Here is a 72089-nt window from a genome sequence, read left to right as displayed (position 1 = left end):
ACAATTTTGAGAGCATAAGATCTACTTTTTAAAGTGCAATAGACAGGATTCCCTAGTTTGAAACTATAAATGCACTTTCTGAACGAAATGTATTATTAAAAGTACCCTGCCGACTTTGTCTCAAATTCACACAAATATGTTACAAAAAGAGTAAGAAGAAAATAAGTAGTGTGTCAATACACACATATATATGTAAAGTGCTCCATTTTTAAGAACTACAAAATAACTAATAAATGGACAAAAGGCAAAATTATAATTCACACAGTGAGAATATAAATTCCAGACAAACGAGAGAAAGTGTTCTCATTTATTAGTAATAAATATGCTAACTGAAACAAGGTATCACTTTAAAGTTATGAGATTATCAGTTAAATTATTCATGTTAAAAGGATACTACCTCAGTTTGGTTGGGTTATAGGAAAACTTCTTTGCCTATATTTTGGGAGAGGCATATAAACATGTGTGTTTGGAAAGAAATTTGACAGAAAAGGTGACGTAGAAATGGTCATAATCTTTGCCCTAATCATTCCACTCTAAAGAACAATTGAAAAGTGGAAGAAAGCCCCATATATATGAACAATTTTGTTGCCAACATTGTATGTAATGTAAAAAATGGAATGTAATGTCAAAATGTAATGTAAAAAACATACATATTTAGGTAACTATGATTTTAACTATGATTAAAAACGTACATATTTAGATAACTTTTGCAATGTTACATAGTTATTAAAAAGTTATTATAAAGCAGGTTCTCAACTTGAGTGTGCATCAGAATCACCCGGAGAGCTTATAAAAACACAGCTTACTCAGCCCAAGTCCAAGTTTTTGATTCAGTAGGTCTGGAATAGGAACCTAGAATTTGCATTTCTGACAATTTCCAGGTGATGCTGGTCCAAGGACCACACTCTGAGAACTCCTGGCATTAAGGATCGCAAAATATTAGTTAACATATATAATGTAACATTAAGTAAGAAAAAGAAACATTGAAATCATAAGCTAAGATACACCTACTCAATAGTGCAAAGAGATATTTTAGTGAAACCATGGTTAAGAGCATGGGGTAAGGAAGACAGACTCATTGCAACTCCAGCTTTAAGGCTATCATGGGCCCAATGCTCTAGAGTTTCTACAAACTCTTCAGGAATCTCTGAAAAGGCTTGAGATCTGAAAGAGAAAGAAAAGGACTAGCAAAATATACAGAGAAAACTGCAACATAGGAATTAGTATTTAATTAAGCATTCCAAAAACATAACACTGGGCATATTAGACAATTGGAAGACAGCTCTTAATTATACGTACACGTATATAGAGATGTTTGTGCAACTAAATATATTTGCTATGATGTAGCATGGGGCCTCCAAAAGTAAGAAAATTGGGGGGTGTGTGTGTGTGTGTGTGGTGAAGGGTCAATAGTATTTATACACCAATCTCAGCCAGGTCTAACACTAATCAACAACAAAGGAAGAATCCTGTGTTACCTTCATCTTACCGCTGTCCATCAATAGGCTTCACTCACCCCATCTCCAACTAACTGATGTTGGTTACTCTATATTCTATGTAGGGTCTAGTCTCCACACAACAGTCACAGTAGATTAAATATGATATATCACCAATTAAAATTATCCAGTAACCTCCTACAGAAATTCAAACTCCATAAGTACAATGATCACACAGCCTGGTTTGCCAGAATCAAATCCAGGCAAAGCCACTGTCCTAGATTAGCTGTCAACAACACACCCTTCACTGAGAAGTGTTCCAATTTGGATGATAAGAATAAGAATAGAAGGGAAACCGTCATTCTCAGCAAACTGACACACGAACAGAAAACCAAACACCGCATGTTCTCATTCATAAGTGGGAGTTGAACAATGAGAACACACGGACACAGGGAGGGGAACATCACACACCGGGGCCTGTCAGGCGGTGGGAGGCTAGGGGAGGAATAGCATTAGGAGAAACACCTAATGTAGATGATGGGTTGATGGGTGCAGCAAACCACCACGGCACATGTATACCTACGTAACAAACCTGCATGTTCTGCACATGTATCCCAGAACTTAAAGTATAATAATTTTAAAAGAAGAATAGAATTGCCAGATCCAATACCAAATACCAAGTATTGCTGTAGAAATACTTACACTAAATTTTTTTCATTGTTGATCTGAAATTCAATTTTTACAAGGTATCCCATATCGTTATTTGCTAAATCTGGCAACCCTACTGCCCCTACACAAAGAGCCCTAAACGTTACGCCCCTGCGTACCACCTTGCTGCGGTCACTGCTCCTGCTCCCTCCTGCTCCAGCCCCACTGTAATTCACATGCCTTGAACATGCATGCTCATTCCCTCCTCTGGACCGTGGCACTGCTCTTTGATCTCCCTGGATTGCTCATTGTAGCTTCACTCAGCTGACTCCTTCTGATCAACTAGGTCTCAGCAGATGTCAGCACAGAAAGACATGATTACCCAGCAAAAAAAGCCTCGTACCCTTCCCTCTTTTGTCACTATCTAAAACAGGGGTGTCCAATCTTTTGGCTTTCTTGGGCCACATTAGAAAAGGAAGAATCGTCTTGGGCTATATATAAAAAACACTAATGATAGCTGGCGAGCTAAAAAAAATTGCAAATAAAAATTTCATAATGTTTTAAGAAACTTTATGAATTTGTGTTGGGATGCATTCAAAGCTGTTCTGGGCTGCATGTGGGCCGTGAGTTGGACAAGCTTGATCTAAAATAATAGCCTTTAATCTCATGGCTGTCTTTCTCATGGCATTCAGATAGAGATGCTGACTGCTGGGGTGGTATATACATGCTTAGAGCAGGCTTGAAACATAGTTAATACTCAACACTTAATTGTTGAATGTTAGATGGAAGAATACAAGTATATCAAAATACAGCATCTTGAGTTCCTTGTCACAGGAGTACACACACACGTACTTTTTCCTTCTAAAAGGGTTCACATTTCGTTAGAAAGACCTTAGACTTGAAGCTGAGCTATTTCCAAATGTGCAGCGGTAGTGCATATGGTAATGGTTTCATAAAGTATGTTAATCAAGGAACCACAAAAATCATTTAATCTAGGAGGTTTCCTCACCACCATCAAATACTGATTATATTTACATAGAAATTGACTCATTATCATGCAGCTGATAAACATTGCTGAAGGGAGAGCCTGCAGAAGCCTATTTGCCAGACACAATCTCCAATCCCAACTGCTGACCGGAAATAATCATTTTAAAGATTGCCACACAAAAAGGTGACATTCCTGTGTCATCATATTTCCTTTCCCTATAGCAGAAGCCAGGATTAATAAAGTTAATAAAAATATTAAGTCACCATATGTTTTTAAAAATGTTTAGAAATGTACGATGATCAACGTTACAATAGTAAGATAGGGACTTAAAATGACTATTTGAGGTTCTAAAAATCCATTTAGGGTGTTAAGCTGTTAAAAATGGCTTAAACTTAAGAATCATGACTGGATTCCAGTTTGATTTGTTCAAGAATAACCCTTTAGATGTTATTGTGTATCACATACCGTTCTCTAATTGCATATGTAAATAAACACAAAGGTGCACACACTTAAAGTAAAATCTTGCTTTTCACCCTATGAATTTAAACAAAAGGTATAAAATGTATATTTAAACATTCAAGCACCATCTTTTGCAAGTCTGATTTGCATTCTTCCATGTATTTAAAATAAGCCTCCTCTTCATTGATGTTGCAGATATTTCTATGGGTTACAAACAGCTCCCCATCCGAGCTCTTGTATCGACTTACTGTTGAAACTGCCACATACCAGTGCCTGGACTTGGAAAGAGTTTCCCTGGTCTGTTCCACTTTCAGGGTTCAGGCCCTCTGGTTCAAGAGGTGCCATGTATCATAGTGGGTCAGGCTTGCTCTGTACCAATCTCAGGGTAGAACTAATTCTACAACCCTCTATTGTTCTAGAGAGCATTTTGTGTTGAGGAGCCAACCTAATTCATATGATGCAAAATTTAAATGTTATCTGATAAGATTTTAAGACTTAGGCAAAATGAATATAGTGATTAATTTTTCTTCCTTCCGGTTTACCTCAATTTCACTCAGATACATATAAAATTAACAACAGAAGTGATAAATTTAACAAATCATTTACTCATTATAAATATTTAGTTTATGATTATATAGAGAGGGTTTCTATGAGCTCTGACTTCAGTTATGTTAAAAACTGCAGTGATAAAAGGCCCAAAATAATGTACTGAAGATGAATTCAAAATCATTCAGTGGCAAGCATGGAAGAACATTCTACAATTTAATGCATTGCTCTTCTATTTCAATGTCCACTCTGGGATAATCACTGGTTACTTCAAAAAGACCTTTAGATTAAATATAGGGTGTAGCAGCTGAGGATTTGGGGTATTGAAAACAGGATACAGCATACAGCACCTGAAGATTTGCGGTGATCTTCATTTGACTCTGGAAAATGAAATATATTTTTATTTACTTCATTCTTTCATCAAGGCAAACCACCAGCTGACGTTGTTGACAATGACTACATACACCTTTAGGACAGAGACTGTGTCATATACATTTTTATTCTCAAGCTGCTCAATAATGTAGTTATATTCAATTCAAGGAAAATATCCTTCATGTTCTCACACTTAGCAGAAACAACCTTGTCTTCATTCATCTGGGTTCTATTTAATTTGGCCAAGGATTGGGGCACAAGGTAGAGAGTATTAGGTGGAGATGGGGAAAGAGTAGGTAGGATCCTTGGCAGATTCAGCTGGGAAAGCAGCTATTTTAGAATTGTATAAACATACAAATCTCATATGTGTATATGAATTTGATATTAAGATATTATGTTAGAATTTGCTCTATAAAAATGTAATATTGTATATAAAGGTAAGCTATATAAGGGGAACATTTTTCCAAAATGACTAAGTATATTATAGTCTTGTTTTAAAGCCAAATAATGAGAGCCTTTAGTAATTTTTATATATGAAGTCACAATTTAGCATTTATTTTTCTAGACTTTAATCATTAATATCATTAAAATAACAAAAGATAGTCAGTAGAAATGTTTTTCTTTTTTTAAAACTTCTCTAGACTTACACAAAGTCCTATTTAATGAAAATTTCCAAAGCTTACAGAAATAAAAATCGTCTTTTGATGCAATATTACACATTATAAATTTTAGTTTTTGTTATGAAACTATCTCAAACTTTTCTTAAACCATTTGAGAATAAATCGCCAACCCGAGAGCCATGAACCCAGATTGTATTTCCCATAAACAAGGACTTTCTTCTACATAATTATAATACATACACTAGAACTGGCAAATGAATATTGATATATTACTATGTAATATCTAATTATCAGGCGACACTACTCAAGTTTCCCTAGTTGCTTCAGTAATGTCCTTTACAGTGAAAAGATCCAGTTACGAACCAAACTTACATCTAGTTGTAATGTCTCTTCAGTTTCTTTCAGTCTGGGACAGTTCTCTGCAGTTTTAAAACTTTCATGACCTTGATACTTTTAAGATAACAAAACAGTTATTTTGTTAACTCTTCCTTAGTGTGTTTGTCTGATTCAGGTGTTGAATCTTTAGCAAGAAAATCACAGAAGGGATGCTGTGTTCCCATTGCATCCAATCAGGTGGCACATGATTTCTCTGTGTCCCATTACCCATGACATTCACTTTGATTACTAGGATGAGGTGCCATCTACCAGATTTCTCTACTATAATTTTGCTTTTTTTCTCTTTTGAAATTTATAAGTATGTGAGAGAGATACTTTGAAACCATGTAACTGTCCAACTCCTCATCAAACCAACAACTTATTCATTAATTTACTTATATCATCATGGTCTTGCATTTCTTGTTTTATTCAGTGAGTTAAAATCTGTCACTAACATGATTGATTTTGATGTTTAACTTGTCCCAGATGTGGGCAGAAGTGCCTTTGTGCTGCCATGTGCCAATCATTCTCTGAGCACTTCCTTGTTTTCTGGCACAAGATGTTCCAGGCTCACCTTCTTCTTTCACTGCCCTAGCCCAGGAATCAGTCTATCTTCCAAGAAACCCTGAACCTTCTAGTGGAGACTATATATAGAAGCCAAGATTTGGGTGCTAGATGTGCTCATTTATATTGGGGTGTTGTTGCTCACAAGCCTTCTCAGTGGATACTGTGTGTTCTAGGGAACACATACACACAACTACACATATATACACACACACATATATCTATATGTGTACCAGTTTAAGTCTGTGTATACATATAATATATAACCACATAATTATACCTATCTATATATATCTAGACAACTATAATTATCTCTACATATATTGATTTCTATATCTATCTATAGAAATAGATATTGATTTCTATCTATATATTGAAATTCATGAATTCATACCAATATATCTGATTTTTAATCCAGCATCACAGAATCCATCCTAGTCCTTTCCCTTTCTGTATTTGTATTGTCTTTCTAAGACTAAGGAACCAGGCCCCCATGATAATTATATTTACTTATCAGTGTAACCAATTTCCCAAACCATCTCTCCCATGTTGATGTCTTCTCAGCCCTCTTGGGCTCTGATTCCCCTTGTTGAGCAACCCTCTTGTGTGAAAATCCTTTTCACCCAGCTTGGGCTCTTACACCCCATGCCTGACCACTCCCTTTTATGGACATCTTCCTTACCCCACCTAGGCTCTTGCTTCCCGTAGAGCCATCTCCTCTTTTGTATGGGCTCTGACACCAAGCTGACTCTCTGTAAGTATGTCCTCCCCAACCCGCTTGGGCTGTGAGTCCCCATGCCTTCCCACATTCACTCGGATGCCCTCTTTGCCCTGCTTGGTCTTCAACACCCCACATCAGGCTACTCCTTCATGCAAAGCCTACCTTGCTGTGCCCTACCTAACTGCTTGTTCGAGATTGTTCAGGAAGGAAAGTAAAGGGGAACAAAGATAAAAATTTCAATTGTAATCAAGGAAATATTAAGGAAGTCTTCATTACACTTTTGTAAAAAACAAAGTAATGCATGCAACTAATGAAAATTCAGGCAGTTCCAAAGAGCTTACTTTCCCCAGCCCACCCCTAGTTTGATTTGTCTGCATATTCAAGTGTATGTAAGCATAGCCCTTTTTTCCCCTTTGAACACAGATGGGTTTATGTTAACTGTCCTGCCACTTTTTTCTTTTCCAATTTAATGTATTTTGGAGGTCTTCATATGGCAGCACAATGCATCTACTTTAATATTTGCATAGCTTTGTTGTTTGAATTATGAATGGATATCTGTCTTCCACTGATGGTCATTTAGGCTTCTGTTTCTGATATTTTCTTTTTATAAGCAATGCTGTAATGTATGCCCCTGAAGAAATATCTTTGGGTATGTTTCTCATCACATTTTCAACTTTTAGAAACTTATTTAATCTCAAAATCAAGTAGTTCAAATAAATAAGGATATAAAAGGCAGACTACTTAAAAGGCATTGTATTTTATCTCAACTGTGAATTTGTTTTCTGTCATAAAATGTAGGGTTCAAAGAGCAAAATCAGATGATTCTGTCCATACACTAGAGTCTATCTAAAATCCTTTTTATAGCAGATGAGGTAACTTAAAGAACAAAGTCCAAGCAATTTAATAACAAAACCAGAGCTAGCACCCATGAGTTGAGCGAGGGCCCACACAGAAGTGAATGCCACAGGAGCAAACTTCCAACCTCCAGGAGGCAATCCTCTTCCTAATATCATTTGCAGTTCTACCTGGGACTGCATCACTTATGTGTCCAGAAGCATTTGAATTCCACCATATGTCTTTTACTCATTAATACAAGTAGGGCCCTGGAGGTGGAGTCAAGTTAAACATTTTGCCCCTGTTCTATTTGTCTTCCCATGCTAAATTAATCACTCTGTTTTCAACCCTTAATTATCTTCATCATCCTCATATACATCACACTTAATGAAAGACAAGATCAATAAGGAAGAGGAAGATCGATAAAGATAAAACTGAAAATGAGACCTTAAAGATGAAGCCACCCAGAGAAGAGGATAATAAAATAAAAGCAAACAAGGCAAAAGTGGTTCAAAGGAGAAAATTACCTTCTAAGAACTGAGAAAAGGCTACCAGGGTACAGAAGACATAATAGATAAATTGGGGGCTTAAAGAGGTATATAATTTTCCCAAATAAAATATGGAATAAGAAAAACTAAGGCATATCAGGGGAAAAAGAAAAAGCAAAATCACTGGCTTGTTCTCCTCCTCTAACTTAAATATTTCTTTGAGGTGTTATGTTATTTCCCAGTAAATCTCTTAAATCATAGACTGAGTAGTCATATTCAGATTACAGTAATCATTAAGTGGTTATTCATCATATGATTGTCTCAACTAAATATACAAGGAAAAATAACATAGGAATATAATATAAGGCACATCCTCACAAGAAAAAAATCCTTATCACAACAAAACTATTTAACAAATTAAAATAAATTAAAATGGTCCTCATCTTATGAAAAAAGATACATGACAATTTTTAAAAAGTATTTAATACACATCTGAAGTGGATCCTTCCTATATCACATCATAGAAATAGCAACCTGGAGACATTTTTTATTTTTATTTTTATTTTTTATTATACTTTAAGTTCTAGGGTACACGTGCAGGTTTGTTACATATGTATACATGTGCCATGCAACCTGGAGACATTTTAAAGTTAATTTTTTTACAATCCTAAAATATACCAACTTAAGTTTCTGATGATTTTTAAGGTGATAGCAGCCCTAGGGGGCCGCACTATTCTTTGTGGTTTCCGTCTGCCCTGCCTCCACATTTATAAATAGTTTCTTTGCTAAACCATCCTTGAATTATCCTAATTCCAGTGTACTGTCTGTTTCCTGCTAGGGGGCTTGCTAATACAGAAAGTAAATGTAGAATGATCTTCCAGGGAGATTAGAAAGGCAGTGGGAGGCATATTTAAGAGAAAGAGACAAAGTGAAGCCATCTCTGTTCTTTAAATCTGTTTGAACATGTTTGCATCATATCATGTCACTCAGAGTGCAAAAACATAAAGACATATTTAAAAATATTATTGCAATGACATCTAACTGTAGCTTTACTTGTCAAGGTTGAGAGTAGCTCTCTTGCACTATTCTGGTCTTGCAAGGTCCAGGAGAATGGGACAATTCCCTGATCTTCAGTCTCTAGGCATTACTGAGGCAGTTGCTCCTTCCCTAGAGCATTATAGACCTATTGGAAATAGGCATCCTTCTGTCTTACTTCAGCCAAGAGCTCCTCTGCTAAGGCTCCTTAGGCCTCAGAGACCAACCCACAGCTATTCACAGCTCTGGGGATACACTGTGCCTCAGGTCACCACCACAGGCAGACCTGGCATCATTTCTTGTCTTCCCAGTAGCTAGAAACCATTTCTCATCCTCTCTGGCCCAGACAACCAAAATGAGTTTTCAATAGATTCCAGATGGACTGGAAGGACATGCAGTATTCTCTTCCAGTCCATCTTCCAGATTGCCCCAAGAAATCCAATTCTAACCATGGATTCGATCATGTTACTCTTCTGCTACTTCCTGGGCTTTCTATTGATTATGAGATAAAACACAAGTATGAAATAGAAGAGTCTTCACAATCCTGTCCCCAGCCTATCTTTCCAACTTTACCTTTAGTCACTCACTGTCCTTCCTCTCCAGTAATCTCTTTATATTCTAACTTCATGGAGCTATTGTTCATCCCTGAACACTCAAGTAATGGAAGAAACTAATGTTAATGAGCATCTATGCTGTATCCCTTACTGTGCTGAGCTTGGCATTGATCTCATTTAATCCATCCAGCTGATGAGGAGGCTGATGCTCAAGCACCTTAAGAGGCTTAAGCAAGGGTAAGAACCACTAAGTGGTGGAGAGGAAGCTGACCTGGGCCCTGTCTTCCTGACATGATCTGATTTCCAAGCCTCAGAGTTATTGGTGGTGAAGAGCTCTCAACCTGAATGTTCTTTTCCACCTTCACCACCTGGTTAGAACCTTCTGCTTCCTTAAGGAAAAACCTGGATTTTCATTTCCTCTGAACTCTTCCATGGCTACAGTATATAGGGTTGGTCCCTTCTTGTCCCTGGACCCCATAGCACTTTCAACACCTTTCCGTCACTGCTTTTATCACATGGCCACCTCATTACCTGCATTTGTGTCCATCCATCATTATTAATTGCAGTCGGTTTTTTTGAGAACCAGAACCAAAGGGATATTATTCATCTCTGGTCCTTAGTTGTTACACAGAGTCTGGTAAATATATGATGCTCTACCAATATTAGATACAGGAAAAAGGAAGGAAGGAATAAAAATAAATCTTAGAACTATAGATCGTCCCACCACTATCTTTTGATATACCTGAAATGGAAAAATTTATGCTTTGCCTGGCAGGAAAGTTTCTAACCATATACAGTTCTATCTAAGAATGCCAAATAATGAGGTATGCCTTATGTATATGAAACTGAGAATAAAAGATTTGCTAAAATGTCAATGAAAAATAAACATTTAATGACAGCAGTATTTTAAAAAGTGACGCAAATGTGCATCATGTCTTATGGTTCTCCATGAGATCTAAACTCAATTTTCCAAAATTAACTCAGAACATAGAATTAAAGTTAAAAAGGACTTAGCAGCAATGATGAATTACTTTTATATAGGTAAAAGGATAAGAGAAAATAAATACGGTAGACTTATGAAAACAAAACACTAAAAGAAAGATTAACCATTTAAGATAAAAGGTGACTCTAAAACTCTAAAGCTCTAACAGAAATTCTCCAAGTGGATTCTAGTGATTTTAGTGTATAATATCTTAATAGTGACTGAAAGTAATAAAATCAGCAAAAAGGAACACAATTATGGTATGGAATTGTTATTTTCAGTGTTCTAATTTAGAATTAAAAAGGAAAAATGAAAATAAACTATTTTAACAGCTATGTATTAGAAATATGAAGTTTAGGAAGATCTCACTTGGGAGATGTGAAATATAATTTTCTTTTTTCTGAGGAATAGAGTAAAACATATTTACTCTCCTCAATACAGCAAGAACCACAGTTTTAATAAAATTCCTCAGTTTTCTCTGTGTACATTTGTATGAAACACTATGACACTGAAAAGCTATTTAATATCAAATGAAGACATTAAAGTGGTAACAGAAGGATATTATATTTGAAATTCAGTACTGTTTTTCCACTGATTAAGCATGAAATAGAAATCAACAATTCTCAGAAAAGGCAGAATTGTCTATTTCAGAAGTTTGTGGACAATGGTCTAGAAGTTAGAACAAGGGAATGCTGTTGATCACAAAATAAGTTCTATTTAAAAAGAACTTCAAAGTAATCATTTGTAAAGTTATTTTGCACTTAATCAGTAAAGAGTACAGGAGGATTATTTTAACTTGCATATATTTAAGCAGTTCATTTGAAGACTTTTTTTTCTTAAAAGTAACCAAGTATAAAGCAGGCATACTTTTACTGAGACATGAAGTCCCCAAGCTAATTACCATAAAATGAATGAGCTTGGAATATATAAAAGAAGATGTGAAAGTGTTTTATCCAAAGACAGTTCAAGAACCTTTGTATAAAGAACAGTTTCTGACTCTAAGGCACTGGCATATGTGCAAAGATTTTAAAATAAATGTGTTCAAGACAGGGAGTAACCTCCGGTTGCTGATTTTGATCACTAAGACTAAACTGGAGACTTTGTTTTTCGGGATAATGCAAACAAAACTGTCATCATGTAGTTAATGCTCTATTTTGGGAAGACAGTCTATTGCAAATTACTTTGTTAGGAGTTTTACTTGACATCCATCTAGAACAGACTGTGGTTCAAAATATCTTATTTGCAGTTATTTTAAATAGCTGTTGTAACATGTGTTTTCCACTTTCACAATAAAGGATCTAAAAGTAAGATAATTATTTTAAATGCAAGTCACAAGTCACATATTCCTTTCAGTATATTCACTAACACCAGTCTTGAACTTAACACCAAACTTCTCCAACCATCCTCTTTAGTAGTCTGAAAAGTGTTTCAAAATATGGAAAGTGAAATAAGTTTCCAGTTCATTGTATCTGGTTTCAATTATTTATGTTTCTAGTTCATTGTTTCATTGGTTTGTTCACGCAGGTCATATTTCTGGAGTAGTTAGTATCCAAGAAACTTGCTAGGACAGAGAGCAGAGTAGCCAACAGGGCAAATTCAATCTCTGCTCTCACAGGGCTTACAGTCTAACAGGGAAGACAAGTAGGAAACAATACTTGCACAGAAATCTTTTTTTTTCTTTCTTTCTTTTTTTTTTTTTTGAGATGGAAGTCTCACTCTGTTGCCAGGCTGGAGTGCAGTGGCGGGATCTTGGCTCACTGCAACCTCCGCCTCCTGGGTTCAAGTGATTTTTCTGCCTCAGCCTCTCAAGTAGCTGGGATTACAGGCACACACAACCCTACCCAGCTAATTTTTGTAATTTTAATAAAGACGGGGTTTCACCATGTTGCCCAGGCTGGTCTCAAACTCCTGGGCTCAAGTGATCTGCCTGCCTCAGCCTCCCAAAGTGCTAGGATTACAGGCGTGAGCCACAGTGCACAGGCAGAAATATATTTCCTATATACACGATGATAAAATAGAAAGCTCTCAAGCTTTAGAACCATGCAAACCTAAAATCAGATCCTGCCTAGATGTGAGGTAGTGATCACATTTTATTCTCCTCATTTCAGCAAAATAGGGATTGTGATACCTACCATACTTACCATTACCTGGGATAATGTCTGGAGGAGGCCTGACAATTAATAGGTATTCAAATCATTCCTTTTTTCTCCCTTATTTGCATTCCCTATCCTTTATTTTCCATTAATATAAAACAAGGTAACAAAAACTTGGCAGTGAAAAGCTCTTTTCCTCTATTAAATTTAAGAAAATTTAATAAAAATTCAATTGAAAGCTAAAGCTAAAATAATTTTCTTAGTTAATGAAAAGGTTATCTATACTGAGAATAAGTATATATTGAATTTCGTTATCAAGTTCCTAATCTATTCTGGATGTTCATCCAATTTTCTCACAATAGAAAGCATTTTTTTTAAAAAGAATTATATTTTCATTGCCTTAGGGACAATGAGATTTTATATTCAAAACAACAAAACCCACAGAAAGCTAAGAATAAAGCACATATATTCTGCACTTTTTCCTCTTAAGTATAAGAAAATCAAGTTTATAAAATTGAAATTATTTAGGTCTATGCAATCAATTTAAATTTGAACAAAGCTAATACAGTTAAGGAAATTACAAGTAGTTTACAATAACTTTTTTTTTGCTTACTAGGGTTGTTGGGTAAAACAAAATGTTAATCTTCATTAGAAGGTTCATACATATTCAAAATTTTCCAGAGTTTTCTTTCAACTTTATTTTTAAGACTTTAAGTAGAAGACTTAATTTTGTGGGTAACATTATGGACCATGACAACTCTATTCCTTATATCTCTTCAGGTACTGCTGGTGCTCATTTAAACCCTATAGGCTTAACTCTGAGCACTTTAATTTGTTATAATTCAATTTAATCTGACTTTCCTTGGAAGAAGGTTTAGGATTTTTGCTTGTGATCTAAAATTCTGATAAGAAAGAGGATTCTGCTACCTTTTCTTCTTGAGATGTAAAGAAAGAGAACAGATAGTGTAACTTCAGAATAATAGGATCTTGGAGCAAGAAGGAGACTTAAAAAAAAGTAACTTAGACCAATTCCCTTATTATATTAATGAGAAAAGTTGGGAGACTTAAGGTTCTATTTCAAGTCAATATCAGAGTCAGGACCAGGGCTCAGTCTGTGGTCCAGATGTGGGGGTGGCTCTCAAGGTGTGGGAAAGGTCTAGGGGTAGCTGGGTGAGTTGGGGTCTGCACCTGTGTATACAATCTTGTGTTTCCCTATTTCTTCTGGAAATTGCATGCAAACAAAACACTTGAGAATATCTGCTTTACTGAGGGGTGTGAGGGAGAACTTCATTATTTATCTCAAAATTTTGAATCCATGTTTTAGGGTTCATGCATCTGTTTTCAGCATTCCATGCAAACTTTTAAAATATCTTATTCTATATCCTTTTAACTGTTTTAAAGACAACAAAGCAATAAACCACACAAACAACTAAACGTGTTATATACCAAATTATAACACATTGGAGACTTCCAATTCATAAATCTTTGCTGCTAAATTAACTTACTTTTCTGCAGGTCTTTAAATAAAGCAGGAATCCCAAAGCAAGTGACAACAGGGACCAAGGAGGTAAGAGAGCTGAAGGCAGTGAGAACTTCTATGAACTAGAGAGCACAGCCCCATCTAATCCAGGGAGCTGATTGTTGCCTGAGGAAATTCAGCACCAGTGTTGCCAGGTCTTAATTAATTCTTTCAAGAAAAGCATAAAACTCTGTATCTTGATAAACTCATGAAAACAGAAATTTAAAAAACTGCTTAGGGATTCAATCAGTGACTGGCTCATTATCACTTGCTCTAATTAACTGTGTTTACTAACCACAAGGTGAAAATAGAAAGTCGCATAAAGGTGGAATAGCACAGCTTTAGAAGCCAGAAAGTGCAGGTCAGAATGTTCTCTCTAGACCTTCAGAGTTTCAAGACCATATGCAAGTACTTAACTCAGAAAGACTCAGTCTTCGTCTGTCAAATAGAGAACAACAGTACCACCTTATAGAATTGGGTGCAATTCAAATGAGATAATACAGGTATACATTGTGGGATAGTGCCATGCATCTAGAAAACTTCTCATCATCATCATCATCATCATCATTTCTTCATTCATTTTGAAGTTGTTTCTTTATGGCTATACTACAAATAGAGTAAATTTACCATAATCCCATACAGCAAACAGACAAACACATTTTATGTTCATAAACATTGTCTTTTAATACAAGCATATTGAATGATTTTTTTTTTTTTTTTTTTTTTTTGAGATGGAGTCTTGCTCAGTCGCCTGGGCTGGAGTGCAGTGGCCCGATCTCAGCTCACTGCAAGCTCCGCTTCCCAGGTTCACGCCATTCTCCTGCCTCAGCCTCCCGAGTAGCTCGGACTACAGGCGCTCGCCACCATGCCCGGCTAATTTTTTTTGTATTTTTAGTAGAGACGGAGTTTCACCATGCCAGCCAGGATGGTCTGGATCTCCTGACCTCGTGATCCGCCCGCCTCGGCCTCCCAAAGTGCTGGGATTACAGGCGTAATCCACCATGCCCAGCCCATATTGAATGATTTTAAAAAACAATTTAATTCTTTAAATGTACATAGAAATTTAAAATTATTGTTTTCATAATTCCTATATGCACATAATATATAAAAACAATATAGCTATAGGAAGAGAAATAGAACATGGTTTCCCCTGACATAGAAGATTGAATATCATTTCCAGTTTTAGCCATTTATGTAGCAGTTAGCATAACCTGCCTGAATTCTTCTTGAAACTGTGATTGTTGCCAGCCCTATTAGAATCTGCAAAGGCTATCATTTTAAAATTAACCTTTCTGGACAGGCATCTGCATGTGATTTAAAATTTTTCTTCAACATCAAAATGTAATAATTTGAAAAGCTTTTCTTCTCCCCACCAAACGGCAGATAATCATCTATTTCAACAAAGTTGTTCAATAAAATTTTGTGAATATTAGAAGATCCATAGCCTATCATGGTTTTTTGTTTCAACCGCCATCCACATAGCTACGCTAAATACACTGAGCTCTACGGGATAATCAGAAAAGGCCCCACCATATCTCATGGAGTTTAGCGTCAATATAAGAAAATGAGTTTAAAATTTCCAAAGATAACTTCTTTTTAAAGCTTCTATACATGTAGGTTTGTGCAGAAGACAGTTATAGTACTTAGTGATTTAATTTTATCAATTTAAAATTACTATCTGAAAAATGGGTTCAAAAGGTAGGGATTTACACAGGGTTTTTGCTGTTTTTATTTGGTTTCAACATATTTATAGCATTTTTAGGTGAGCTAAAAACTTAGTGCACCTAAAATAAAAATGTATTTCCCAAATAAACTTCAGGTGTGCTAAAGATTTAGCACACCTGGAATAAATAAAATTTAGTTCCCAAATAAATATGTAACATGAATCATCATAATAATTATATAGACATAAACTCTTTCCTTTGCAAGTCTCGGAGGTCAAGGAAACAAGACTTTAGAGACTTAAGTGACACCCACAACATTCAGAAGCTCAAGGGCACTGCAGTAAGATGGAAAGGGCAAGTCAGGGGCTGTTCTGCATCTGTAAACAGGAACAGCAATAGTCTCATTTCCCCTAAGGAAGTTCTGAAGTACAGCATGTCATCTTTCCCCTAAAAAGGTTCACTAAACTTATATTTCTAAACTAAAGGTCACAGTTCAAAAATTGCTCTGGAGCTTTCAGACTTCATTTTTGTCCAACCTCATGCTTATTGTATAAAAGGACCAATTTCTGAAAAGCCAGACGATAGGGAGCACGGGTGAGAAGAAACCTGCATTATATTGTCAAAGGGCCGACTCTGAGATTGAAATTGATTCCATGAAGTGCACATTCACATAAATATATAAGATCCACCTCTGTTTAGTTTTATTTCTTCACACATCAAAATATCAAAACTCATTTTCCAAAAGATCAAGACGTTCCAAATTTCAAAAAAAGAGAAAAGCAGCCGAGGATGAATAACCTTTACTATACCACAAAAATACCCCTTGCAAAGGACAACTAGATTCCTTGTCCACACAAGAGAAACGGTTGTTGAGAATGTCAGAAAAGAGACCTTTCATTTCAGCGCTAGGTGGCAGGGGAGAGTCGCCTATGCGTTCAGGCTGTCCTGGACAGCTGTGGTTGACGCTAACGCCTGGCTGCTCTCACTTTCACCTTCTCTCTGGTGTCAAAGAGAAGCCTTGAGGCCGTGCCGACGGCCTCTTCCTTACAGGGGAAACTGCTGTGAGCTGAATACATACCGCTCTTTCAAACCTTTAATTGCAGCTTAGTTAACTGGTGGAATTAAGCCCACATTGAAGGGGCCTAACTATACAACCCTGTTCTTCAGGTTAGGAGATCACATGTCAAAATATAACCCCAAATTAATATAAGAAACACGCTGGGGGTGCCAAGTGTTGAACTACTTACAGATGCTGAGTCCTGGAGGAAGCTCTGAGATGGCGCCCGTCTTTCTGGCGCGCCCGCAGGAAGAGGTTTCAGCTGAAACAGCCCGCGAGCTTCATTGGAGCTCCACGTGGGGGCGAGACTCCGAGGAGATGTCTGGTCGGATGCTATTGCCATGATCAACTCTCCTTAGTGTTTGCAAACCTCAAAGAAGAGGTTTTGAAGAAGTCTAGCTTCAGTATCCACCCATGCCCATTAAGCCTCATTTTCTGTTACAAAAATGAGGTTAATAACAGCATCTATTTAAAGGGTTGTGAGGAGTGAATGAGATTGCTGACCGATGAAAAGTGCTCTGTATGGTGCTTTGTCAATAAAATACTCAAATGTTAGCTATCATTATTACCCCTGCTGAATGAGACAGGGAATGAGAAGGTTCTGTAAAACAAAGAGCAGCCTCATGCCCATTCTCCTCGCACCCTCTGTGCTTCCTCTCAGCCGGTAGACTCGGTGTTTTTGCAAGCACACCCTGGAATTTCTCCCGTTTCTTCAGTATGTAGAGCATAGCGTCCACAGCTTTATGCTATGCAATCAGATAAAGGTGGGTCTGAAAACTGCCTCTCAGCCACTTACCGGCTATGCAATTTTAGGCAAATTGCCAACTTTCTGAGCCTCTGTTTCTCCATCTGAAAAACTAGGAAAGTAATAAGACTTTTCTCCACAGGTAATTTATGAAAATGAGATGTTGTACTGTCAGGTGCAGAGGAAGAATTCACCAAATGTTAGCTGCAATTAATAGTATTCGTATCACTATTAACTTTGCCTGGCATAAACTCCCCATCTAAAGCTGCTTTCTTTAAAGGCTCACTTTAAAAATCTCCATTTGCCCATATGTCCGTTCTCTTGTGCAACACATATTCTTGTGTCTCCTTCATACTCTGGGGGATTAAGAAATGAATTTGACATCGTTCCTGAAATCAAGGAGCTGAGTGTCTAGCAGCAGAAATAAGTCAGGTGTATAAAGTTTTTAATGCAATGTAGAGTGCTAAGTGGCCTAACAGGCATTTATTTTAAAGATGGTGTTAATTTGGCCAGGTGCGGTGGCTCACGCCTATAATCCCAGCAGTTTGGGAGGCTGAGGTGGGCGGGTCACCTGAGGTCAAGAGTTTCGAGACCAGCCTGGCCAATATGGTGAAACCCCGTCTCTACTAAAAATACAAAAATTAGGTGGGTGTGGTGGCGCATGCCTGTAATCCCAGCTACTCAGGAGGCTGAGACAGGAGAATCCCTTGAACCCGGGAGGTGGAGGTTGCAGTGAGCCAAGATCATGCCACTACACTCCAGCCTGGGCGACAGAGCAAGACTCCATCTCTAAAAAAAAAAAAAAAAAAAAAAAAAAAAAGGTGTTAATTTAACCTGAGGAGAATCTAGGAAGGGAGATGATGTGTACCAGGTACTATTACAGTTAGCAGCATGAAGTTTTGGGTTACGGAGATCTGGGGTTAAATCTCAGCTTTACCACTTGCTTTTTAGATATCTTTGGATAATTTATTTATTTATTTATTTATTTATTTATTTATTTATTTATTCTTTTGAGATGGAGTCTTGCTCTGTTGCCCAGGCTGGAGTGCAGTGGCGCAATCTTGGCTCACTGCAAGCTCCGCCTCCCGGGTTCACGCCATTCTCCCTGCCTCAGCCTCCCAAGTAGCTGGGACTACAGGCGCCCACCACCATGCCCGGCTAATTTTTTTGTATTTTTAGTAGAGACGGGGTTTCACCGTGTTAGCCAGGATGGTCTTGATCTCTTGACCTCGTGATCCACCCGCCTCAGCCTCCCAAAGTGGTGGGATTACAGGCTTGAGCCACGGCACCCGGCCTGGATAATTTATAATATTCTCTCTGAGCCTCAGTTTCTACATCTGTAAAATAGAGATAATTGTAGAGTGTACATGATGGAGGGTGAAGTGATCGTTACATACAGAAATCCACTTAAAATGTGACAGAAGTTTCAATAAAGTTTAGGTCTTATTCGTAGTAATATTGTTAATATAGCTAATCTTGTCACCAAGTCTTGGTGCTGGCGGCATTGAATGGTTCTTGAGTTATGAGTAGGATTTCAATACAGGTCTGGGGGAAGGAGATGAGGCAGGAAGGACAGCTCAGAAGTGAGAAAGAAGGCAAAGTCAGAATGAACAGAGGGTGGCTTACTCTGGCTTGGCTCAGTCTGGCCTCATCACACACTAAAATGTGTAGTTAGAACAATCACCTGTCTTGGTTTGCCTGGGACTGAAGGGTTTTCTGGGGAAGCAGAACTTTCAGTCAGCAAAAACTGGGGAAGTCCTGGGAAAAGCAGAATAAGCTGATCACCCTATATGCATTAGGCCCTTCTTGCGTTGCTAAAGAAATACCCAAGACTGGATAATTTATTTTAAAAAAAGAAGTTTAATTGGCCCACAGTTCTGCAAGCTGTACGAGCATAGCACCAAAACTGCTCAGCTTCTGGGGAGGCCTCCGGGCACTTGTATTCATGGCGGAAGGCAAAGTAGGGGCAGGCACATCGTGTGGTGAGAAAAGGAGAGAGTGGGGTGGGGGAGGTGCCACACAGTTTTAAATGACCAGATCTCCTGGGAACTCACTACCATGAGGACAGCACTAAGCCATTCATGAGGGATCTGCCCCAATCACCTCCCACCAGGCCTCACCTCCAACACTGGGGATTACATTTTAACATAAAATTGGGTGGGGACAAATAGACAAACTATACCACTATGCTTCAAGAATTGTGGCTCAACAGACAAGGGTCTTGAAGGCCATGTGAGGGGGTTGAGGCTGTATTTGTAGGCAACAGGAAGCTCTTGAAAGTTCTTAAGGTGGGGAGTGGCTATTCAGAAGTGTGTTTCAGACAATCAGCCTACAAAACAAAGGTTTTCTCTCTCATCCTTGCCCAATAAGTCTCTTCTGCATTGTTCCTTCCACAGTCCTTGGTTTATATCTGCCCTCTCTGTTTATCACACTGTATCTGTGTTAAAAATGCATATGTGTGTCCTCATAATCTTACAATATAATCTCCTCAATGTCAAGATTGGGTCTTCACCGTCTTATCTCCATTATGTCTTATATAAGCTCAATATGTACTGAATTAAGTTGAAAACTTGTGATTCTATACAATACAATATTAATTGACATTTACAATTCATCTCGGTTCAAAATTGAACATCAGGTGTCAGTGTGTCTAGTAATTATTCTTCTGGTGACATAGAAAGTCAATCTTTAAAATATTGATTGGGAAATCTACACACAAAATAATCCTCTGTAAATGTAAAGAAGTATTCTTCTCTTTTCCCTTAACATTTTTAATTGAAAAAACTCTTCTTACCCACTCAATTGACCAGTAAATGCTTTGTAGTGCAATGTTCTGTTCCCTATCTGGGCCTGAGATACAGGTACAGTCGAGGTTCGGAACCTCAGGTAAAGGAGAGCAATTGTTAGAGTTTCCATGCAGGGTTCCAGTTGGCCTAAGGTCATTTTTGAATGCTTATGGGAAAAGTTTGTTTTAGGCACTGATACGGTTTGGATCTGTATGCCCACCAAATCGCATGTTGAATTATAATCCCCGATGTTGGAGATGGGGCCTGGTGGGAGGTGATTGGATCGTGGGTGTGTTTTTCATGAATGGTTTAGCATCCTCCACGTGGTGCTGTTCTCATAATAGTGACTGAGTTCTCGTGAGATCTGGCTGTTAAAAAGTGTGTTGCACCTCCCCATTGGTTCTCCCTCTTGATCCTGCTGCAGCCATGTCACGTGCCTGCTTCTCGTCACCTTCTACCATGATTGTAAAGCTTCCTGAGGCTGAGCAGATGCCAACACCGTGCTTCCTATCCAACCTGCAGAACCATGAGCCAATTAAACTTCTTTTCACTATACATTACCCAGCCTCAGGTATTTCTTTATAGCAATGTGTGAATGAACTAATACAGGCACTGTCAAATCAATAAATGAAGTAAAAAGCATTTACACACAGACCCTAACTTATAATGGTTTGGCTTACAATTTTTTGACTTTACAATGGTGTAAAAGTCAGCAACATTATGTACAAACTATACTTCGTGTACCCACACAACCATTCTAATTTTTTACATCATTGCTGTAGTCAATAAATTATATGAGATATTCAATATTTTATTATAAAATTGGCTTTGTCTTAGATGATTTTGCCCAACTGTAGGCTACTGTAAGGGTTCTGAGCATGTTTAAGGTAAGCTATGCTATGCTATGATGTTCAGTAGGTTAGGTGCATTGAATGCATTTTTTATTTACAATATTTTTTATTTTTGATGGGTTTATCAGGACATAACCCCATCACAAGTCAAGGAGCATGTATATTTACTTCTATATGTACAGGATTGTGGAAGAAGCCAGGATATATCAGTCTGTGAGATAACATAGCATGGTGGGTTTTTTGGTTTGCTTTTGTTGTTTTGTTTGTTTTATTTGAGATAGGGTCTAGCTTTGTTGCTCAGGCTGGAGTGCAGTGGTGCAATTATGGATTGCTGCAGCCTCAAACTCCTGGGCTCAAGTAATCCTCCTGCCTCAGCCTCCCAAATAGCTGGAACTATAAGTGTGTGCCACCACACCTGGCTAATTTAAAAAAAAAATTATACAGACAGGGTCTTTCTATGTTGCCCAGGCTGGCTTGAACTCCTGGCCTCAAGCAATCCTCCTGTCTTGGTCTCCCAAAATGCTGGGATTACAGGTGTGAGCTACCACACTGGGCCTAGCATGGTGGTTTTAAAGCAAGGATTCTAAGGCCAAAATGACTAGAGTTCAAATTCCAGCTCTGGATTTCACTTTCTTATCTTTGATAAGATATTAACCTCTCTTAGCCTCAGTTTCTTTATGTGCAAAATGGAGGAAAAACAGTACCTTCCTCATAGGATTGTTATAAGAATAAAATGAGATAATGTATGTAAACTCTTAACACTGTGAACACATTTTATGCAAGAAGTATGTTCCTAAAGCCCTCAGATACTCTAAGACTGACCCAGGCAAAGGATGAAACATGTTTCATTTACTGGCTAAAGACAGACTTCCTTGTAGACAGTTCACTGATTCAATCACTCATTCATTCACATAGTTTATAAACACTCAGCTAACCAAGCTTTGAAATTATATGATTCTTGACAAATTTTGGATTCCTGGCTGGGTTTGCTTGGGTTCCTGGGAAGCAGATACTACGTAGAGATGAGCATTCAAGAGGCTTATTAAGGGCTGGGCACGTGGCTCACTCCTGTAATCTTCGCACTTTGGGAGAAAGAGGCTGGTGGATCACTTGAGGTCAGGAATTTGAGACCAGCCTGGCCAACATGGTGAAACCCTGTCTTTACTAAAAATACAAAAAATTAGCTGGGTGTGGTGGTGTGCACCTGTAATCCCAGCTACTTGGGAGGCTGAAGCAGGAGAATCACTTGAATCCAGGAGGCAGAGGTTGCAGTGAGCAGAGATTGCTCCACTGCACTCCAGCCTGGGTGACTGAGTGAGGCTCCCCTTCAAAAAAAAAGGCTTATTAAGGAGTGGTGTTGGGATATTTACAGGTAGGGGAAAGGATGCAGTTAAAACAAAGGCTCCAGTCAACCCTGAAGGATGCTCTGAAGCTGAGATATCTCTTCTAGGATGTCCAATGTTAAGACAAAGGCACTGGCTTTTCATACCCATTTTGACTAGTTCTTCCAGTTCTTGAAGGGAAGGAGGTATGGTCTTGAGCAGGGCAGCTCTCTTCAGCTGATACAAAATCTGGGAAGACACTGACCTGAGATTAGTCAGCCCATTTTACTCCCAGCAAGTGGGTAAATAAGGCCTGAAGGAGGGCATCTCAGCAGAATGATACCCTGTCCACTGCAAGCCAGGTTGTTGTGACTTCAGATGTACATAAAGTGAAACTTTATATTTTATTGTTACATAAGTTCAAAATGATAGACTTTGCCACCTCCCTGGGTATGTGCCGTACTACTATTGTCATGTTGCCCTAGATAATTAATTTCCCATTTATTTAATGGTGCCTCTCTCTTAGTGATTTGGTGAGGATTACAAGTTATGTAATGTAAAGAAGGTGCTTTACGAAGTTCCTGGCAAGCAGCAAATGTCTGGCATGTGTTAGCTGTTTTTATTAAGAGAAGGTCTATGAATACAGAAGGACTCAGTAATAAATGAAGGAAAGGAAACTATGTTAGGATTTAAAAATTTACAGACTGATTTAAAGCACTGGCAAAGTTTACATTATGGTATTTGACTAGTGGGTGTCTCGGTCTAGTTTTATGTCAACATTAATTGAAGGTTTGGGTTTTGGCACCTGGTGGGAAGCCTCGGCGAGACTGTGAAAATTCTTCTCTCCCTCTTATTACAACGGAATTTAAGAATCTTAGAATTACACTCTGTCCATTTGGGGAATAAAAATGTAAACAATCATAGCAAGAAAAGGACAGAGACCAAGATATAATAAAGGATTCAAATATGAGACACAGGATATTTATCCCCCAACTAGGTCCTCGTCCCTACACATGTAAAAATATTCATTATTTCACTCAAATTCTTATGAGTTCTCATAGACAGATACTATATTTCTCTAAATGATTTTTTTTTTTTTTTTTTTTTTTGAGACAGAGTCTTACTCTGTCATCCAGGCTGGAGTTCAGTGGTGCAATCTCGGCTCACTGCAACCTCTGCCTCCTGGGTTCAAGCGATTCTCCTGCTTCAGCTTCCTGAGTAGCTGGGATTACAGGCACACACCACCATGCCTGGCTAATTTTCATATTATTAGTAGAGACGAGGTTTCATCATGTTGGCTAGGCTGGTCTCAAACCCCTGACCTCAAGTGATCCGCCTGCCTCGGCCTTCCAAAGTGCTGGGATTATAGGCATGAACAACTGCGCCTGGCCTCTCTAACTGCTTTTTAATGTACTAAACATAGTATCGGCACAATGAATAAAGTGATAATATTCCTTTTGGCTGTCTTAGGTGAAAGGTGATTTTAACACACACACACAGACACACACACACACACACACACACACATTTATATACCTATTTGTAAAGGTAGATTCAAAACAAAGGCTTCCTTAACAGTGTCCTGCTCCTACCCCTTCCTCACCCCCAATAGGATTCAAATGTTTATTTTCAGATCAGGAACTATGTCCTACTCTGATTTTGTTTTGTTTTTATTAATACCTCCACAAGTACTTAGCACAGTGTCTGGAATGCAGTGAGTGCTCAATAAATATGTGCTGAATAAATGGCTGAATAAATTACTGAATAAAGTTGAGAGCTGGAAAGCAGGTTAGAGATTATACTGCCCTCATTCTAGAACAGTATTCAGAGAGATTGAAGTATATGTGGGAAGTCGCAGAGCTCTGAGTCAGAGTAAGGATCCAAGTCTCTGAACTCTCCCGCAAGGACCCTTCCAACCAAAGGAGCCCTGCTACCTACTGCACTTTAAGGACCCAGGCAAATGTGCTCAGAGCATTGCATGGCAGTCATTCCTTCCCAAAAACTTCGTTCTCCTAAAGATATTTGTTTCTCCAAGCCTGGAAGTAAAACAGAGCACTTAGAACCCATAAAATAATGTTAATGTGGCCTACTCTTCTCCACATTTTTTTCCTTTCATGTCTTTGTGAAACTTCCTTTTATTTGTAGGATGTATAGCATTTCTTTGGTAATCATTCCTTACGGTTCCAAGGTTACTCTAATTATCTATTAATTCCACAAATATGAAGTAGGTGTACATCATGCACTAGACAGAGAAATGAGGACAAGAGCAAGTCTGAGGGCTGGAAATCTCTAAAAATCCATTTTATTTTAAAAAATATTATTCATTATTTGAAAGACAAAGTTTTTTAAAGCATCTATGATGTCACGATTGTCACATGATAATGGCAGGATAATAGCATTCTGGGGAAATTTCTTTCTAGCCTTTTCTCTCAGACATATTTTTTCATAGTTATCATAAAAATGCACCAACATCTGCAAATTCTTTTTCTCTTAATATTATATGATAAGCATTTTTTTCTTTTTTTCTTGAGATGGAATCTCATTCACTCTATTGCACAGGCTGGTGTGCAGTGGTGTGATCTTGGCTCACTGCAACCTCCACTTCCTGGGTTCAAGTGATTCTCCTGCCTCAGCCTCCTGAGTAGCTGGGATTACAGGCGTGAGCCACCACGTCCGGCTAATTTTTGTACTTTTAGTAGAGATGGGGTTTCACCATGTTGGCCAGGCTGGTCTTGAACTCCTGACCTCAAGGGCTGCTTCCCAAAGTGCTGAGATTATAGGCATGAGACACCATGCCCGGCCTATATGATAAACATTTCTGTGTTTCAGCATAGCTTTCATAACTATAATGTTTGTTGATCATACAATATTCCATTGAATGCATACACCACAACTGACAACCATTTTCCTAAAGGTGAACCAGAAGTCAAAGAAATGGACTTTTTGTGGCTCTTTAAGTGCGTATTGCCAAATTCCTGGGTCAAGGGATAGAATTCTGAATTTAATTAAATTAAATAAGGAAGTAGCAATGGGGATGCTACTGTGACCGCTACTGCCAGCAATAGCTGAGCCTAGTGTGCAAACAGAAAGAGTTGTTCTGAGCTAGGGCCCACTTTTTTGGCTCATTGAAGACTCATTAGAATTCTGCTGGATCAAGAAGTTATATCTTAGAGATCTGCATTAGAAATGCTAGCTAAACTGTAGTGTTGCCACATCTTACACCTGACTGATCTGTGACAGTTTTCTAATAAACAAGAGAAAGAAAACTTTTTGGGGAAACACATTTTCATGTCATTTTTTTCTAACGAGGTCATACAGGTTCTGAAGCCGAGGCTTAAAGAGATAGAGTATTACAGCATTGAACATTTCTGCAACATTAAATTTTATTGTCAGAAACCACTACAGCTTAGAAAGAGGCCACTAATCAAATAGTGTCCTTAGGGGCCTGGGTTTACCGCTCAGTACATAGTGACGTGGGACTGAGGGTTTCTTTGCTGTACTCATGTAGTTATGCTGAGATGGAACCGTCAGGAACACATCTGGATAAGTTAAGCAAACACATTTTGATGCTTCATTCAGTAGCAAGGGACCCCCATCTGTATTTCACCACACAACCTAATTATTGGGTAAATAGACACTTTCTTTCCTGCATGTTTATTCCTCAAAGCAATGTCTCCAAGGATGGCTGGAAATGGATGAAGAATTAAAAACACCACCTAGCACTTGGGCATGCTTCTGTTTTCATACACATTAACTTCAGAAGATCCTTGAGAGTTAAGTACTATTTTTATCCCCATTTTACAGATAAAACAATGAAGGCTCAGAAGCATCAGGTGATTTCTCTTCAGTCAACAGGTCAGCAAGGGGTTGTATCAGAACTAAAATTCTCGTTTTGGATCTCAAATCCTATATGCTTATTAACCTCACTGCCATAAAGATGAATCGCAGAAATATGTAAGGTGACTGTTAAAAATCTTAGTGCCATTTCAAAGATTCTCTGAACATGAGAGTTACAACAGATGGAAGACGCAAAGAAATGACAAAAACTATGTCAGAACTGTCACAGACTCCAAGGCACCAGAAAAAAATTGGAGGAACAGAATAAACAAGTTCCCAAACACAGGTGCAGTTCCCACTTCAGCCAGGGAAGACACTGTGCCTAGAAAAGCTCAGAATCATGCCCTAAAATACCCATATCTTTTCGATTCACACTGGAAACAAACAGCCTTACCCCATGCCCAATTTCTAATCATTCACAAGAGTGAGATTATACACTTGACCTCACAATCAAGATTTCATAAATGCATACATTTTGTGCTGTCTTTAAACCATCAGTGTGACCTTTGGAATATTCTTAAGATTTTAAGAGACTTCCATAGATTACCTGAGCCAGACCTCAGCCTTCTGACAAATCTGAATCATTATCCACATGAAGGAACTGAGGCCTGGAGAGGATGTGACTTGCTCAGGGTCCTACATTTGGGAAAGGTAGAAGAGGAAGGGAAAGGAGCCTCCTGCAGGGAAGGGGCTTTTTCCACTATGACTGAGGGAGAACCAACATTTCCTTTTGTCAATAGACCTTTCAGCCAATAAAATAGAAATTCCATTCTGTCTGAAAGGTTGCAACTATCACCTCTTCAACACTTCTCAGAGGAAGAGAAAAGAATTATCTGGCTGATGAGATGGCAAAAACTCTGATCTGTATTTCTCTATTAGAAGCTATTGATAGGTTTAACATTGCTTTGCTCCCAGGGCTCTGTTCTCTCCACATACCTGAACTTCTGGTTGTGCTGGGTAGACACAGTTCTTTTCACACCCAGATTTGAGGGAAAGTATTTAGAATTCCCCTTTTGCCATTTGTCCATGTCATTCTTTCCAATCAGGCTTGGCCACATATAAAGCTATTGTAGTGATCCCTGTCTACTTTCTACGCCTAATTTTCAGTTGGTTTAGGATCCAGATGGGGGGAGAGTAACTGAATTAATTTGCTTCATTAGAAACCTCCACTATTTCCGAGACTTCTTTTAAAGTTTGGCCGAACTTAATTCTTCCATACATATTTTAGAAGCTCCCTTAACAAACCTCAGACTTAGCAACTTGCCAGATCAATTATCACCCCCTATTGCAGGTTTTCCTATTAACAGCACTATTGACATTTAGAGCCAGATAATTCTTTGTTGTGGGGGCTGACCTGTGTAATGTAGGTTGTTTAGCGGCATACCTGGCCTCTACCTATAATATACCAGCAGCATTTGCCTAGTTGTGACAAGCAAACTTGTTTCCAGATTTTGCCAAATGTCCCTCGGAGGGCAAAATTGCCCCTAGCGGAGAACTGTTGCTCTCATCCATCAGGAACACAGAATGCCTCATAACCACAGCCTGCTGAACCCTCCAAGATACCCATGCTCTCCTGGGCTTACCAAGGGCCAGTTGTACATCAAAGCTATTAATGTCACTTGCACTTGTAATTATGTAGTTCACATAAATATCATGCAATCCAATGAAATGTGACAGTGAAGAAAGACAGTATTTGTTTGCTTTTTTTTTTTTAAGTCAAATGATTGGAAGAGACTCTATATGGCAGAGACAAATTATTTCTTCAGCATATCTTTTTTTCTTCTGGATATACAATGAAACAATTCCCAGCCTCTCCTGCAGTTAGGGGAAATCTATTTGATTGAATTCTGGGCAATGGAAAGTGGGCAAAAATGAATACCATTTTGAGGTTTAGCACTTAAAATTCTCCTTGTTCTCTCTTGCTGCTTCTGTAAAGGATCCAGAAGAGGTCTCTGATGGCCTAAGGCAGGGATTGACAGACTTTCTCTAAAGGGTCAGATAGTAAACATTTTCAGCTTCCCATCTTATTGTTGAAAAAACAGTCTTTGGCTTATGGGCAGTAGATTGCCAACCCCTGCTGGCATGATAGGTGTGATGGTGCAACAGCATTTCCCACAAAGATGTTTAAAAAAAAGACCCTGTCACATTAGGTATAGGTAAAACAAATATAAAATATTATGGGAAACTAAAGATCTAGACTGATTCCATACACAGATCATTTCAAAACTCTTCAAATTCTCATTCTACTTTAAAGATATTAAAAGTAGAAAGCATAGACTGTGCAATCACAGACACTATATAAGGAAGGAAAATAGTGCAGGATTCTGGTCAGCAGATTCAGTCCAAGGTGACATCTTGGTCTTACCTGGTGAGAATGATCGTTTATGTTTTGAATTCAAATTAAAATTCCAAACTCTGTATCTTTTTTTTAATAATGATTCTTGATTTTAACAGGTTTTTTTCTCCTCTTTTTTTTTTTTTGTTGTTGTTCTTAAATTTTTTCATAGGTTTAGGGCGTACGAGTCTAATTTTCCTACACGGATGTGTTGAGTAGTGGTGAAGTCTGGGTTTTCAGTGTACCCACCACCTGAATAGTGAATATTGCACCAAATAGGAAAAATTTCAATCCTCGTCCCCCATTCTGCCCTCACACCTTTTGGAGTCTCCAATGTCTATTGCTCCATTGTGTTTTAACAGACTTTTTACTAAAGTAAAAGGGCTCTATTTCGACGCTCTTTTGTGTGAAAATAGACTGAAATGGTACGGCAGAAGGGCCTTAAAGAAATGGGAGAGTCCCACAATACTGATTCCTCTGTTCTGGGTCTTGGCTGGGACATCAACTTTCCCAGATATTTATAATACAATCGTGGCAACATTCTAGACGCAGAAATATTAGACTCCCTAAATTTTGCCATATAAAGATGTATGAAAACAGCAGTTAGTACAGTTTATTTAATATAAATGGACGTGGGCTAGGCATAAGAACAAGGCAAGGAAAATTACAAAAAAACCCCAAAAAAACCAAACAGAGAACTTCTCTCCTGCAGTTCCTATCAGCTCTCCCTCATAACAAAATGTTTGACAATTGTTTCAGGCCTCTTGGGCTGCCATGACAAAATACTATATACTGAGTGGCTTAAACAACAGAAATGTATTTTCTCACAATCCCAGAGGCTAGAGATCCAAGATTAATGGATTTTAATGAATGTTAATGCATTCATTAACAAAGATCTAAGGTGTCAGCACTGTTGGGTTCTGTTGAGGGCTCTCTCCATGGCTTGTAGACAGTTCCTTTCTTGCTGTGTCCTCCCATGGCAAGGAAAAGACAGAAAGGAAGAGAAGGAGGGAGAAAAAGAGAAAAGGAGGGAGGGAGAGCTGTCTAGTATCTCTTATTGGGGGTGGGGGTTATTTTACAGTATTTTATTTTATTAATTTTATTGTTTACATTGACAGGTAAAATTGTACGTATTTACTGTGTACAACATGATGTTTTGAAGTATACATACATTGTGAAAGGACTAAATATGGCCAATTAACATATGCCTTACCTCGAAGTTATCACTTTTGTGGTGAGAACACTTTATATTCACTCTCTTAGCATTTTTCAAGAATGCAGTATATTATTAGCCATAGTCAACATGTTGTGTAATAGATTTCTTGAACTTATTCCTCCTGCATAACTGAAATTTTGTATCCTTTGAGCAACATCTTCTTACCCTGCCCCACCCAAATACCCTAGTCCCTGATGACTACCAGTCTGCTACGTCTATGAGATCAACATTTTTAGATTCCACATTTGAGTGAGAACACGTGATATTTGTCTTTCTGTGTCTGGCTTATTTCACTAAATGTTTTCCAGGTTCATCCACGTTGTTGAAAATGACAGGATTTCCTCCTTTTCTATGGCTGAATAGTTTCCATTGTGTATATATAGCACATTTTTCTTTCTTTTTTTTTTTCAGGTTAGTCTACTGAAGCAGTGAGAGTATACTGCATTTTTTTTTTTTTAATCCACTCATCTGTTGACGGACACGTAGGTTGATTCCATATCTTGGCAATTGTGAATAGCGCTGCAATAAACATGGAAGTGCAGCTATCTGTTTGACGTACTGATTCCTTAGGATGTATACCCACTAGTGAGACTGATGGGTCATATGGTAGTTCTATTTTTAATTTTTTGAGGAACCGCCATACTGTTTTCCATAATGGTTGTACAAATTTACATTCCTACCGACAATGTGCAAGGTTCCCTTTTCTCCATGTCCTCGCCAACACTATATTTCGTCTTTTTGATAACAGATATCCTAAAAGGTATGAAGCTAGTCCAGTGAAAAAATGTGGAATTTAGCTATAAAGTTATATCCCAGATGGCAAGTTTTGTTTCCTAGTCTGAGCCTCAAGCCTTGTGGAACAACTGACTCCAGAATGTCAGATATGATACCTGGCAAAAGGATATTTGTGGGTTGTTAACTTGTGAATCAAAAGGCAAACCCTGGCCCAGCAGTATGTTATACCTCATTTTGGTTTTAACTTGCCTTGATATCTGTTCTTGTGAGGGTACCAATCTCACCATAAGGGCCTCACCTTTAGGACCTCATGCAAACCTAACTATCTCCCAAAGGCCCCATCTCCAAATATCATTACATGGGGGTTTAGGGTTTCAACATATGAATTTGGGAGAGATACAATTCAGTACACAGTAGCAATCAACAAGGAAGTCACCAAGGGTGCAATCTGGTACAACAAAATGTGAGGCCTCATATGCACCCAAGTGCTAATTCAGCACTTTTTCTCTTAGCACAATGTATAGCGAGTGAGCCAGGCAGCCTAGGGCCTGGTGCTGATAAATCAAAGTCATTTCAGACTAAATCATCATAAAAAAGCATACCTTTGCTGGGCATGGTGGCTCACGCCTGTAATCCCAGCACTTTGGAAGGCCGAGGCTGGCAGACCACAACGTCGGGAGTTCGAGACCAGCCTGACCAACATGGTGAAACCCTGTCTCTACTAAAAATACAAAAATTATCCGGGTGTGGTGGTGCATGCCTATAGTCCCAGCTACCCGGAAGTCTGAGGCTGAGGCAGGAGAATTGCTTGAACCCAGGAGGCGCAGGTTGTGGTGAGCCGAGATTGTGCCACTCCACTCACTCCATCCAGTCTGAACGACAGTGAGACTCCGTCTCCAAAAAAACAAAAAACAAAAAAACAAACCAAAAACAAACCTTTATTTTCACCTTCATCCATATGCCTTTTTTTTTTCCCATTAAGAAGAGAAACCAGTTGACACTGTGTGGCAAAATCTGGAATCATCTATCATCACTATTGGAAAAATACCCAGGAGAGCAGCAGCATCAACTTGTATTCATTAACAAAGATCTCAATACAGTTGAGCATCCTTAATCTGAAATCCTTCAAAATACCAAATTTTTTGAGTGCCAACATGATGCCACAAGTAGAAAATTCCATATCTGTTGAGGGGTGGGGGACTAGGGAAGGGATATCATTAGGAGAAATACCTAACGTAGATGACGGGTTGATGGGTGCAGCAAACCACCATGGCACGTGTATATCTATGTAACAAACCTGCACGTTCTGCACATGTATCCCAAAACTTAAAGTATAATTTAAAAAAATGTAAAAAAAAAAAAATTTCACATCTGAAGTCATGTTCCAGGTTGCAGTCAAACACACAGTCATACCTTTGTTTCATGAACAAAATTATTAAAAGTATTATATGAAATTATCTTCAGCTTTTGTATATAAGGTATATGTGAAACATAAATGAATTCTGTGTTTAGACTTGGGTCACATCCCCAAGATATCTTATTATATATGTACAAGTTTTCTAAAATCCAAAACATTTCAAAGTCAGATACATGGGCCCCAAGCATTTGTGATAAGGAATACTCAACTTGTACTGCTTTCCATCATATCCAAACACTCACTCTGGTCAGGTGGGTTGGCTCACACCTGTAATCCCAGCATTTTGGGAGGCCGAGGGGGTAGCATTGCTTGAACCCAGTAGCTCGAGGCCGACCTGGGCAACATAGTGAGACCCTGTGTCTACAAATGATTTAAAAATTAGCTGGGCATGGTGGCACATGTCTCTAATCCCAGCTACTTGGGAGGCTGGGGTGAGAGGATCAGTTGAGCCTAGAAGGTTGAGGCTGCAGTGAACCGTGCTCTCACCATTGCACTCCAACGTGGGCAACAGAGTAAGACCCTGTCTCAAAACAAACAAACAAACAAATAAACAAACAAAAAACCAGACATTCATACTTCTGCCATATTTCTTTAAGGAAAAAACAAAATAATTTTTATTGTCATCTCATTGCGACAGTTCAAGGTTAGTAGAACCTCCTTTCTACTAGTTTTGTTTCTTTACTTTTTCTTTTGAAAATGTTTAAACCTGCAAGAGTACAGTGAATTCCCACAAAGTCTTTAATTTACCAAAAGTTTGACATTTTACCACTTTTGCTTTATTATTTTCTGCATATGTACTTTTATACTTATTATTAGTGCCGAACCACTTGACAATAAGTAGTAGAAATCACGGCCCTTCACTTTAGCTTGTATTCTTTTAGAACAAAGGCATTTACCTAACAAACACGGCCTAGAGGGTGAAAGGAAGAAATGGCTGGTATTCACCAAGGACAGATGCAAAAGGGACCAATTTTTTGATGAAGAATTTGCAGAGCAATTAAATTTCCCCTGTGACTGCAGGAACCTTGTAAGTAAAAGAATTTCAAACTGAGCTTAGGCATGCTCCTTTGACCTGTTTTAGCCCGAGCAATTAATAAAGTGTTTGGATTGTATTTGCACTACAAGCCTCAACTCCCTGAAGAGTAAGTAGGCTAACACACAGGTGGAAAAATCAGCAATTTATTGATTGGGTACATTCCAAACATAGTTGCAGCTTCCTTAAGCTGTTTCTAAGACCCCAAGCTGTGTGCATTCTTGTGATCACATTGGCTCCCTCCCAGCCATTGGGATTAACATACTGCTGGGCCAGGGTTTGCCTTCTGATTCACACATTAACAACCACAAATATCCTTTTCCCAGGTATCATATCTGACATTCCGGAGTCAGTTCTTCTGCAAGGCTTGAGGCTCGGACTAGAAAACAAAACTTACCCTCTGGGAAATAACATTAAACCTAAATTCTAACGCAATTTGATGCTGAAAGATCAAAGATTCCTCATTGTAGTTTACTAATAACTCCCCACCATTAAGTATAAAAAATTCCTTCTACATGCCTTTCGCCTCTGCATTCAACTGTGTTTGACAAAGCCTGTCTCACAAACTCAATTAGAACCACTGAGCTTAAACACACCCCTTTCCTTGGTCACTTACAGTGGATCTTTTCCTCACTGCTCCTATCATGGCAGAGACTGTTCTTAGAAAATTGTGCTCTTGTAAAAAAGATCTCACAATAGCTCTCATATAAAGCTTATCGTCAACGGTCAGTGTCCAATTATGTCATGCCGTGTTGTTTTTCCAATGGGACAGACTGCTGCTTACATCAAGTTGGAGGATATATTTATGGTACTGTTTTGAAGGGCAGTGTTTTAAGTTTGAATTACAAGATATTTTTGAAAATATAGTCAACTCTTTCATTTGGAGCTCAAAACGAATATACTAAATCTGCACTTCTGAATAGAAGTCCATATGCCTGGACATAAAATGTGCAGTGATAGAGCACAGTGGGACTTCATGAGTATTGGTGTATATAGTCTCAACTATAGACATTTCAAAGGCATAATTTTCATTTCAATAGATTAAGGCACGTGTGTGAGAAAAGCGTGAAAATTATAAGAGCCCAGAGTTCTTTACTATTGACATTTGGGGCCAGATAATTCTTTGCTGAGGTACTGCCATCCTAGCCTCTATCCACTAGGTGCCAGTATCAACATTCACACTCCAAAAGGAGACAACCAAAAATGTCTCTAGATATTCCCAAATATTCCCTGGGGGACAAAAATCACCCTTGGGGAGAATCCCTGCAATAAATTGTTTTGGTTTATTTTCCCATGTGGCTAAAGTAAACCAATCTTAGAAAGTGCTGGTTTGTCTTAGGCATATGTGAATATGACACAGAGTGCCTACTTACCCGCACGGTCATAAGGTTTTCTTTATCTCTGCATCACTAAGAGTGTATAGCACAGTCCTCTTATAATATGTCTGTGATTGGTGCTGATTCCCAGATGTTTCTAGCTTTTCTCCTTCTGGGAATGGTAGAATAGGACTTCCTATTATACTTCCACTTTAGATGGCCACATGACTTGTTATGGCCAATGAAATGGGACTGGAAGTGATGCGTGTTTGTCCAGGTGGAAACATTAAGAGCAAATGCACAATTTACCACGTTTCCTTTTTTTCTGGCATGGTGACCAAGCACATTTGCCAAGATGGCTGCTCTCTCAGTCTGGCCTCTGAGTTACTGCAAAGAGTAGAGCCCCCTGCTGATCTGACTTGGATATAAGAATGAGTGAAAAACAAAATTTTGTTGATATAAGCTGCTGAAAGTATGGGGTTGTTTGTTACAAGTAACAGTATGTGTTAGCTATGATAGGCTAAGATATATTTTCAGTGTCACAGACATTTGAATTCAGAGTGCCTATGAGTGGTTTGGTTCCTTTTCTTCCATACTTTAGAAAGGTTAGGAATCACCAGTGATGATGAGCCTATGCCACCACATTGAGCTGAGAAGACAGCTGCATCTCAGGTTCCTGCTCCAGCTTAACTGTGATTAATCTGTAAACTGGTTAATTTACCATGAAGAACAACAAATTAATTGCTATAATAAGCTGAAAAATTAAATGGAATTTTCATTTTACTATTCAAGTACTACCACAAGTAGTAATAACTAATATTTACTGAGTACTTTCTCTGTACCAGTGGCTGAGCTAAACACTCTGCATATATTTACACAGATATCTCCTTTACTCCTTATAATAATTCTCTAAGGTTAATGCTCTTTTAGCCCAATTTTAAAGCTGGGAAATCTGAGGCATGAAGAAATTATTAGCTTCCTCTGCGTCATAGCTAGAAAGTGTTTCAGTGAGATTTGAACTTGGGTAGTCTGATTCCAGAGTGTGTGCCTCTTCACAATTATGGGAATCTACCTCCTAAAGAGTGATTCTCACTCTGATACCCCAGAAAACCAGGTACCTATGTATCGCGCAGACATAGACACAAGTTAGAGCTATGTGTTCTCTAACAAAGAGGTCTTGAGAAACGTTGGAGAAAACAGCCATATATTTGAATTGGCACAAGATCAGTTAAAGGCTGGTTCTTCTCCATGGATTATGGTAAACCAAGTTGCTCAAATCTACTGTAATTAAGTGAATATATTTCTTTCTTAGGGATTAAACTGGGTATGCAAGAGAGCAACATGTAAAACATCTGTTCTTAAGATGCTTCTTTGGCCTTGTGTCACAACTAATCTACTTAGTGTTATAATTTTCTTTCCAGATATATATACAGCATTCAGCCACAATTATGACTAAGGCTAGAAGTCTCTATCATATTAACCTGCCATCTTTAAGTCTTACAGCCAGTAAGGTGGCTTATCTCCAAATATGGCTCACACGCAACCATACTTCCTGGTATTCAGGCCCTTTTGCAATTCCCTCCCATGTTGAATCTCACTCTTCTCACAAGATGACCCAGGGAGCCCCTCCTGCAATAAAAATATATACTTTACAGATAGATTTGGGGTGATTGTTTACCTTGCATTTTTCTCTTTAAAGTATTGTTTGAATTCTTTTAAATGTTAAGATTCTCTCCATTTTTATTAGTATTAAACATTTGATGGAGAGACCGGGAGGAGAGAGCAGAGAGAAGTAAAACTGAGGCCATGAAACTTAGAGTTCAACTATTGGAAAGCTCAGTAAACTCTTCATGCAGTAATTCATCCATTGTAATAGTACAATGAATGAATGACTCTTCATGCAGTAATACAGTACTACTATGATGGATGAATTACTGCATAAGAGTTTACTGTTTATCCATTGTACTACTTTCCTTTTGCTGCTGTAACAAATTACCACAATCTTAGTGGTTTAACACAACACAAATTATCCTACAGCATTGGATGTTAGAAGTCCAAAACCACGATGGTGGCAGGACTGCCTTCCTCACGCAAGTTCTAGGGCAGAATCCATTTCCTTGCCTTTTCTAGCATTTAGAGGCTGCCTACATTCCTTGTCTCATGACCCCTTATTTCATCTTCAAAGCATGTCACTCAACCTCTGCTTCTGTAATCACATCTCTTCTTATAAGGACCATGTGATCACAATGAGCCCACCTGGATAACCCCTACATCTTGAAATCCTTAATTTAATCACATCTTCAAAGTCTCATTTGCCATGTGAGATAGATAACATAGTCACAGGTTCTGGGGATTAGAGTGTGACCTTCTTCGGGCAGCCATTATTCTGTTCACTACATCCATTCCCATTCAATATATTCATTTATGCAATTAATTATGTAAGCATTTATTGATACATAACATATCAAACAGTGAGATAGTTGATAGAAATGTAAAGAATATAAAGAATTGACTACATGCATTCAATGCAGCATGCATAGACCTTAAATACATGGTACCAAGTGAAAAAGTTAGAAACAAATTGAGGTCCATAGCATGATACCATTATATAAATCATAAGAGCACATAATCAACACATATTCAATACATTAATACATATTTTACAAGAACAGAAACACAGGATCCACATCAAACCCATTATAATGGTTGTATTTGAAGTTGGAAGAGGATGGAAGTAAAGAACGGGGATTGAAGGCAATAGTACATATGTAGCAAAAGAGATGGGGTATATGGACAAAAGATAATATTGTGTTGTGAACCAAGGAGTATAACTCTACGCTGTGAAATGGATATTTAAAAGGAAAACAAACAAATTACTTTTAAATAACAAACATAGTACACTTATGTAAACTTTAATAGTGCTGTTAACTAAGTGGGAGAACATACAGCACAGAGGACCACAGAGCAGGTAGAAGGAGCATGTTGTAGAACACTTGTTCTCAACTGCGATGATTTTCCCCCAGAAGACATTAGACAATGCCTGGGGCCATTTTCATTTTCGTAACTGAGAAGGGGGTGCTACTGGCACCTAGTGGGTGGAGGACAGAGATGCTGCTAAGTTTCTGACAATGTACAGGGCAGCCCCTACAACAAAGAATTATGTAGCTGAAAATGCCAATAGTGCTGAGATAAAGAAAAACCATGTGTAGAACAACCAGAAAAAAATCCCTGAAATTATTGTGACATGTCAATAGATTTGATTTATAAATATTTGATTATTTGGGGGATTAAAATATAATCAACTACTCATCCTCTATGTTCTCTCTGCTGGGTTTAAGGAACTCCTTTCCAAACACCTGATGCCTATTCTTCATGAATTTCAGTTCCTGTGTCTACACACTGAAGATTACTGATCCCTGATTCTCCTTACATTTAGAGTTTTTAGCGATTCCATGGACTTAAAAAGATAAAATCATAATTGGGGTTAGAAAGAATCAACAATCATTGTTTAATTCCATTAGTTCTATTTGGGTTATAAGCCAATCTTCAAACAGAAAAGAGTGCTGATGTCTCACATTTTGACAGTGGCTTTAGCTCATGCAATCATTCTAAGTTCGAATATTATTGAATAAATTAAGGGTACAGTAGAGTAATTCTGTTCAGGATCTCCAATGTTGTACAAGAATTCAGTCTTTCAGTAGAACAGTGAAGCAGTGTCAACTTAATAAATATTGATGGCTAATCACACACATACATATTTTAGCCATTTCTTTTCATTATTTAGTGAACAGACAAAAAGTGCTAAATCACTATACCTCTAAAATTATAAATTTGGTTTGACAAAGTCAAATTAGTTTAATGGTATGACATATATCCCTCTAGTCTTTCCTTTTTTTTTTTTTCAATTTCTTGGGGCATGAAACCATCTCAAACCTATACCAATAATTCTGTCCATTCATGACAGATATTGATTGACCTTGTGTTTGACACAGAACCAGACATGTTCAATAGGGAGAAAATCCTACACTTCAATTTCAATACTCCATTTTATTCCCAGACCTTTATATGCTGTTATCAAAAGAGAGTTGGCTTTGGAGCCAAAGACCCCTAAAAGACTATGGGCAGGTTATTGAAATTATCAAGGCTTTGGTCACTTCATTGTAACACTGTTCTTAGAAAATTTAATTAAAAGGTGAAATTAAGTGCAATAAAGTAGGTAACACAATCATTATTCCTTTTCCTTGTTCTACTCCTAAATTCAGCCCTATCAATATTAAAGTGAATGCTTTACCTTCTGGGTCAAGCCAAGATAAAGCAATTAGGCAAGAAAGTGTTCCATCACTTTTGCAAATAGTTGTATGGTGTATCCTCTTTGGATGCTCAGCTTAAATCCCACACCAGCTGAACAGAATTCCTTATCTCTTTCGAAATCCTTAACATTAATTGTTGGAAATACTTATTTTATGCTAACTAGGGGTTGCCCTTAGTTCTCATTTTCCAGCTGATTTTCATGGGAATAAGTTTTGTTTTCACAGATAAACTACAAGATCCTTGAGATTAGGAATCTCATATCTCTACATCCGTCTAATCTTTATCTATCTATCTATCTATCTATCTATCTATCTACCTATCTATCTATCTATCTAGTTTTGTATAGGAAACATTGATTCAGACAGTGCCTTCTTAGAATGCAGGTTGTGGGAGGAGGCAATCAATATTTCTGAGGAACTGAATATTACTGCCACTAGCTTCACAGACTTTTTTTTCATGTATATGCTAAATTCCAAATACTTAAAAATTAATGCACATTAATATCCTCCAGTACGATCAAATTCAGTGATTCATGAAATGCAATCTTCTAGTTATTACCATGTTGAATCCTCATATAACCTCAAAGGGAATAAAAAATTAAAAATACAACAAAGCCCAGTGCTGCCCAATCAGTAAACCTGATGTTAGTATCTATTTAGAGTTTTGTATTTAAAGAAACTAAATCATGGGCAATATATAAAGTTTTAGAAATTTAAAAAAACTTTGTGTATCTGATGCCATATTAAATTTATATTGAATAATCGCTTTTGTTGTTTCATTTATCTAGCCAATGTAGAAGTTTTTGGCAAGAAAAAAAAGTCACATTGAAAATATCAAGAAGGTTGTAGCTGTAGGCTGAGAAGGATAAATATATAAGGATGTCAGCTGCTAAAAGGTATGAGTTACAAGTATTCTCTCTTTACTTTCATTTTATATAGCTCTGGTCAATTTCACAGCCCCAACCAGTACTGAACAGAGAAATTGGAAAACTGCAGAATCGATTTGCAGAAGCGAAGTTCTATTTTCTTTTACACCTTCTTCATCAGAGTTGCTATCATTCTTGTGTTGTGTGGTATTATTGAGAGTAGCCTGGGTATAGCTGATAATTGCTAAAGTCATTCTCTTGAAATGAAAGCAGAAAAAAACAAGGAGCCTTCAATTTCTCATTTTCCAAATTTGATGCTTTCATAATCCTTCCTTTTTGCTAGAATTTAAACGTAAAAACTTTTCTTCTCTCAAGCAACCATGATTATAGCAATTCTCTTTGCTTGTGATTCCTAGGTAAAAATAATATTAAAATAATAAAGCTCTAAGTGTCTAATTTGAACTAAATATAGGACCTTCAAATATTCTGGTTCAGTTTTTCAGTTTCCATCCTTAATTGATTTTACTTTAAACTTTAAATATAGAAGAAAATTGCAATATAGTACTTAATACCTTAAGATGAAAACTGGTTTACTTTTACTGCTCTTTCCAGATGTGCAGTAGATTCAGGAGGTTCTTACTAAAATTCAAACTAGAGCTGTTTGAAAACAAAGCTGTAACCTTTGGCTATTTAGTATCAATCCTGAAAAGGAATCTCCTCAGTATTCTTACAGATCATTGAGAAAGAATAGTTGTGATACAACTGACTCAATTTCGAGATTCTCCTACTTATTCTGTGTTTTTTAAAAATGCATTTTAGTGATGATTAAATCTTTACTATGTAATGCCATCTGCCCAGTAGAATGGAGTCCATTTACAGTGTCATATAAATGGCAACTTTTTACCTATAATTTTTTTTCTATTTATTTTTAGATTGGCTTTTGTTCTTTGTATTCTGCTCCACCTCCAATTTATAAATCTTTGTGGGTCAAAGAATCAGAACACTGTCTTCTAACTAATCAAACAATATTATCAAGTCTGTTTGTTACTAAGTTGAGAATTGAATTTTTAAAAAATTGGCCAAGTTTCTTAAGGCTTAAGTAGATAGATGGCTACAAAACAACAACAAAGCACAAACAAAACTCCTGTATTTTAAGAGATTTGAAAAGGTTGCCAGATAAAATACAGAACACCCAATTAAATTTAAATTTCAGATAAACAACAAATGATATTTTAGTTTAAATATTTCTCAAATAATGCATGCCCTGTATTTTTATTTGTAGTATCATCAGATGTTGTCAAACCCTAAGGATTACACCATTTTTTCCCTCAATACTAACCATACAAAATGCTACCATTTTAATAAATTAGAAAGCAACATCATAAAAACGAAAAAATAAAGTTATGAGTAACAAAAATTAAGTCAATTTCATCTATCCAGAAACGTGCATACAGGACATTCTCAAATAAGAAATTATAAGTGCATATGGATATGCATAAACCCCAGTCATGAGGAAACACCACTTCCTGTTAACTTGCATGGGATTATAGTATTTTAAGTTCTAAATTTCTCAGCAGACCTAGGGGACAGAACTGAATTGTTTTTCATAATTATTTCTCTTTCTCCATCACAATTTAAATTCCAAGACCCTTTATTTATCAAGAAGTTCAACGGTTTGATCTTCTCAGTGCTAGAAAAGTTATGCACACGGGCTAACTATATGTCTACTAGAAATTCTTCCCATTCGCTGATACTTCCTTACATTTTAACATTCTAGAAATAGCATTCCCAATGTTAGCTCATTTGCAACTTACATTTATTTTTAAAATATTAAACATCTATAATGTGCCAGGCACCCCGTTAGATGTTAGAAACACAAGATGAGTAAATAAAAATTCGTCAACAGTAAAATTTTGATTTTCTTTCCAAAAGGTTGCAGCCTATGAAATCGATGGAATACGGATTACTATTACTTCACGTTACAGATGAAGGATCTAAGCGCTCAGGGGTTGAAAGGTCTTATGTCAGTTCTCACATATAGTGACGAAAGAGCCAGGGCTTCAGTGATCATCCCTGGCTCCGGGCTCAGGGCATTCCGGTATTTTTTCAAAGGAAATTCCGGAATACTTAGTATTGTATCCCCTCCAATTCCCAAGAGCAAAAAGTAAAGCATCTTGGATCCCCCTGTAATGTTCACGTGAGGAACAGGTGTTCTCTGGGTGTGCTAGAAAAGCAAGGCACCAGTGGGAGTTAAAGATCCTAAGCAGCCGCTGTAACCAGACCAAGTTAATCTGTGGAAACCAGAGCACCCGGCCAAGGCGATGCTATTTCAATTGGGTGTCATAGGTGACTCATCAGAGACGCCTTGCTTTTGGGCCTTCTGATATTTTTCTTCAGGGTGGGACGTCAGATTTCCTTTGCATTTTTGGACAACAGCCCTCCTGTCCATTTCCAAATTTTTCTGGTTTTACAGCTCTCACGCAGAGCTTGATTTCATACCGGAAGCTAGTCACTGGCAGGAAGTTTACGGAAGAAGAAAAAGGTAAAAAAATGTGCCGGGGGCCAGGAGAGAGGCCTAAAATGGGGAAATTCGCACTTGAAGAGCTTTCCCTACCCCAGCCCCTCAGAATGACAGTTCTCCTCCGCCAGAAGACTACCTCTCCCGGCAGGCACTGCGCGCTCGACGGCCACAGGCTGGCCAGCTCCCTACTCTCCACCTCCATCCGAATCAGCCAATAGGAATTCCCGGCTTGGGCCTCCGCCCGACCCGGACCACGCGGGAGCCGGGGCAATCAAACTACATTTCCCGACACGCATGTGCTCGCGCCGTGGCCAATCAGCGCCAGGAATTCGGAGGCTAGGGGCGGAGCCAGATGCACAGGACACCCCATTGGCCAGGGGAAGCTTAGAAGAGCCGGAACCCGGGAGCTAGAGAAGCGAAATGACATTTCCTTTTTAAATAGCTGGAGCCGGGGCCCCATCGAGAAATGGCCGCGTCGGCAGGTGGGTCGTGTGGTGGCCAGGGCGGCGTGGAGGGAGGTGAGGGGGAAGGTGGGCCGGGCCGGCCACAGGCAGTGGGATGAGGACGTAGGGGTGCGGAGCTAGAGGGAAGGATGAAGCGGTGGAGGGGAATGAGAAGAGGGAGGATGAATGGTGCGGAGGGCGGTGGGCGGTCCGGCGGGACCGGGATGGGGATGGGGAGGCTGGGTACCCGCTGGCGCTGCGCCCCAGGAGGCAGCGGGAGGCGGCTTGAGGGGGCACCGGCGGCCGCCGTTGTTCGAGCTTCCCTCGTGAGGCTCTGCCCTCGGCTCTCGGCGGAGTCCGCGCAGACGCCTCGCCTGGGCTGCGAGCGCGTTCCCTCCGCGAGCACGGGTGCCGGGCTCGCCGGGCTCCGCAGGAGCAGGCTGGCCTTTGAACTTGTTCCGCCGATCGTGCTCCGCCCTCTGTCTCCCAGATCCTAAACTCGCGGTCCCACGAGGTCGTGCGTATATCCACAGACATTTGTATATATTTGTAGGGGGAAAAAGCCTAGCAAGCAGATACACAAACAGAAAAATCCCGCGATGCCGTAACTGGCTCGGCACTTCTTGTGGTTGTACGATTTTTCTCCTCCTAGATTTAAGTAAGTCTTCCCCAACACCGAATGGGATTCCATCTTCAGACCCAGCCAGCGATGCCATGGACCCCTTCCATGCTTGCAGTATTCTTAAGCAACTCAAAACAATGTACGATGAAGGACAGTTGACAGACATTGTAGTGGAAGTGGATCACGGGAAAACATTTTCCTGTCATAGAAACGTTCTTGCTGCAATCAGCCCTTACTTCAGGTATGATGATGGTAGGAACTTCTGTTGGTATCTGCACCAAGCTCCCTTTCCCCCTCAGTATTGTCCACTTGATGTTTATATTGAGATGCGATAATGAAATGAAACCAATGACTTTGTTTCTTGAGACTAGAAAACAGGTCCTCTCTTACTAAGACCTTCGTTTGACTTGAGGGATTCTTCTAGATTTCGGGTGATTGGTTTTTAAGTTAGTGGGCCTGTGTGTGTGTGTTTGAGGTAAATGACCAGAAAATCTAGACTTGTGCTGGTCAGTATGGAAGCCAGTAGCCATGTGTGGCTGTTTAAACTTAAATTATAAGTTAAATGAAATAAAACATTTAGTTCCCCAGGTACACTAAACACCTTTTGAGTGCTTGGTGGTCACCTGCAGCTAGTGGCTGCCATATTGGGCAGCACAGAGATACAGCATTTTCATCATTGGCAATTTTATTGGACAGTGCTGATCTAGAATTTCTTTCAAAAAGTTTTCCATAATGCATGTTTCTTTAGTGTATGGGATCTTTTATAAAAGAGTTTAAAACATGTAGCATGTTCCTTCAAAAACAAATTACCATCAATAGATTGTTTAAATGCTATGGGGGTCAAAGCAAGAATGAATATAGTTTCTATGTGCCTAAGGCCCCAAATTAATAATATCCAAGATTTCTAGAAGTATGTTAAACGAAGTTTTTATTTTTACTTATATTGTTTACTATAAAACTTTTAAAAGTAAAATTAAAAAATTTGGGTCTGAAAAATAACTTCCTACTTTAAGATTGGTGGAAAAGGCAGTTTTCTGCGTGGGCTTAACTTCTTTTTTGTCAAATGCTCACTTTAAGCCTTTCAGTATTCACAAGTGGTGCATAAATAATAGTAAAGTTATCAACCACACTCTGAATATGATTTTTCCTTTTGAAGGTGCTTACCTTTATAGGGCACATAACCATATAATGTTCCAACAGTAGTTTCTGGTTCCTCTTTCTCAGAATACTGGGTTAAATATAGTCACTTCAGTCTGATGCTTGTGATGTAACCGTTTAGACTTGCCTAGGGTAGGTCATTGGACTACTAAGTATTAATCATAGCAAGACAGTGAGCTGGAAAAAAAAAAATCACATATGCAGAAAGTATGAAGTTTGGCTTGGTAATGGAAACTTCTAGTGAGATTCACTTACCGAGATTATCTATTAGATATGGTTAGGTCATTTGTATGTTTAAATATATGTCACAGTTACTACTTATCAAGCTGTAGGCTAAGCTTACTTTACATGTATTGCCTTATATAATCTTTATAATCCTATCTCTGCATAGTTGTTGTTCCATTTTACTTATGAAGAAGCTGAGGCTCAGTGAGATTAAGTTTTAATAACCTGCCTAAATCATCTATCCAACAAGTAAATGGCAGAGGCTACATCTGATTCCAGAGCCAGACTTCTTAGTCGCCATATGACTCTTAAGGAACAAGAGTGGGTACAGTTTCCTTTAAAACATTTTTATTGTATATTGCATTTGAATAGTAAAAACAAAAACAAAACTAAAAAAACAAAAACTGCAAAGTAAAAATGTCTATATCTTACTGAAATTTAATAATCTGGATTATATCATTTAAATGTCATACTTATGTATGCTTACTAAGTATACTTATTAAGTATAATACTTAGTAAGCATACATAATAAGTATGATATATGTATACATATTAAGTATACTTATTAAGTATAATACTTAATAAGTATACTTAGTAACTTTACATAAGTATGACATTTTCACCTTGCAGTTTCATTTTTTATTTTTGAAGACCTAGGAAAAAATTTTACTTTAAAAGAAGTATGCTATGATAGATTCCTAATTTTCTTGATTCCTTAAAATCTTAAATTCTTTAATTTTATTAAGTCAAGTTTTAAAAGGAGTAAAAAATACTTGAGAAATTTTCTGGGGATACGATATGTGCATTGAAATAAAGATATTTGGCTAGAAAACTCAAGGATTAGAATTTGATCTCTTGCTAGAGGTTTTTGTACCGAAATTTCTTGGTACCAGCGCTGCTTCCTGTGTGGGATGTAGAAAATCATACTTAGTGTTTCTACGTCTTGCATCACTAGTGGAAGAATTAGAACAGCTGGAAATCTGGAATGGCTGTTTCATGATACCAGTAACTCATCAGAATTGAAATTTGTATGATTATTAGAAATTTTTTGCTGCTCTGGATTTTGTGTGAGGAAGTGCCCTGGCTTCATTTATGTTGAGTTTACATGAAGAACTTACTAGAACAGAGGAAAACTCATGAAGTGTGAGACCACTCCTGTGTGTAAGATGCACCTATTCAAGTCAGCAGCAGTAGTTCCCATGATAAAGGGATATGTGGTAATGTCTTTCTTTGGGAGTTAATCTCTCCCTAATGCAGGGCTTTATTTTTCTCTTTAATTGGTAGCTGTATAGGTGAGTCTTTCAGCACCTGAATTGAAAACCAGCACATACGTAGGAACATCTAGTTTTTAGTCATCAAAAAAGCCAGTGTGATACTAAATTAAAATGTACATTGTAGAAGTAAAAACAGGACTTGAAGATAATTAACCTGGGCAGCAAGTTGAGTCCTTGTAACTCCAGTGTTTCTCATACTGCATTTTAAAATTAATTCCATGAATTTGAGAGATTTTTTTAAGTGACTGGAAATCTTTGCAATTCATTTTTCATAACATCACAAAAATTAAATAGGATGAGTCTGGATCATCTAGAATGAAACTTTAAAGGAGCGAAAAGAAAGGCAAATGGTGTTTGCAAGTGACTAATACTTAAAGAGCCAGGCTGCTTAATGTTTCGGTCAAGAAAATCCCATAAATGCAACAATATTTTAATAATAGAAAAAACCAACTTGGTCTCAAAGGTAAAAGTTTGGGGTTTTAAAAACCATTATCTTCAAAGAATCAGTTAACTATTAAACTCTGTTTAAAAGAGGCATTATATATTGACTCTACCGTAATCTTTATTTATGTCTAGATTTAGGTAGGTAAAATATGGTATCTTTGAGAAAATGAAGTATTTCCTTTTAAGCAAATGTTCTCTAAATTTCCAAGGGTAAGTGAAGTGATTATTATATTACTTATAATGGTTAAGGCAGCATTCAAAAGATGACAGTTTTAAAAAGGAGTAGGTGGAGAATATGTACTTTTAAATAACTTCTTGCTTTTCTAAGAGGAACATTTTAAAGATATATTTTGGATACAAGTTGCCTTGTAATTTTCACTAGGACATGAAAAGTTTTTATTAGGTTGTTTCTTTGTATGCTAATGTATCATGTTGATACCTTTATAGGTATTCTTTTTTTTTTTTTTTTTTGAGATGGAGTCTCACTCTGTCTTCCAGGCTGGCACTCAGCTCACTGCAATCTCCACCTTCCGGGTTCAAGCGATTCTCCTGCCTCAGCCTCCTGAGTAGCTGAGATTACAGGGATGTGCCATCACGCCTGGCTAATTTTTTATTTTAGTAGAGATGGGGTTTCACCATTGGCCAGGCAGATTTTGAATTCCTGACCTCATGTGATCCACCCACCTTGGCCTCCCAAAGTGCTGGAATTACAGGCGTGAGCCACCATACCGGGCCAGTATTCTTAAGCTTTTTGACTGGCATGGCCCAATTTAAGATCTGATGTCCCTAAGGCATCTTGACCAGAACTCTGGATAGGGGCTTCTAGGAAAATAAAGTGACCTGGAATATGTGTGTCACCTTTTGATTTGCATTTACTTAGGTGTACTCTCCTTTTTTCATAGTTGGCACACAGCGGGCTAGCCCTGAGAATATGGGGTTTGAGGTTAGCCAGACTAAATCCTTCTGATACATTATCAATTTTTACTCCTATTCAGAATATCAGGGACTATTTTAGGAAATATTCTGTTTCAAAAGGTTATCTTTGTGGTAACTTTGTACTTTTAAAATCTTGCCACAATAATTTTGATTTATAGCATACGTGTAATATTAACCACTCTTTCCTTCTTAGATCCATGTTCACTAGCGGCCTTACAGAAAGTACTCAAAAAGAAGTTCGAATAGTTGGTGTTGAAGCTGAATCGATGGATTTAGTGTTGAACTATGCCTACACCTCCAGAGTTATTCTCACAGAGGCCAATGTTCAAGCCTTGTTCACTGCAGCTAGCATCTTCCAGATTCCTTCAATCCAAGACCAATGTGCTAAGTATATGATCAGTCATTTGGACCCACAGAATTCTATTGGGGTCTTTATCTTTGCTGATCATTATGGTCATCAGGAACTCGGAGATCGATCAAAAGAATACATTCGTAAAAAGTTTCTGTGTGTCACCAAAGAACAAGAGTTTCTCCAGTTGACAAAAGACCAACTGATAAGTATTCTAGACAGTGACGATTTAAACGTAGACCGAGAAGAGCATGTTTATGAAAGCATTATAAGGTGGTTTGAACATGAACAGAATGAAAGAGAAGTGCACCTTCCAGAAATTTTTGCTAAATGCATACGTTTTCCTCTGATGGAAGATACCTTTGTAGAGAAAATTCCACCTCAGTTTGCACAGGCTATAGCCAAAAGCTGTGTAGAAAAGGGACCATCCAACACCAATGGCTGTACACAGAGGCTTGGAATGACTGCTTCTGAAATGATCATATGTTTTGATGCTGCCCACAAACACTCAGGAAAGAAGCAAACAGTGCCTTGTCTAGATATAGTCACAGGAAGGGTGTTTAAACTATGCAAACCACCAAATGACCTGAGAGAAGTTGGGATTCTTGTATCACCAGATAATGACATTTACATTGCAGGAGGGTACAGGCCAAGCAGCAGTGAGGTCTCCATCGACCATAAGGCAGAAAATGATTTCTGGATGTATGATCATTCCACCAATAGATGGCTATCCAAACCATCCTTGCTTCGAGCCAGAATAGGCTGCAAACTTGTCTATTGCTGTGGTAAAATGTATGCAATTGGAGGTCGCGTTTATGAAGGTGATGGGAGAAACTCACTAAAATCTGTTGAGTGCTACGACAGTAGAGAGAATTGTTGGATGACTGTTTGTGCGATGCCAGTTGCAATGGAATTTCATAATGCTGTGGAGTACAAAGAGAAGATCTATGTTTTACAGGGTAGGTGCCTAAGTGATTTAGTTTTTCATGGAAGGGTAACACATCAAGTGGTGGTTTACTTAATTATACTGAAACAGTTGTGTTCCCGTTAATTGAGGAATACCTCCAGCTTCCTTATCAAACTATTGGAACAGTCTGTTCTGTAAAGAGCTATAAAGAAAATAAACTCTTGAATTAAAAAAAAAGGTATTGTTAAATTACTAAAATAATCCTATACTTTTTAATGATTTTGTGTCTTGATATCATGTAGAATAACTATTTTTGAAAACATTCTTTAATAAATAATAGTTTGGCATTTTGGGATAACTATTTCAGAGTAGTTTGTAGGACTTGAAATAAATAGCAAGGTTGTTACATGGCTGTTTTTGCTCTTGAGTAAAATTGAGATGTTGTAGCAACTGGTATTCTATGGAATTTACTGGATTAGTTTAAAAGAGAAAAGAACAAAGCATTAATTAAGTTATACTATTTAGTTACCGAAGAGTTTTATATAAGCCTTATTATTGCAAAAGTTATGAAATTTAATTACAAAGAGTTTGGAAGTATAGTCTTCAAGTTTCACCTTCACTGCTGTTTATGTTGCCTTTCATAATACATTTTCAATTTTTTTCACCAGAAAACTTTGAGATGTCACTTTTTTTTGGTTTGCCATTTTAAGTGGGACTATCTGATATATGTAGTGTTTGTTTTGTTTTGTTTTCTTTTTTATTTGTTTTTTTAACTGTTAAGGACTACTACTTTGGCAAAAATACAGTAGAGGTAGAGTGACTGAGTCAGAGTAAATAAGACATTTGATTCAAGGCTCTGATTTGTGATAACTAATATTTTCCTTTTATTTGGTTTCTTACACATTTTAGTTGCTTGAATGTTTAATGCAGTGTAGATAATAGCAACATCCTTATTCCTCGTATGTGTCTCTTAATTGATGTTTTTCTCACACTACTAAAGGAAAAGGAGCAGCTTCTATGAAGATATACAGTCATGTGCCATGTAATGTTTTGGTCAATGATGGATCACACACACAATGGTGGTCCTATAAGATTATGATAGCATATTTTTGCTGTAGTTGTTCCATGTTTAGATATGTTTAGATACAAAAATGCTTCCTATTGTGTTACAGTTGCCTAGAGTACTCAGTACAGTCACATGCTGTACAGTTTTGTAGCCTAGGAGCAATAGGCTACAATGTAGCCTAGGTGTGTAGTAAGCTCCCATCTAGATTTGTGTAAGTATGCTCTATGATGTTCTTTGCACAAGGACAACTATCACTTAATGATGCATTTCTCAGAATATGTCCCTGTCATTAATTGATGCATGACTGCCTTTATCCCATTGTTTTCTTTCCTTCTTCTTTCCCCTCCCCCTTCCCCTTCCTTTCTTTTCTTTCATTTCTTTCTTTCTGTTTTTTTTTTTGAGACAGGGTCTCACTCTGTCACCCAGGCTGGAGTGCAGTGGCATGATCTTGGCTGACTTCAACCTCCGCCTCCTGGGTTCACATGATTCTCCCACCTCAGTCTCAGGCACCTGCCACCACGCCTGGCTAATTTTTGTATTTTTGGTAGAGTCGGCGTTTCACTGTGTTGACCAGGCTGGTCTTGAACTCCTGACCTGCAGTGATCCACCCACCTTGGCCTCCCACCATTGTTTTCTTTTAAAAATTGTGTTCCTTGCTCTAATCCTTTATTTAACTAAAAATTTCCTAGTAATATCCGAGCTCATTTGTTTAAGTTCAGTGTCAAGTTAATTCCTCAGAAGGAGTTGTACTCTCTGGTTCCTTATTTTAGTTAAATAGAAGCATAGGCCATGATTTGGGTTTGCTGTCTTGAGGAATAATGGAATAGAAGAATGGGTGTATAATCCATCCAGTATACTTGGATAGGTTATGTCATCCAGTATGATGAAGCTGTCTGTGTATGTGTGTATTTTGGTCTTACTGCCTGTTAGTTGATAGAGGTAGAATTAGATTCCTATTTGGAATGTGAAGTTTGTATATTAATGCAAATACTAAAGCAAACCAGCAATGAATTAATAGAATTTCAGGGCTGGAATTATTAACATCATTTAATTTGAGGTTATATTTTATATAAGAGGACTCTGAAGCCCTAAGGGTTTCTTAATTGCATATTATTAGCTTTAACTTTTATTAAAGAGTACTTTAGATTTTAACATTCAACTTCTTTGGTGTGTCGTCTTTACTTTCTTATCTATAAGAAATTTATAGAGAAGTAGCACACATTACAAAGTTTAAATTTCCTACCTTATTTATCAAGAATCCTGTTACAAATTAGGCAATAAGGGCAGATGATGTGCGAGCAAATCTGGGAGCTTTACAAGCTATTTTAAGTTAGTTGAAGGCAAAGCATCACTGTTATGAAGTAGGTAGTTGAATTTGTAGATAAGAGTAACCCTAGTTCAAAACGGTTTTCAAGGGGAAGCTCAATTTAGAATCTGGTATTTCCAATCTAAACAAAGCCTCTTTACATAAATAAACCTGACATGCATAGTCAGAAGCTTATGTTGTCCTATCTGTGGCTATTGAAGTATCATTTAATCTGTTCATAAAGGGTTCAGATTTTTATTACAAAGATTTTAAACAAATGCTATAATTAGCAAAACTATTAAATCTTCACTACTGTAATTCTTTCAGACATTTTCATATTGGCAGTCTGACTCAGCATACCTTTTTATTATCAAATCAAAATAGAAACTGACTCAAAGTCAACGTCACAAACCATGTATGTGTTTTCTCTCTTCTTAAAGTCATGTTTTCTCCTGCTGAATATTTCTCTTTGCATTATAGCAACATTCAGGTAAGCACATCAGTGACCCATACGCATAAATCTGCACAATTCCATCTGCTGTCTTCTAATTAAATAGCATACACATTTATCATGGCATATTTATGATGATGTTACATGTATGCATTTTGGTCTTACTGGCTGATCATTACTAATAATGCTTTTTTAGAGCTAGAGTAAAATGAATTTTCTATAAATACACAAATTGGATGGAGCAAATAGAATCAAGTTTGTGTTTTTTTTTTTTTTTTTTTTTTTTTTTTTTGAGATGGAATCTCACATTGTTACCCAGGCTGGAGTGCAGTGGCGTGATCTTGGCTCACTGCATCCTTCACCTCCTGGGTTCAAGCGATTCTCCTGCCTTAGCCTCCTGAGTAGCTGGAATTACAGGTGCTGCCACCACACCTGGCTAATTTTTGTATTTTTAATAGAGATGGGGTTTCACCATGTTGGCCAGGCTGGTCTGAAACTCCTGACCTCAAGTGATCCACCCGTCTCAGCCTCCCAAAGTGCTGGGATTACAGGCGTGAGCCACTGTGCCCTGCCAGAATCAAGCTCTTAACAATTCTGCCATCAAGCCCAAGTAACTCCTTTTACCTTCCCAATACAAACCTCCCAATTCAGGTTGATTATAATATTATCTGTTATATTGTGTCATGGAATGACAAAGTTTTAAGGTATTTTGTAACCCATATGAATGTATCTCTGGAGATTATAAAAGAAATGTTTTAGAAAGTGAAATACATAGAAAATTATGCCCTTTAATCTTCAGAGGTTGTAGTTACAACATATAGCCAAAAACCAAACATAAAAATTTACATATTCTTGTTTTCTTTTTCTTTTTTTTTAGGAGAATTTTTCCTCTTCTATGAGCCTCAAAAAGACTACTGGGGTTTCTTAACCCCCATGACTGTGCCTAGAATCCAGGGCTTAGCAGCTGTATACAAGGACTCTATCTACTACATAGCTGGAACCTGTGGAAATCATCAACGTATGTTTACTGTAGAAGCCTATGATATTGAGCTAAATAAATGGACTCGTAAGAAAGACTTTCCATGTGATCAGTCCATAAATCCGTACCTTAAACTGGTACTTTTCCAGAACAAACTCCATTTATTTGTTCGAGCTACTCAAGTGACTGTTGAAGAACACGTCTTCAGAACCAGCAGAAAAAATTCCCTTTACCAATATGATGACATTGCTGACCAGTGGATGAAAGTGTATGAGACCCCAGATCGGCTCTGGGACCTTGGCCGGCATTTTGAATGTGCTGTTGCTAAACTGTATCCTCAGTGTCTTCAGAAAGTACTCTAAATGAGTAGCAGGCCTTAGTGCATCACTGGCATCTCATTCTTGGGAGATTTGTCTTTGATACAAAAGAGTGCTGACAGTATTTCAGAAAGCTGAGAGAGTTTTATACGTGGAAAATGGGTATGCTTAAAGATTGCAGGGTAGGGAGGGGTTTTCCATCATCCTTGTGACGTTTCATTTCAGTAAGGAAAAGATAACAAAGTGCAATTATCAGCATTTTTTTTTCCTGGCATAAAATTAATCATTTCATTTTATAATTTTGTGATAAATAGTACTGAGGTACCAGATGAATCAGGACAACTATGCACTCTTGTAAGAGCATTTAGGGTATTATTGGGTAAAGACATCTAAACTCATTTAATGTGACTTTTAATTTTAAATACGGGTAACAATCTGAGGCAATATCACTAGGACTTTAGCTGTGACCTCTGTAACACAGAGAAGCACTAACTTAGATCCTCATTCTTAATATTTATATGTATCTATTTTTGTGTACTGTTTTCAAGTGTACTGAGATTTAAATGTGTTCTATTATTAGAGTAGATCGAAGAAAAAATTAGTCTCAGAAAGAGCTTTTAGTCTGATTGTTTCCATTTCCCATGTAATTTTAAGTTAAGCTAAAGTTTTGAAGTGGCAGTTTTCTGTCGATAACTTTTTCAAGTGCTAACACTGTCTCATTTGTGAAAATCTGGAAAAGTGCTCATATTCACAGGTGGCTGGTGCTAGTCTAACTTAATTCATGTGTATAACTAGATGGATTTAAATGGTCTGAGCCTATGCCTATCTTTCAAATTGGTGTGGATTTCATGGCCATAGTACTTTACCTGTTGAACTCTTGTGATTTCACGAGATTCTCTACTTATGTGATAGGAGGATATGGCCAGTTATTCATCTAACCGGACTCAATCTTAGAATAGTAGGAACATTATACCCAGTTTGCACTAACATGGGCCATTTGTAGCCCAACCTTCTCTTCCATCTACCTGTCCATTCATTATTGGTACAAGGAAAGGTAACTTATTTCTCTTCTGCACAGAGCATAATGTGAAGTTTTATACCTACTTTTAAAATTCTGCTTTCCAGAAACAAAATTCCTGCAGTGGTCTAATTTAATGTCTTTAAGTTTCATATTACAATTAAAACCTCATTTTTTTTTTCCATTTTTGCACTTAACAGTGATGAATACTTTTATATTGGAATCCTCCTTCTAGCTGAAGGTGATTGAAAAGGAAAAGAGTGAGTGAACAGAACCATAGCTTTCTAGGTACTAAAGCATTTTTTGCATTTAACTGATGAATTTCTAACAATCAGTTAGGAATATTAACATGAAGGACAAACCAGCTTATTTGTATACCTAAGGCAGGCATTTGGATCAGTAACATATTTTACTAAGCCTAGCATAATTCATAAAGTGTATAAGCATAGGACAGATTTTGCCCTCAATCACAATATTTGTATTCACTTGAAAGCAAACTGGCATGGTTCGTATTTTAAAAATCTTGCACAAATTGTAATGTGATACTGTGAAACAAATTGAAAACATTGCCTCTTTGCATCACATACCTCGTTTTTCAGAAACTTTCCAAAACTGCTTTACATAGACTTCTACAAGTAGGGAATGTTTTCTGAAGCAGAAGTTAAAATGGACAGCATTTCTAGAATTAACATTTTAAAATCTAGTCGTAGCTAGATATGTGGTTTCTTCTTATTGGTGTTGATAGTATGTCTGTAATCTCTGTATAAACTTTGTCAACATTTTTACCTCCCCAGTTTTATCTTCTGTTTTGTTTTTGTTTTTATCATCATGATGTTTTGGAGTTATTACTGTGTATTTTAAAAATCATTCTTTACAGTTTTGCATTGCTGAGGAGAGAGAAAAAACAATTTTTTTTTGCAAGAGATGTTCATGTAATTTATTTTTGAAAGCTTTGTTGAATAAGATTTCCTGCCGCTTTTTGACAATCTTCTGTATTTAGAAAAATGTATTACTTGAAAACATGACATAGAACATTGAGTTAGCAATTTTCATGGGCTGTATGTTATATAAGAGAATGACATACTGTGGCTAATTCAACAGTAGATTTATTCTTATAGCCTGCACAATAGTTGATCTTTTGGCTATAACAATTTATATTGAGGGTACGATCTAAGTTAAGTGTGTCAAAAGCAAGGCTTAGGATTTGTTATGGGAGTAGAATATATATTGAATTTTGTATGAAGAACTATTTGTTTAAATTATATAGCTGGGATATTTTGCCACTTTTAAAATGGATTCAGAAGAGGTCCTAGAAAACTAAGATTAGTGACATGTGTGGGTTTATGTTTAGATATTTAAGGTGCATTTTCATAGTGTGATAAGACCTTAAGTAAAAGACACAATGGGTACTACAGAATTAAAATGTAGGTCTAACATATGCCAGTTCCACTTTAACTTTGTTTTTGCATTTGAAGAATGTATGTAGCACTTTCCTATATATTTTTCACACATTGAAAACTGGACTTGGTATTACTATGTTACAGGAAAGTAGAAATTGTACTCTTTATTTTCCATCTTTGTTTTCTGTTCTACGAAGTTGATGCTTAAGCATCAAGCTGATTTTATTGGTCATGAGAACAAATGGATGTGATCATCAAGGAATCAGATTCCCTATGTAAAGCAGTTTAAAATGGAATTCAATGTTCAGTGCTCAGGTATGTAGTAAGTACTGTAGTCCTGTGGGGGCAAATGTGTAGATATTTTTAAACATTTTGCCATAATTGCACAATTTTTTGCATTTTTACCTGATGTCATTGTTTCTTATAATAAAACCTTTTCTGATTGAAAGCTTCCAGTGTTGCAAAGTGATATCTGACTAGTGAGTGTTGCAGAATTAAAATCTGGTAAAAAATCATGAAATACCTTATGTCATGATAGAATGGAATGAGATTTTAATCTATTGAATACCTGTCCTCTGGTAAAAAATGAACTGGTTTATGTATATAATACTTTTTAAATTCTAAAGCAAGTTAGTTCACTTATATTGGTAAATTCTTTGTTCTGTTTGTTCTGGCCTAAAATCTTGTTATGTTTGACTCTTTTGTGTTGGTCCGCTTTGCATTACCATAAAGGAATACCTGAGATTGAGGCCTCAGGAGGCTTTAGCTCATGGCAGAGGGTGAAGCGGGAGCAGGAAAGAGGGAGCCAGAGAAAGTTGGGGGAGGTTCCTGTCTCTTTAACAACTGGATCTCACATGAACTCATTACCATAGGGAGGGCACCAAGCCATTGATGAAGAATCCACCCGCATGATCCAAATGCCTTCCACTAGGCCCCACTTCCAACACTGGGGATCACATTTCGACACGAGATTTGGAGGGGACAAATACCCACACTATATAATCTCTTACATATTTCATGTTTAATTCATCAGAAAGTCCCGTTGCTTCTTCCTTCATAATATACCCAGACTCAGACCACATACCATTTGCACCACTGTCACCCTAATCTAAGCCAGCCTATCTTATCTGACTTAATGCAGTTTCCACTGACTGGTCTTCCTTCTATCACCCTTGACCCCTCATAGCCTATTCTTTTCTCCACACAGTACTCAGAGTGATCCTCTTAAAACACAAGTCAGATCATGTTTCTCTTCTGCTCAGATCCTTCCAATGGCTTCCCATCTCCCTTCATATGACAGCCAAACTCCATACTTACATGATCCGCACTTCCCAACCTTGTTGCCATTTACTTGGCTTGCTCTATTTTAGCCCCACTGACCTTGCTGTTCCTCAAACCTGCTGAGCACCTCCACAGCGACTTTGCCCTTGCTGTCTCTTTTGCTGGATAGATCTTGACAACTCACTCACTTTCTTTTTTATTAAAACATCACCTTACTGGAGAGGCCTTCTCTGATCACATTTTGTAAAATAAGATCATCCAACCCCACCCCCATCATACCTCCTGCTGTATTTTTCTGCTTTATTTTCCATGTGTGCCTTCCCCCATTGAAATGTACACTCCACAAAGGCAACGAGGAATTTATTTTAATTCACTGTTGCACTTTAGATTGATGCCTAGCACATAGTAGGCACTCAGTGAATGTTTGTGGGAAGAAATGAATTTTCAGTTAAGTCTTGGAGCCTAAAGGATTATCATCAATTTTGTTGGTCTTTTCAAAAAGAAAAACAGGTTTAGTTCTAATGAATTTTCTCTATTGTTTTGTGTTTTCGATTTCATTGATTTCTGTTCTAATTTTTATAGTTTTTTTTCTTCTGGTTGCTTTAAGTGTTTATAACTCATCTTTCTCTCTTTTCTTTTTTTTGAGACAGGGTCTTACTCTGCCCAGGCTGGAGTGCAGTGACGCAATCTTGGCTCACTGCAGTCGCCTCCACGGCTCAAGAGATCCTCCCACCTCAGCCTCCTGAGTAGCTGGGACTACAGACGCACGCCACTGTGACCAGCTAATTTTTTCTTTTTTTTTTTTTTTTTTTTTGTAGATACGGGGTTTCACCATGTTGCCCAAGCTGATCTCAAACTCCTGGGCTCAAGTGTTCTGCCTGCCTCGGTCTTCCAAAGTGCTGGGCATGAGCCACTGTGACTGGCCTTCTTTTCCTAATATATGCATTTAATGCTATAAATTTCCCTTTAAGTATTTCTTTTGTAGAATCCCACAAATTTTATGTAGTATTTTCATTTTCTTAGTACAAAATATTTTTGTCATGTCTTCTTGGGGAATATACCCTTTCATAATTATGTAATTCTTCTCTTTATCCTTGATACTCTTTTTTCTGAAGTCTTCTCTGTTTGAAATTAATATAGCCACTCAAGTTTTCTTTTAATTAGTGTTTGCTTCATTTATCTTTCTCCATCCCTTCTCTTTTAACCTATCCTAATTTTAATACTTAAAAGGGGTTTCTTGTAGACAACTTACAGTTGGGACTTATTTTAATATTCATTGTGAGAATGCTGGTATGTTTAGATCAGCATTGCATTTAAAGTGAGTACTGATATAGTTGGGTTGATATTTACCATATTGGTTATTGTTTTCTATTTGTTGCCCTTCTTTGTTTCTTTTTTCACCTATTTTCCTGCTTTCTCTGGTTTTGACTGAGCATTTTATAGGATTCTATTTTATCTCCTCTTAGCACTTCAATTATACTTTAATTTTTTTTTCAGCGGTTGCATTAGACTTACAATATACATTTCAAAACTAATCTAAGTCCACCTTTAAATAACACTATACTGCTTCGTGTGTAGTGTAGGTATCTTAGAACAAAGTTCCCAATTTTCCCCTCTGATCCCTTATGACATTGCTGTCGTTCATTTTAGTTATCCATATACTATAACCATGCAATACATTGTTATGATTAAAGTCATACTTTTAGATCAATTGATATTTAAAAAATAAGGTATTTTACTTCATCTTCACTTATTCCTTCAGTATTCATTTATTTAGGTAGATCTAAGTTTCTGTTCTGTTTCAATTTTCTTCTGCCCAAATAACTTCTTTTACTGGGCATTGCTTGCAAGACAGGTCTGCAGGTCATGAATTCCTTCAGATTTTTGTTTGAAAAAGTCTTTATTTCTCATGTTTCAAGGATAATTTTGCTGGATCTAGAATGCTAGGTTAGTGGGTGTTTTGCTTCAATTTTGTTAAGTGAGTAGCTTCTAATTAAATATCAGTCGTTTGGTGGGCCTGTGTCTTGGGGCTGTGATCCTCACAGGTGTTTCTCTAGTGATACAGCTTTTGGTTTTCCCCTCTCCATCCTCTTTCTGGCTGCACCATTCCCAATTTTATTTCTTTGAAGCCCTGACCCATGTTGATTAAATCCTTTTTCCTCTAGGTGAGAAGAGAAGGTTAGAGAGGTTTGGGATGGGAGGAATGCTCTTCCCCCTGCTTTTATCAAACTTTGCCAAAATGTTTTTCCGTGGAGAGTATACTTTTTAAATGGAAAAGGTTCTGGGTGTATTTCATGATCATTACTCTTCCTGTCCCCTAGTCAGAGCCACTAGGAGGTTTGTCTCAGATCTTTGCCATGAGAACCTGGTGGAGTGCCTGTTGGTAAAATCCACAGAAGTGTAGGGGCCCCATAAGACTGAAGTTCCCAGGAGTTTTCCACTTTCATGGGAGTCCATGTTCAGCCTCAGCAATTCATCAAAAATGACCATTTAAGTGTTCTTACAGTTTATGGCTCTGGTTACTTCTGGTCAAGGTTAGCAGATCTGGACTGTGACTCTGAATTCACCTCTACTCCAGGGTAACATTTGCCCTGCAGCCTAATTTCTCTGATGGATCGAATAAAAGTCATTGATTGTCAGTTTGAATACCTTTTTCTTCCAAGGTTAGGAATGACAATATCCAGGATCTTTACATTTTCAGTGCTAAATCTGGAATCCCCCATAATAAGCTTCTAATACATATTTTTGATTGAATGATTCTTCAGTTATGCATAAATATCTTATGCCATCTTTTATATGTATAATGTATTTCACAATTAAAAAATAAGCTAAAAAGTTAGTCTCACTTTTAAAAACCTATACTTAATCATATTTAGGTATCTTTTATTTATAATTTATATGGCCATGGGATTATTTGACATGTAGTTCAGTGAATGTTGACTCTTGAGTACCTAATAATCCATATTTCCTAGACCAAATTAAAATTACATAAGTTAAAAAAATCAATCATTTTGAGATTTTTTTCCCCAGGCTACTAAAACTAAATTGAAAATTACAATGTAAAAATTTTAAATTATCCTTATTATGGATAGACAGAACATTTTCTATTGGCTACTTTTTTAGAAATGAGATTTAATAGATCCTTTTTGTCCTTTCTTTCCTCTTCCATAAGTATATGCACAATTGTATGATTTGGTGAATAAAACACTATAATATTAAGTAAAACGTGGAATATATTTTCTAAATATTTTATATTGGTCTGATGAACATGAATTATAGTGTTTTTTGTGACCACGGGTAGATTACTTACCTTTTCTGAGCTTTAGTTTTTTCATGCATAAAACAGATTAATAATCTACCACATATTATCAAGTTTTTTGAGGAACAAATAAGCATATAAAACACTTATCACAGTGCCTTATCACAGCACATAATGAACACTTCCTAAATATTTGTTGAAATTATTAACGACTATTCTGCTATCTTTTAGATATACTTAAAACAACCGTTGTAGAACAATATTCCTTAATAGCTAACATAAAGTATATATTAAAGATAAGTGTAGCCATTTGGACTCTGATTGTGCTCGTAAGCCATGCATGAAAACAATTTTTACAGTTTTACAGTCACACAGTTCTCACTTTCATTTCTGTACTGTGCATTTCTAAAGGATTGAAATTAAACCAATGGTATTTAAAGTAATTTATACAAGGCTTGTAACCTCTGTCTGCAAAATAAAAATAATGCTTTTTGGCTTGTCTATTTTTACAAACTGACAAGGGCCTGTCCTTAGAATTTATCTTGTTCTCTGTTCCCATTCAGAGATAAGGACCTGTCCTAGTCAGTTCAGGCTGCCATAACAAATTGCCATAGGCTGCATGGCTTAAATAACAAACATCTATTTCTCCCAGTCCTGGAGGCTGGAAGTTTAAGATCAAGGTGCTGGCAGATCCTGTGTCTGGTGAGGGCCCTGTTCTCATTGCATCCTCTCATGGTGAAGAGCAGAGAAAGAGAAAGCAAGCTCTCTAGTGTCTTTTTTATAAAGGTACTAATCCCAGATCCCTCATGACCTAACCACCCGCAACGGCCCTACCTCCTAATACCATCACATTGGGGGTTAGGATTCCAGCATATGAATTTGGTGGAATTGGCAGAAACATTCAGTTCACAGCAGGATTTAACAGAGTTCCGGTCACATAGTTCAGTTCTTCAAACACATGCTTGCAAAATCCTTTAAGGATAAGAAGATAAGGTCAAAACATCTTATCTCAACACTTAGATTAGGATGTCAAGTAGCCAAAGTTAAGTTTTGAGGAGCAAATGCCAACAGGAACCCACACAACACAGGGGAGTATTTCCTTGTAATCAGTGAGAACCTGAAACAGTAAGAAATCCATGCTCTCTGACAACTGTTCTTAAAGCTCAAGAGCTTGGTCAAGGTTAGCGATGAAACTTAGGAGTCTGGCATATCCACAGAGCTGGTTTTAGTTGAATTTGAGTGAATGGATGAGTTAGTGCAAAGATAAATTGTAAAATGAGAAGCGAAAGTAGCTAAGAATAAAATTTAAGAAATTCAGCTGAAGGAGCAGAAGAAAGGCAACTGAAAAGTTATCAGAGAAGAAGGGAGAATCACAAAGGAGTAGTAATGCAGGAGAAAACTTCAGGAATGAGATCCAAAGAGAAGAAATGAAATGCAGACAGTAAGAGGCTCCTGGTCTAGCCATGTAAAGATCTGAAATGAGAAAGTGGTTTCAGCCCAGTGCAAGGGATGAAAACCAATTGCTGTGAATTAAGGTGCAGGTGGAGGATGTGAGTAGGTGTCAGTGGGTGACAGTGTGGGTGTCAGCGGGTGAGAGTGCAGGTGCTTCCCCAGGAAGCCTGCTGGTGAGGAGATTCTGAGATGTGGAGGTGCTGGAGAAATAATATTTTTAAAAAAATCAGAACACTTAGGCCTTTTCAATAAAAATGGGAAATGAGAAATATCCCTGCAAAAAGTCAAAATCTCTTCCATTTCTAGACTATTCCCAGTTGAGAGTTCTGCAGTATCCCCGCTAACTCCAAAAGTTAAAGAGATTAGGGATATGCAAAAACATGCAGTCAAAGAGGCAGGACTGATGAAAGACAAACCCCTAGAAATAGGAGCAGAGTGAAAAAAGAGAAAATCCTGACCCAGAGAGAGGTAGACACACTTTGTATAGCCTCTTACGTTTCTGAAAGAGAATGAAAATAGTAACAGTTTTTGCAACTTCTTGCTACTTTGCCCCAGAGCCAAATATGGTTCCCACCCCTGACCCAAAACATCTGGTTTGTGATAAGTGCTCAATTATCCTGTGCTTTCTAAAGTATGTGGTGGGTGTGGTGATGGCAGGAGTCAACAGGCAGAAGAATGGATGAGCTAATCAGAGCGTGCATACGTGAAAGTGAAGAGGACAAGGGTCCTCTCACATGGTGTTTGTGTAGCTGGAGATGACAGGGAGATGCCACCTACCACCCAGGGGCCTGCCCCGGTGAGTGGGGAGTTTCATGGATCTCAACTCAAGTTCTACAAGTATATGTCCTGGGGCAATTTTGTTTCACAATTTATAAAATCATGGTAGGATTTTATAATTTTATTTTATAACTCTACCCTATAGCTGCAGGTAGAAAAAAGGGCAGAGTAATTTTGATATGTGTATATAGGCCTTTTTTTCACTTTATATGCATTGTTTATTCATATCTTTTCCTCATTTTTCCTTTTTAAAATTTCATTTAAGTTCCGGGATACATGAGGTTTTTATATTCATATATAAATGTGATACACAGCAAAATACTTGCAGCAGTGTCTGTGTGTCTTTCTTGAAGGTTTCTAAGAAATTGGTTATAATTTTCTTTTTAATCTACATTTTACTATTCCAAAAAATAAAATGCTATCCACACTTTACTGGGCACTGACCTGTGTGAGGTTGATTTCCATGTTAGCGTGAAAAAATATATTTATCCTGTTTAGCATGACAAAACATATCTATCATACTTATATATATGATAACAACGACCCATGTGAAAAATAACATCTATGAGACACTAAGTAATATCTTATTCTTGCATACCACTTTCTAGTTTTTGAAATGCTTTGGTATCTGTTATCTTTTTGGTTCCTACTACCGGTGCTGCAGCCATCTGTCATTGTCCCCCTTTTACTTTTGAAGAAACAAAGAAACAGAAAAGGAGTTGTTAAACTTAGGGATCAAACTTAGCTGCAAATGAAAGCAGACCTGTTAATTTCCTCCCACTCCCTAGTGAGCAGGGACCCAGGAAGATGGCCTGAATGGTTATATTCAAAGGCAGAACGTGGAGGTGCTGGGACTGCAGACCTCCTTGCTGGTCAAGGAGCCAGTTTGGGATGTAAAGTGAGTGAGCTCACTTTTGGAAGAGCTGCGTTTCAAGTGACAGAGGATCACTATGTATAGATTACTGTGCCGAGAAACAGGCAGGATGGGTGTGGAGACAGGAAACTGAATGAAGGTGATAGGTCAGGCGAAGATGTGGAGTTGGCAGTCACCCAAATACTGGTCAGCGCTCAAGGCACTTACAGAGGGAACGAGGAGAGAAGAGACCGGGTGAGAGCCAAGCGTCGGAGGGCCCACGTGAGGCCTTAAGGAAGGGGAAGAGAGCATTTCAAAGAGCTAAGGACAGAGAGGTCCTGGGAGAAACAGGAGCATAGCCTTGAGAAAGCAGAGGCTGCATGTGAAGGGAAAACTTGGTGTTCAGAATGACAACGGCTCCTGAAAACTCAGTTCAACCTTTTGTTCATCAAATGTTCACTGTTAAGTGCAGGTTTTAAATTTGGACTCTGAAAAATGGTTTCTTCATATAGAATAGTGATATGAATGATTTCATTCACTGGAACATCTCACCGCCCAACCAGTGACTTAGAGGAACTTTCCTTTGTTAATGAGTGTGGCCTTCTTCTCCGCTCACCCTTCTGCACCTTGACATGGGACACTGCTCCTCTTCTGTTTCTGCGTCTGCTTGGATTTGAAGCTCCCCAAGGGCAAGGACCCTTAATCTCGAGTGTGTACTGAGCACGGATCATGGTGCTTTGCAGACAGGGGTCCCTCAACCAATTCAAGGAACAATGGCATGAATATCCCTCTTCTGCTTTCCGGCGGTTTAGTTTTCCTCTCTGGGACTCTCTGACTCCGTATTTCCCGTTGTTTGGAAAGACACATTTGCAGGCTTAACCGTGATTGGCAAACATTTTTATATGGGGCTTGGCATTTTAACATCTGGAAAAGTTGTGAAATCAATTAGCTGCAGATAAAGATGGACAGATGGAAATATCTGGTGGTTTTCTGCACATCGGCTATGCACATAATCAGACCATTGCTTTTTGAGCTACACGTGAACTCTGTTTTACCAGATTTTAGGAAGAGTATTGTCTTTTGTTTTGGAGCATGAGCACTCAGTCAGGACATAGAAATACCATCTCCTACTGAAAAGGGGACTGGGTGTAAATGCGGAGTATTTATCAGTGTGGAGTTTTCATACACTTTTCTGACAGGCTTATCAAATCTCTCTGAAAAATTTAGGTTTCTGTTTCATTCAAACAATGATGCAGTTGCATTGATTCTATTCTATCATGTATGTATAGTGGAGGAGGGCAAAGAAAAATAAAATTAACAGACTGGAGAAGGGGATGAGAACTAGGCGCTTGAAAGGGAATTGTTAAACTTGCTGGATCAAACTTTGCTTTAGTTTAAATGAAAATAGACATTTTATTAATTTCCTGTGAGTGGGGATGCAAAAGGATGGCCTGATTGGTTATATTCAAAATAATGAAATTATTTCCCCTCCTACATCTGAGTTACAATATTAAAGCTTTGCAACCTGCTTTGTGCTGCATATATATCCTTTAGACTCCTAGATGGGCTTCCACATGTGATTAAAAATGCTCATTCCCCTCCCTTCCCTCATCTCTGCTAATATATATTGAAGCCACTGTGCCATTGCTTTCTAGCAGCCAGTGCTACTACGGATAAGTTGCAGGTTATTCTGTTTCCCTGACCTTTGTAAATTTCCTCTCTCTTTTTCTTTTTTTCTGGAATCTTATAGAATCTTCTATTTTCCTTTATATTCTGAAATTTCACAATATATGCTTAGGTTTATGGATTTTTCATGTGATATACTGGCACTGGGAAATTCTCCTATGTCATTTATTTGATAATTTATTCCCCTGTGTTCTTGCTTGCGTTCTTTCTGAAATTCCTATTAAATATTGAATTTCTTAGATATGTTTGTTCTCATATTTCTGTTTCTCAATCTCTCTCTACTTTCTAGAAGATTTTCTTGATTGAAGTTTTCAACCCTTCTAATAACTCAGCTACTGTTTTTTTTGATTTGCAAGAAGTTGTTTTTGTTTTATGATTATTCTTTTTATGGCAATCTAATAAATATTCTTTTCTTATGAATAAAATATTTTCTTGTATTTCTCTGAGAATCCTGTTTTCCAACATTTTATCATATCAAATTTCAAACATAAAAATGTTAAAGAATTGCATAGTAAATATCAATATACTTATGACCTATGTCCCATAATTACATGCTGCAATTTTTATATATTTATTTAATCACATATCTATTCATTTATTCAATGAATAATCTTTAAAAGATTTCTGTTTCTTGTGCTCTGGATTGTCTCCATTTTTTTCAAGATTCATTTCTTTTATTGTTTCCTTCTTTCTTATCTTCCAGGCTGACCTCATCTGTCTGAGTTCCTAGTTACCCACTCACATTTAAGAGTAAAATCCTAAAACTCCTGACCATGCCCACCAAGCTTTGAAGAAAAGGAGTGGAGCCCTGACTGCTACCATTCAGTGTGTCAGGGAGGTGGAGGAGAATGGATTGTCTCTTCCCTGTATAGATCTTCAATCCTGTCCTGTGTTCAGTCTCATTCCTCACCAATGCCTTCTGCCTTCCTTGGCACTTTCGGTCCCAGGGTCCTCCAGGATTTGGTGGAGTGAATCAGCTTTCTTCTCATCCATATCCCCCTGTGTACTCTTCAGGTATGGGTTCTTCCAATCTGCTAAAGCTACTCCTCCATTTTGTTCTTCTATCTTGCCAAATTTGGTTGAAATATTTTCACAGTTGTCCCCTATCACAATTTTTCTTGTGCATTCATGGTATGTGTGTATATACTTGCATATGCATATATATGCATATATAATATAGTACTTGCATATGTATTTGCAAGAGTTTTGAGGATGGTGAGGAAAAATATATACTTGGTTTAAAGACCATTAGAAAGCTGTCTTTTTTGTTGTTGTCCTTGAGACAGAGTGTCGCTCTTGTCGCCCAGGCTGGAGTGCAGTGGCACGATCTTCGCTCACTGCAAGCTCCACCTCCTGGATCTCAGCCTTCTGAGTAGCTGGAATTACAGGTGCCCGCCACCATGCCCGGCTGATTTTTGTACTTTTAGTAGAGATGGGGTTTCACCATGTTGGCCAGGCTGTTCTCGAACTCCTGACCTCAGGTGATCTGCCCGCCTTGGCCTCCCAAAGTGCTGGGATTATAGGTGTGAGCCACCACGCCAGGCCTGTCTTTTTTTATTATATATTGTTTTGCTTTATCAGTTGTTCCTCTGTTTCTATGGGTTCTGTATTCCGGGATTCAACCAAGGGTGGATAAAAATTTTTGAAAAAACATAGATGGTTGCATATGTGCTGAACATATCCAGAATTTTTTTTCCTGTCATTCTTCCCTAAACAATACAGTATAAGTACTTACATAGCATTCACATTGTATTAGATATAACAAGTAATCTAGAGATGATTTAAAGTATACAGGATGGTGTACATAGCTCATATGCTACTACTAAGGGACTTGAGCATTAGTGGATTTTGGTATACGTGGGGTCTTGGAACCATTCCCCAGTGGATACCAAGGGACAACTGTGTCTTCAAGCAATATGTTCATACAGGTTTGTGGATAGTATACTCTTTGAATCCTTGTGTGCCAGAAAATGTCTTCTAGGTCTCACCTTGCCAGAGAAAGTGAGGCCTGAGGGCATCATACGGGGGTCTGTCAGTGTTTTAGCTGCAGGACACAGCTGTATAGAGACATATGTAGAATAAAATAGTTGTCAATCCATCTAAGACACAAGAGTTGCCATTCTAATCCAACTTCTTACCAAAGTGGCCTCCCGACCCTCAAATTTCAGGAGTTTCCCTAGCATAGGTTCTAAACAGTACCCAATCTGGCAGAGCTGACTTGTAGAACAAGGGATCCAAACATTCAAAGACAAAGTACAGAGTAGCCAAGATCACTGAGTGACTGTGGATATGCATAGCCCAGGTCACTTTTTTCTCGGCTCAGCAGTTGAATGGCTGAATAGAGACTATGTGCCACTAATATACAACTTTAATCTCAGGTTTGAAGGGGAAGCTTTGGATGGTTCCCAGGTAAATGCCAGAAATGTGAAATCAAGGAAATATCCCATGCTAAGATTAGCTGGATATATCTACATTTTCTTCAACAGTAAGTGAAAGTAGCTTAAAAGATCCTCTAAAGGATAGATGATGCATAGGGTGGGATATAAGAAGGAAGCCAGGTGGGATACAAGAAGGAAACATCAATCTGGGACCCCCATTGCAGATAGAGAATGAAAGGTAGGGAAAGAAAATGCATAGGCTTAACTAGCACAGGAACAGAAAACCAAACACCACATGTTGTCACTTATAAGTGGGAGCTGAACAATGAGAGTGCATGGTCACAGGGAGGGGAACAACTCACACTGGGGCCTGTCAGCGGGGCAAGGGGAGGGAGAACATCAGGATAAATAGCTAATGCATTCAGGGCTTAATACCTAGGTGATAGGTTGATAGGTGCAGCAAACCACCATGGGACACATTTACCTATGTAACAAATCTGCACGTCCTGCACATGTATCCTGAAACTTCAAATTAAATTAAATTTTAAAAAAAGAAAAGAAAATGCACGGGCTTGCCATTTGTATTTATTCTGAACTGGATGCCTTTCTCAGGAAAAATGCCTAAAAGTACAAGCGGGTTGGTGGGGGAGAAGAGAAGCAATGATCATCTTTGTATGTGTTAACCAAGTCAGCTGAGCAGAGGTAAGCACTGAATTACAGAAGGGCTTGTAACATAGGAAGCTACTCTAATGTCATGTTTACTCCGAAGTGAAAAATGCCAGAAACTGAGGAATGATGTTTCCTCCAGGTCAGAAGATACAGCTGATTTGATGAGAAAGTACTTAAAAACAAGTTATCCAGATTAAAGCTAGTAACAGATACTTGCTCCCCCAAATCCATTCCTACTGTATTCTTGAGTCAAACAGTTGCCAGGATAAACTGTACATATACAAAAAAGAGTAACATGCAGAAGGAAACATCCATGGGATCTATACATTGATAATATAAGGAGAGAGACAGAGGTGGGGGGTGGGGAAGAGAGAGAGAGACAGAGACAGAGAGAGAGAGAGAGAGAGAGAGAGAGAGAGAGAGAGAAACATGTTAAAAGAATTACTCCAGGAAACAAAAGAAAATTTCAGACACATACTAAACAACACTAATACTGAAGCTCCCTGAATTTGAACCCTTGCTCTACCACTCCGTGGCTTGTGGGATCTTTGGCAAATTACTTGAATTTTCAGTGTCTCCACATTTTTAACAAGAAATGATAATAGTGCCTTCGTCATAGGTTTGTGAGAGGATTGGTAAGATAATAATTGTAAAACATTTGTAAAGCTTTTGGCACATAATAGTACACTCTCTGTGTCAGCTATTATTCAGGAGCACACAGTTGACATTCTCATATCAAAGAAGATAAATACTATATAGAAAAAAAGAGATCAAACAAGTGATAAGGAGACAAAAAAGAAGATCAAGATGGATCTGGAGAACTCTCTAAAGAAATGAGAACAAATCAATTCATTGCATAAATCAGTATTTGTTAATAGAAGCTCAAGTAGAAATGACAACTGAAAACAGAGCCAGGGGCATAAGAAAGACTTCTGAAAAAAATTTCACCAGAGCAAAAGCTATAGTCTCATTCTTATATACATAAAGTTCAACAACTAAAGTGAATAAAATCCCTCAATAAGCCAGAAACATAACTAAATTTGCTCTATTAATGAACAATATCTTAGCGGAAACGTATCCAAGCATATGTATTGGAATAACTGTATGGTATTCCTATTAAAATCAGAAGAAGGGGTACTGTCATTTATCCCTGCTCTGGTAACACTAATGATTGAAAAATTAGACAAGTTAGCAAAATGAGAATAGATTTTTGTGGACAAAAAAGAGACAAGTGTATGTGTGAATAATTGGTTTGCCTACCTAGAAATCTAAAAGAATCAAACAGAAAAGGGTAGAACTAATTATACAGTTCTGTGAGTTAGGCAGAGACAGCAGATGATTATTAATACAGGAACCAAAACTTGGGCATGCCAACAAAATATCTCATTTTAAAGTTATACTCCCAGTGACAATTAACAAATTAATTCATCCTTTTGGAGGATAGTTTATCACTTGTCCTAGAATTTGTCCTGGAGAAATTCAGCACTGGTAAAAAATTTACGGTCATACAAATAGTAACTGTTGTATTATTTGTAATAGTACATAGAAATATGTGTTTTAAATAGAAAGATTATTTTAAATAGTATATAGAAAGATGTGTTTAATATACAAATAACTTGTATTATTTGTAATAGTACATAGAAAGATTTGTTTAAATAGTACATAGAAAGATGTGTTTTAAACATGTATTTTTGATATTAAGAAAAAATATGCATTGTATAAGTGTATCCCATTTTTATAGAAATGCTGTGTGTGCACATGTGTATCTTAAGTCTATCTGTGTACCCACACTAAATTCTCAATAGTGTTTACTTTCAGAGCCTAGGCTAGACAAGTGCTGTTATTGCTTCATTTCTTCATTTTATATGGCTTTGTTTGTTTCTGAGTGGGTTTTTTAATTTTTTAATATTTTTTAAAATTTTTATTTTTTGAGGCGAAGTCTTGCTCTGTCACCCAGGCTGGAGTGCAGTGGCATGATCTCGGCTCACTGCAACCTTCGCCTCCCGGGTTCAAGCAATTCTCCTGCTTCAGCCTCTTGAGTAGCTGGGATTACAGGCATGCAACACCATGCCTTGCTAATTTTTTGTATTTTTAGTAGAGACAGGGTTTCACCATGCTGGCCAGGCTGGTCTTGAACTCTTGACCTCGTGATCCACCTACCTCTGTCTCCCAAAGTGCTGGGATTACAGGTGTGAGCCACCACGCTCAGCCTCATTTTTGTTTGTTTCAAGCAAAGATAATATATGACTTATTACATAAATTAAATGAAGCTAACACCCAAAGTCCCTGAATTTGAACCTCAGCTCTCCTACTCACTGGCTTGTGTGATCTTTGGCAAATTACTTGAGTTTCCAGTGTTTTGGTTTCCACAGTTTTAACATAGGGCTAATAATAGTTCCTGCCACATAGTGCTGTTAGATAATTAATAAGATAATATATGTAAAACATTTAAAAAGTTCCTGGCACATAGCAAGTACTCTGTAAGTATTAGCTATAATTTAGAAGTGCATGTTGAATAGTTGTGAATTATTTGCCCCAGATTACTTTATTATTGCTAGTTAATTTTTAGGAATATCATATTAAATAAACTTTGATATATTTTTATAGGTGGTTACCAACTTATGTTTTATAAAATTATACTTCTCTACTGCTCAAGTGAATAAATTTATTTCCATATCAATTTTATTATCTTTCCTTTCCTTCAAATTTAATGAAGAAAATGTGGTGTACTGACATACTAATGTGTTTTTTTTGTTTTTTTTTTTAGGATTTCACTGTCACTGGAGTGCAGTGGCAGGATCACAGTTACTGTAGCCTTGACCTCCTGGGTTCAGGTGATCCTCCCACCTCAGCCTCCCTATTAGCTGAGACTACAGGCAAACAGCACCACACCCAACTAACTTTTTGTATTTTTTATAGAGATGGGTTTCACCATGTTGCCCAGGCTGGTCTCAAGCTCCTGGGCTCAAGTGATCCTCCCACTTCGGTCTCCCAAAATGCTGGGATTACAGGTGTGAGCCACCATGCCTGGCCTTGTTTTTAAAAAATAAATATAGAAATTTTATCTCACTTTTAGCTTTTTATCCATTTTATCCCCTTCCACCCCAACCCCTTCAAATTTCATTGCTTTTTAATTTTATACAGTCTGTCACTGCCAGAAGGCTGCAGAACCTTCAACAAGTTCTTTCAGGAGACCATAGTAAGAAAAGAGTACATTTATCTTTTATTAAAAAAAATACTAGGCCGAGTGTGGTGGCTCACACCCGTAATTCTCAGCACTTTGGGAGGCTGAGGTGGGCAGATCACGAGGTTAAGAGATTGTGACCATCCTGGCCAACATGCTGAAACCCCGCCTCTACTAAAAATACAAAAATTAGCTGGGCATGGTGGTGTGCGCCTGTAGTCCCAGCTTCTCAGGAGGCTGAGGCAGGAGAATTGCTTGAACCTGGGAGGCGGAGGTTGCAGTGAGCCGAGATCGTGCCACTGCACTCCAGCCTGGTGACAGAGAGAGACTCTGTCTCAAAACAAAAACAAAAACAAAAAACAAAAAACAAAAACAAGAAATGAAAAACAAAAAACTAAACAAAACAAAATCAAAAACTTACTTTGAACTTCTTATGCATACATCTAAGTAGAGAAGGTAACATATTTTACGGTTATATTTTTATCACCATGTTAGTTGGTAGCTTAAAATCAAAACAAAAAACAAAACAGTTTCTCCTCTATCTCCAGGATGGTGTGAACCTGAAATTGTATAGATTGAATTTGGGTCCTTCTAGCAGGCACTTTCTATCTAGGTTAGAAAAAAATGCTGTGTTTTCATCACATTACAGGGTAAGAATTCTGAGAAAAGGCAAGTTAGTGTGCATGAATACTCTAATAGCTCTTTTCAAGTTAGATCTTAGTATCACTTTAAATCTTTTGTTTGAGTGACTATATTGTGGAATCTCAAGAGGATTTGAGATGCTTGTTTTAATTAGGAAATAACACTCTGTTAACAACTCTGCGACAGGTATCCCTTCTTGGTTATTTTAGTTCATCTAGGTTATCATTCTCCTCTTTCAGGGCCTAAACATATTGAAATTCTACAATTAGCTTTTTGGTAGAATTGGATATAACTCTAGTGATTATAATTCATAACTAATTTGGTAGCAGATGGAAAGCTCATTGGCAAATGAATGTCTCGTATTTCCAGAATGTACTATATATCCTGAAGAGGTTTTTAAAACAATCTTTAATTTTTTTCTAACTTAGAAGTATATATATGTAATCTATGTTCTTTCTGTGCCAGGAGGTCAGGCTAAAATGAAGCCATTCTAGCTGCATGAATAGAACAGGGAATTTTATTAAATATCTCCATTTCAGAAATGCTTAGCGCAGAATCAAACTTACTCTAATTGGAATTTTTTAGAGTTAGAAAATGTTGAAAAATTGAGTAAAATGTGTGAAGAATTCTGGTTAATGGCTTCTCACTTTTTCCCCCTGTAAAGTTTGTTTCAGAGATGCCTTTCAAACCTTTTTGTTGCAATTATATAGCAGTTGCCCTATATTCATTTAAAATTGGATGATAAAGTTTCTACTACTTTTTCTATGT

At 37.7% G+C, this 72089-nt stretch overlaps 1 protein-coding gene across 3 annotated transcripts; it reads left to right on the top strand.

Moving 5' to 3' along the window:
* Positions 1-42641: 42641 nt before the first annotated feature.
* Positions 42642-55588, top strand: KBTBD8 (kelch repeat and BTB domain containing 8). 3 transcript variants are annotated; one of them, XM_054483124.2, is made up of 4 exons: positions 42642-42727; positions 43341-43551; positions 47541-48655; positions 52304-55588. In XM_054483124.2, exons 1-4 carry the CDS (start codon positions 42712-42714, stop codon positions 52765-52767), a joined length of 1806 nt encoding a protein of 601 aa, XP_054339099.1. In that variant the 5' UTR covers positions 42642-42711; the 3' UTR covers positions 52768-55588. The 3 variants fall into 3 exon arrangements, with proteins under 3 accessions (XP_054339099.1, XP_054339098.1, XP_054339100.1); XM_054483123.2 differs by having other exon boundaries at positions 42683-42727; positions 43242-43551; positions 52304-55585; XM_054483125.2 differs by lacking the exon at positions 43341-43551 and having other exon boundaries at positions 42690-42727; positions 52304-55585.
* Positions 55589-72089: the final 16501 nt, after the last annotated feature.

This window comes from Pongo pygmaeus, chromosome 2 (genome assembly GCF_028885625.2).
Source record: "Pongo pygmaeus isolate AG05252 chromosome 2, NHGRI_mPonPyg2-v2.0_pri, whole genome shotgun sequence".
NCBI lineage: Eukaryota > Metazoa > Chordata > Mammalia > Primates > Hominidae > Pongo > Pongo pygmaeus.
Note: the sequence above shows the minus strand (reverse complement) of the source record. Positions and strands in the feature narration are given on the sequence as shown.

Excerpts from the sequence above, each read along its gene's own strand:
- KBTBD8 (XM_054483123.2), top strand. Across the intron at positions 43,552-47,540 it reads GCAATCAGCCCTTACTTCAG|ATCCATGTTCACTAGCGGCC; the intron begins GTATGATGATGG and ends TTTCCTTCTTAG. Across the intron at positions 48,656-52,303 it reads GAAGATCTATGTTTTACAGG|GAGAATTTTTCCTCTTCTAT; the intron begins GTAGGTGCCTAA and ends CTTTTTTTTTAG.